General features: G+C 36.8%; 3 protein-coding genes and 2 pseudogenes across 8 annotated transcripts; 4 read left to right on the top strand and 1 right to left on the bottom strand.

The window, feature by feature from the left end:
- The first annotated feature begins 9,895 nt into the window (after positions 1–9,895).
- LOC143612790 (uroporphyrinogen decarboxylase pseudogene) lies at positions 9,896–11,184 on the top strand (annotated as a pseudogene). Its single transcript, XR_013149997.1, has 3 exons — positions 9,896–9,908; positions 10,449–10,549; positions 10,640–11,184. The product of XR_013149997.1 is annotated as a uroporphyrinogen decarboxylase pseudogene (transcript).
- Positions 11,185–24,037: 12,853 nt separating this feature from the next.
- Positions 24,038–30,969, bottom strand: LOC143612798 (protein FAR1-RELATED SEQUENCE 3-like). Of its 3 annotated transcripts, none has more exons than XM_077086694.1 (6): positions 30,699–30,969; positions 26,526–28,777; positions 25,988–26,077; positions 25,457–25,606; positions 24,738–24,854; positions 24,038–24,298 (listed from the first exon to the last, which is right to left on the bottom strand). In XM_077086694.1, exons 2-6 carry the CDS (start codon positions 28,689–28,691, stop codon positions 24,254–24,256), a joined length of 2,568 nt encoding a protein of 855 aa, XP_076942809.1. In that variant the 5' UTR covers positions 28,692–28,777; positions 30,699–30,969; the 3' UTR covers positions 24,038–24,253. The 3 variants fall into 3 exon arrangements, with proteins under 3 accessions (XP_076942809.1, XP_076942810.1, XP_076942811.1); XM_077086695.1 differs by having other exon boundaries at positions 30,740–30,969; XM_077086696.1 differs by lacking the exons at positions 24,038–24,298; positions 24,738–24,854 and adding an exon at positions 25,171–25,281 and having other exon boundaries at positions 25,362–25,606.
- A 3,303-nt stretch (positions 30,970–34,272) lies between these two features.
- Positions 34,273–40,607, top strand: LOC143612789 (uncharacterized; annotated as a pseudogene). Its single transcript, XR_013149996.1, has 6 exons — positions 34,273–34,614; positions 36,113–36,185; positions 36,294–36,387; positions 36,481–36,591; positions 36,681–36,684; positions 40,120–40,607. The product of XR_013149996.1 is annotated as an uncharacterized LOC143612789 (transcript).
- A 2,188-nt stretch (positions 40,608–42,795) lies between these two features.
- On the top strand, positions 42,796–46,023 carry LOC143612777 (uncharacterized). Of its 2 annotated transcripts, none has more exons than XM_077086676.1 (3): positions 42,796–43,736; positions 44,668–44,831; positions 44,920–46,021. In XM_077086676.1, the coding sequence occupies exons 1-3, from the start codon at positions 43,121–43,123 to the stop codon at positions 45,961–45,963; spliced, it is 1,824 nt and encodes a 607-aa protein (XP_076942791.1). In that variant the 5' UTR covers positions 42,796–43,120; the 3' UTR covers positions 45,964–46,021. The 2 variants fall into 2 exon arrangements, with proteins under 2 accessions (XP_076942791.1, XP_076942792.1); XM_077086677.1 differs by having other exon boundaries at positions 43,479–43,736; positions 44,655–44,831; positions 44,920–46,023.
- A 1,680-nt stretch (positions 46,024–47,703) lies between these two features.
- On the top strand, positions 47,704–50,195 carry LOC143612776 (uncharacterized). Its single transcript, XM_077086675.1, has one exon. The coding sequence runs from the start codon at positions 47,704–47,706 to the stop codon at positions 49,528–49,530; it is 1,827 nt and encodes a 608-aa protein (XP_076942790.1). The 3' UTR covers positions 49,531–50,195.
- Positions 50,196–53,930: the final 3,735 nt, after the last annotated feature.

Below are 53,930 nucleotides of genomic sequence, written 5' to 3'. Positions count from 1 at the left end.
CCCCTTTTCTTTTCGTAGGATTTTGCTTACTATACCCCTCTTGGGTGAGGCTCACGTCCGAAAAGAATCTTTTTCACGACTTTATCTCCTATGTTGACCTTTCTCTATATTACCTTATTTTGGAATTCACTTGAAAGCCCCTTTTCTGGTAGACCTGGGCATGTTCCATGGCGCGAAGTCTCTTCTCATCTAATAGCTCTCATTTTAGGGATATATAAAAAATATGCTCTTGTAACATCTCGAAATTTCTAAAGTAATATTTATTATATTATTTTGTCGGGTGAAATAAACGAGTTAGTGGAACGATAATAATAATAGCAAAATATGAAGACTTAGTAGGATAATTAGATGGGATTAGATATGGACCAAAATGAAATATGGGCCTTCGGTCCATGGGCTTAAGGGAGTATAAATACCCCCTTAAACCCCAATCCTTTCCATTCCATCCATTTATCCATCCTAATCTCTACACACTCCAAAACACACACAACCCGAACCAAGATCCAAAGGCGAGGACCCGAGCTCGTTGGTGCTAGATCGTCGTGACGAACCAAAGCAACAAGACCAGCTCGTGTTTGTAGTTCGACTCATTTACGGTACGTTTATATCGAGAACTTGTTCGTTTAGGTTTGGATTAGTATAGAAATGATAGATCTGTGTTTGTATGGTAAAAACGAATCCAACAAAGCTAAACTTACTGAAAATGGATATGATTTGATGGGTTAATCGATTGATAAAAGAACCCGTAACCTATATGCCTAAATCGCACCCTTTAAACATCGATGTTAGGTCGATTTGATGGTTGGGGTTTGTAGGCGCTGGTCAGACGATTCCGTGGATACATAAATCGAGTTATTTGGTTAAGAAACGAAGATGATTAAGGGATTTAAGGACGAACAGTACCTGCAGCTGGACAACTTCGCCTGCAAGCTAAGTTCGCCTGATGAACTTCGCCTGCAAAGCTAAGTTCGCCTGATGACAACTTCGCCTGCAAAGCTAAGTTCGCCTGATGACAACTTCGCCTGCAAAGCTAAGTTCGCCTGATGAACTTCGCCTGCAAAGCTAAGTTCGCCTGCAAAGCTAAGTTCACCTGATGACAACTTCGCCTGCAAAGCTAAGTTCGCCTGATGACAACTTCGCTGCAAAGCTAAGTTCGCCTGATGACAACTTCGCCTGCAAAGCTAAGTTCGCCTGATGAACTTCGCCTGCAAAGCTAAGTTCGCCTGATGACAACTTCGCCTGCAAAGCTAAGTTCGCCTAAGGTTTAACTTCGCCTAAAGCTAAGTTCGCCTAAGGTTTAACTTCGCCTAAAGCTAAGTTCGCCTAAGGTTTAACTTCGCCTAAAGCTAAGTTCGCCTAAGGTTTAACTTCGCCTAAAGTCAAGTTCGATTAGAAAATAAATTAAAAACGATAAGTAAAAGTAAGCTAATACTAGGCCACCAGATTAAATCAGGCGAGTATTGATACGTGTAACTTATACAGTCAGCCGAGCTCAGTTAAAGAAGGGATTTACAACTATCGGAGGAAGAAGCAGAGTTCAGGTGAGTTCTAGCCCCATTTATGTGTTATGTTTTCGGGGCTGTGTGCATACTCGATATGTTTGTTAATACGCTTATCTTAAGAGATAAGTGTATGCCTTATGTGAATGATGTGATATGTATGAATGATTGCTTGATGGTACGTGAACGATCTTCGGATATTGCATGTACTGTCAGGTTGTAACGCTATGTATAAGGTAAGTATGATATGTATGCTTATGTGTATGAACGTGATAAAGTTAATAAAAGAAGGAAATGATGGTTGTATGGTTGTATGGTTACGAAAAGGGTACCGAGCCCTAATAATACTCGAGGTATGATGTATGGTTGTATGGTAACGAAGAGGGAATCGAACCCTACTAATATTCGAGAACTAGGGAACAGAACCCTACTAATATTCGAGGAAACTGTAACACCCCGACCAAAGGCGGATTATACATCGGGGCGCCACATATTGTTTCATTACTCGTGACACTATTGGGTGTCAATATTTAATAAATACATTCATTCGCGCACGCGCAAAGTAGACATAAGATAACATAAATCATCATAAATCAATATATTATAAATCATAATATTCGAACAGCAATAACTTGTCTTGATACATTTTAATCTAGGTCCAAAATAAAGAAAACTTCCTACGTGTCCTCGAGCTCCAAAACAGCTACTGCAAACCTGAACATGTGTTAAAATAAACGTCAAACACTTGCGTGTTTGTGAGAAATCAAGTTTAATACAATACATAGATAACAATAAATCTGCGCGCAACATGTGTATGTCTGGTTTTCAACAAGGGTGTAATCCGATCGGGACCAACTCTAAGATTCATAGACTGCCAGTGCTCACAATTGAGCTCACAAACAAGAAAGACTGTGCAAGTGTAAACAAAAGAGAAAATCATAAACGATAGTTCTCCCGTGTTCATCTAATGGTACCATGAGAACTGCGGAATAGACCGACAAGACGGTTAATGATCCACACATACAAATAAACAGCCAAGTCTACGTCCTCAACACATGGGATACTGCGCGACTAAAGTTCATAAACAGTTTAAGACTCTAAGTTTGTATGAACACATGAACATCCCAAAACATTAAAAGCAAAAAGGGATTAGGTACGAGATTACTCACTTGATAAAGATGCGGTGTAAGATAAAGCAAGAACCAACTTTAAACAAGCACAAGTTAACATATAAGTAAGATTATTGTTTTAATGATTTGTTTTAAGTCTTGATTATAAGTTAGCATAATTAATAAGTAAATTATTATATATAATATATTACCGGAAAAGCAGGACAGAACAGGGAGGAAGACGGAGGCAGAGAGGAAGACGGCAGAGAGAGCAAGGAGGAGGTTAAATTAAGTGTTTGTGTGTGATGTGTTAGGAAAAATAATATTATTATTTATAGGGAAACCCTAGGGAACACAATCCCTAGAAAAGGGGAAAAGATCTCCAAAAAGTAAAAGATTCCAAAAGCAAAAGATATCAAAAGATATGGCAGCTGCAGGGGGCAAAGGAAAAGCTGACAGGGAACAGTAAACAGGCATGGGAGGGTCAGATAAAGGTACTGGTCAAAGCATGGAAAAGCAGATCTCAAAAGATAATGTCAGTCACTTTTTCTGTCAACCAATGGGGTTGGTGCGCATGCTGCGCCAAAAGTGGCTTTTCAGACATAAGATAGGTCAGGTCAACAGCACAGAAGATAAAACATCACAAAAGCAAACGGCTGGACAAAACAGAAGAAAAGACTCAAGACATATCGCGAGAAAGCTTGAGCGCGAAGGCAGACACAGAGGGTCAAGAGTGCGCGAGCTCGAAGGCAGACAGAACCAACCTTAACGCGTCGCGGGAAGAACTACATTTCTAAGCGCGCCGCGGGAAGAACTTCAATTCTAAGCGCGTCGCGAAAAGAACTATATTCCTTAGCGCGCTGCGAGGATAGTTCGTCTCGCGTATCGCAGTAACAGGTGGTCTCCACGCCGGCTTCCTTGTAAGGAGTCTGGCGCGTGGAGCTGCGCAGACAACCTTAGGCGGGAAGAAACAAAGGACAGCAAAGAGTAAGGAGAAAAAGAGGGAAACAAGGCTGAGGGTTAAACAGGAGGGCGGGACGGCGACAAGAGAAAAGGAAGGCGGAAAGAGAGAGGAAGAGGGACGGGACGGCGAAAAGAAAGAGAGAGAAAGAGGCGGGAAGGAAAATATATTATTATTATTAAAAGTAAAATATAAGTATAAATAAATATTAAATCATAAAAGAAAGAGATCGGATCAGAGAAACGGGTACCTGGGTCGGGTCGGATCGGGGCAGATGTCACAGAAAGAGGGTACCGAGCCCTAATAATACTCGAGGAAAAAGGGTACCGAGCCCTAATAATACTCGAGGAAGGAGGGTACCGAGCCCTAATAATACTCGAGGTATGATGTATGGTTGTATGGTAACGAAGAGGGAATCGAACCCTACTAATATTCGAGAACTAGGGAACCGAACCCTACTAATATTCGAGGAAAGAGGGTACCGAGCCCTAATAATACTCGACGAAAGAGGGTACCGAGCCCTAATAATACTCGAGGAAGGAGGGTACCGAGCCTAATAATACTCGAGGTATGATGTATGGTTGTATGGTAACGAAGAGGGAATCGAACCCTACTAATATTCGAGAACTAGGGAACCGAACCCTACTAATACTCGAGGAAAGAGGGTACCGAGCCCTAATAATACTCGAGGAAAGAGGGTACCGAGCCCTAATCATACTCGAGGAAAGAGGGTACCGAGCCCTAATAATACTCGAGGAATGAGGGTACCGAGCCCTAATAATACTCGAGGAAGGAGGGTACCGAGCCCTAATAATACTCGAGGAATGTATGGCGTAATGCTCTTTATAACGTAAGATATGAAAGTAAGTTAATACAAAAGAAAGTATGAATGAAAGAATATAAGTTTATGTGTATTGTATAGTGTATGATTAACTAGAATTCACTCAGCGTAGCTGACTTTTAGTATGCACGCAGGTGAGTAGAATGAGACAGCTAGCTTGAGCGGGCACATGGTGGGCGAATAGGAGACTGGCATCTGAAGACTCAAGATGTTTTAATGTAATTGACGTTTATTTTAAAAGACAAGAATGTTTAATTGAGGCAAGTTTTGGATTGCTGTAACGTTTCATGAAAGTTTTTTATATTCCGCGAAAGTTTTAATGAACTCTGATTTGTACGAACTGTGTTTATGAGTAAATCTGACGCTAAAGTAGGGCTACCGGGTTCGGGGCCTTACAGCTCTCTATCATCCGCATCCAAATCTTTTTCAAGCTGGGCCCTGATGTTTCAGGGAATGGCGGAATCCGTCTCTAGCAAGTACGCAACTGGCCTTAAATTGTATCGAGCTACAGGCCCTTCTCATAAGATGTTGTAAGCAGGTCTTAGTGAAAGCAGACAGACTATCTTGAACAAAACTAGCATGTTGAACACCTTTCAAATAAGACCAAACCTGAGAGGCAGTTTCACCTTGACAAAACAAATGAAGTAAAGAATCCTGTTGACTTCTAATGCAGAAATGAAATTGATAAGGCATTTGAAAGCCCATGTATCTGAGCCTGTCATCCATAGGAAGAGCATTCCTGAGGAATCTCCAGAAGAAGAGAAGCAACCGAGGAAGCCACTGGTTCCATAATATAGACCACCAAGGACTTTTCTGGCCATGAATTCTGGGAAAATGCCAATAGGAAGCAGAGGAGAAAAGACCTGAAGGGGAATGATGCCAAACTAGTCTATCTGGGATGTCAGAATCTAGAGAGATATCTTACAAAATAGATTGAGCCTCTGTGGATAAGCTAGGCAGAACTAAGGTAGAAAAATCAGCAGATTGAATAACTTCTCTAAAAGGAGTATTAAGATCCACATTCTGCACAGAAAAAGCACCAGCACCCCGGTTAGCCATGCTCAAGCTGATGTTACCAGCACCTACCACCCAATGAGAGTTGCCCAGAATGGTACTAACATGAGGGAAAACATTCCTCCAAACATGAGAGCTTAAATCAGAAAGAAATAGGCTTAGACACCACATCTAATGGATGACCCTATTTAGAAGAAGGATAGCTATACTGATTCGGTATACTCTAAAGACGCCCTCGGTACAATATTGACGATCTCACAAAGATTTTTTCAGTGAATTTACATTTACTGATCCAATCTTTTACGGAATCGATCCCCTTTTGACTGTACAAGAATATGTGGAGCTCAGCATGTCTGGAAGCACGGGGAGAACGTTCTTTTGCTGATATTATTACCAGTATTCGCTACTGGGTCATTCATAGCATTACTATACCTTCCCTATTCATTGCGGGTTGGTTATTCGTCAGCACTGGTTTAGCTTACGATGTGTTTGGAATCCCTCGGCCAAACGAGTATTTCACAGAGAACCGATAAGGAATTCCATTAATCACCGGCCGTTTTGATTATTTGGAACAACTCGATGAATTTAGTAGATCTTTTTAGGAGGCCTCAATGACCATAGATCGAACCTATCCCATTTTTACAGTGCGATGGTTGGCTGTTCACGACCTAGCTGTACCTACCGTTTCTTTTTTGGGGTCAATAGGGAAAGATCAAACCAATTTAAATCACAGTAGTAGTAGCGTAAAGGCCGTAAGCCAGGGGGGCGGCCATAACATAAAGCTATTACTTTCACACCTCTCTCTCTTTTTAGATATCTATAGATAAAGAGAGAGATCCGCTGCGTGAGCAACCCGACTGTGCGTTACATGTGCTCTACAGGCTGCACTCCATCTTTCTTCCCCCTTTTTCTTTTTATTTGGAAGACGGGCGTTGCGTTTGGTTCGAAAGGCAAGGTCTTCAGTATGTCTCCAGAAAGGCCCCCACTAGTCCGACTAGCTAGTGAGTGGTTCTTTCGGGCGGGAAGCAGGCTGGGCCCTACGGGCGGGCATCCCCCGCAACGCAAGCAGCATTGTTTCCATTGTGACTTGGTCGTCAAAAGGGGCACTACTAGTGTTGTGTACTTTTCATTGGAGCACACCTTTCGCTAGGAAGGGATCAGTTACGAGTACGAAATGCTTTTCACATACAAGTCGGATAGCGCGATAAGGCAGTTACACTCCTCCGCCTGGCATTCCAGTTCAAATACTAGTGAGGTAGACAACCTCATGTCATGCGTGAAAATAGTAAGGACCTTGCCTACGGGCTCATTGGGACACTCAAGTACGATGGAATTCTCCACTTCATTAAGGAAGGTTTCAGAGATAGAGGATCGCCACCAAAGCGGGTTTAACCAGTTAGAGCTCAGCCGACCCCTTCTTGATTCCGTTTTTTCCCTAATTGAGATAGATGAATCAATGGAACTTTGATCCCCGGTTCCTGCTTGGTTTAATGTCTGGGTGCGTATGGCGGTACACTGAGAGCACCTTTCAAGTCGGCTGAAAAAGAAAGAAAAAATGTTCCTGATGGAAGTGGCCATGGGTAGCTAAAGTGTCTGCACTTTGATTCCCTTCCCTGTAGATATGAGAGATGGACATGGAAGGAAGTAAGAAAGTTTTGAAAGATCTGATCATATAAGGGACTGCACCTCCACAGATGCTATCAAAAATGATTTTTTTCACTCTCCACTGCTACTTTGGAGTAGCCTAATCTGTAACAAAGCATCAGACCAAAAAGGGGAGCTCTGGCTTCTGCAAATGTGTTGGTACCTGGGCCATAAAAGGTAGAAAAAGCAACCAAAGAAATGCAACAGGAAATGAAATGTTACGCTTCAATAGAATGAATTCGGTAGTATTCTACCCTATGGTAGATCGAAGGTCCTGTGCCACTTGAACTCAAAAGGAAGAAATGTAAAAAATGCTGGACTATCCCCTATTTCTAGGTTATCCACTTTTTCAACCAAAAATCCGAGTAGCAACGCTAATCCAACGAACCCATCATTTGAATCAACAGGTAAAAAATCAAACCTAAAACCTATGGGACAAAAATAAATAGAGCTGCTTATCACGATGAATTATATTTGTTCGATACAATATTGTCAATATAAAGGTTAATAAAAGAATACGATGGAAAAAGTACAGGAATTCAAATTGAAAAAAAGGAAAAAAAAAAAAGACTTGTGTTGGATTGGCACTGAATATGCATATATACTAAAATTTTTAGTTTAGGTGGAGAATAAATAAAGATAAAGTAGAAAAAGGATTTATGCAATCAATAGTGTATTGAATCGCCTGCGGCGTTTTCGCTAGACGGTCTTTGCCAGTAGTGCCATCCTCCCCGCTGGCTGTATGGGCGGGTTGTCCCTCGCTGCTACGTTCTGTTAGGCTATGGATTACAGGAACAAATGTAGTTGAATGGAATAGCAGGCGGGTTACACGTTCCACTGTGCCGAGATTTGAGGTGCAGGTGGTGATGATCACCCCCGGGTATGCGCTAGCGCCCTTGACAGGCACTCCAGAACCCGCCAACTCTCGTGAAAACCCGGGTCGGTCGGTCAACATTCATCCGACCGGAGGTGTGGATAACGAGGCCACCTTCACAACCTTCTCCCTTCTGTCCTTATGTTGTAGTAAGGTAGGGCGGTTCGCTTGAGTTGCTCAACCGCCCCTTAGCCCGGTGCTCATGACGCGCTATGGAACCTCCAGCGCACCGGGGGACCAAGCAGGGCATACATAGCTAGCGGCATAGGAGCCGACTCGGCATCAGCGGCTTCGTGCCGCACTGGAGTGATCCAATATGTGGTTCCGCACGTTCCACCACTTCTTCGTTCATTTCCAATACTGATCGTGAAACACCATGAGCAGCAGGATGTTGAGGTCCGAAATTCGAAGTGAAATTTTTGATTTGCCCGTTCCTAGTCGTCATGGGAAAGAAAGGCAGAAAGAAGAAAGAAATTATTCCCTTTTTTCTTCCTCATCACCGGAAAAACGTACCCAGCGTCCCAACCACTTTAGCGTCCACCATCTGCTAACCGGAAAAGCGTACCTCTTGTTCGCCGGAAAAACGAACCTCCTCCTCGCCGGAAAAATGCAACCAACTCTTGCTCGCCGCACCAACACTTACATCCACCATTTTTACCCACCTCCATTATCTCCATCGTCGCTGCACCATACTCGTCATCTCCATCACCGGAAAAGGCGAGTTCCTTTCGCCAGCAGTGAATTAGGGTTTTTTCAAATTTGTTTAATTTTTTCAATTTGAGCTTCGATTGAAATTGGGTTTCGTCTGGGTTTTGGTTTAGGGGTTTGGTTTGGATCCTCTGCGAGCTTCGAATACGCTGCAAAGATGCTTGACTTTGCCTTTGATTGAATCGGAGGGTTTCTTAACGGATTCAGAGCGGTTTAAGGTCAAATTAGGTGAGGGTTTTAGTGGGTAATAGATGGTGGAGGTTGAATTAATGGTGTAAGATCGGTTGTAGATTGAGAGGTGAAAGAATGAAATTAGGGTTTGGATAATATTAAAGGTGGAAGGGAAGGAGATTAAAAGAAAAAAGAAAATAAACAAAATAACTAAAGTTACCATTATACCCTTGACTTAACGGACAAATTAAACGGGGTTACGAAAAAGTACTAAAATGGCCAGTTTTTGAAACATGGAGTAGCCAGTTGCGAAAAAATAAAAAAAAAAGTATTAAAATTGCGTAGTTGATCAAACCACAGGTACTAAAATGACACTTAACTCTTTATTATTATAAAAATTATTACAAGTAAAATGATTTGGTCATGACTCATGGTTACAATCGAGTTCAAATGTGAAAAATTATTCATGGTGTGTCATGATAGGTGTAATTTATTTCACGGCAAACCTTTTTTTACATTACATTTAAATGTTGATAGCGACTCGTATTTTTACATGAAATTTAAATATTGATAGTGGATCATAAGTTAATAGGTCATAAATTTTCAGTTTATGTATTTACGGAGTCAGACGTGAATTTTTTCACCAAGTGGTCAGTGAGCGGGTGTTTGGGATTCCTTATTTTAGTCTTCTTATAACTTATAACTTTTCCAAAATATCATAAGGTGTTTAAATGAGTTCAATGTTGCAAGGGAAACAAGTCATAAGTTACACTTCCGTACTTATGACAATAAGTTACAAGGAGACTAATATAAGGAATCCTAAACACCACCTAAGAAACTCGACAACTTGTTCTTTTATATATGGAATTTAAGGGTGTGCACGATTTGGTTCGGTTAGTTTCGGTTAATAATCAATATCAAATTTTTGCTAAAATTTTGCTTAAAATACATGAAATTAATGCTTAAATATATGAAATGAATGCATAACTACATGAATTGAAGGTATAAATATATGAAATTGAAATATTAATACATGAAATGGAGATTATCTATATTATATATAAAGGAAGAGTGATGGGTATCCATGGTAATTTCACAATTAGAGTTCAAGGACAAAAATGTCATTTCATAATAGGGCAAGAAAAGTAATTTGTCAATGTATTCATCAACTCTTAAGCTCTTAGTACAACATCATGAAGCTTCAATTTTTGAGACATTACTCTTCAATCCTTTAGAAAACAAAAAGTTATGGTTTACATGTGTTATTATCGTAGATTATTATTATCATTAATATGGTGACTATCCACATATTATCATTATTATAGTGACTATTCACATTCTTAACTCCCATATGTCATTATGTTTCTATTAACTTTGTTAGCCTATATATAGTGCATTTTTGTGCTTCTATTACATAAACATACATACATACATACATACCAATGAATAACAACCTCATACCCTCTATACACTATTTCTCAAGGTTAGAAGGATGTAATAAGGAAAAGTTGAGGCGATTTGGGCTAAGGAAAAAGATGATAGTGTAAAGTTCGGACTAAACTAAGCACACTTTTGGTAGTGTTGGAAATTTGTAAAAACACTTTTGGTAGTGTTGGAAAATTTGTAGATTTCGTTGGTGCTCCTTTTACTATAGCATCATATTGCGTCGAAGGCGGATCATCAAAGCACTTTTCCAAAATTAAGAGGCTTGCTTTCTCACAGCCTAAGGTGATTAATTTATTACATTATATTATTATAATTCAAAATTTCATATTTCATAAGTTAAATGTTAGTGACTCAGTCGGTTCACTATTGCAGGTCCTACACGCATTGCTTGAAAAATTCACAACCTCAATGGCTACATACATTCAATACCAAGCCGACAATGGTACACAAGCAGTTCAAATCTTTGACTCATGGGCCACCGAGCTGAGCCCGACTGACTTTGTTACTTGAAACGAATCGTGGACACGGTTAAACAAACTCACCCGGATCTTCCTTTAATTCTTTATGCAAGTGGGTCAGGCGGGTTGTTGGAATGGCTACCTTTGACCGGGGTGGATGTGGTTAGTTTGGACTGGACCGTGGATATGGCTGAAGGCAGGAAACGGTTAGGTTCTGATATAGCGGTTCAAGGGAACATAGACCCGGGTGTGTTTTTCGGGTCAAAAGATTTCATCGGCAATAGGATACATGATACTGTGAAGAAAGCAGGGAAAGGTAAACATATATTGAATCTTGGTCATGGGATTGTTGTAGGCACACCAGAAGAAAATGTTGCTCGTTTTTTTTAGGTTGCTAAAATCTTAGGTACTAAAAAGAGTGCTTTTTGTAGAGACTTTAAATTATTTGTTACATGTTAGTATTGTTGCATTGCACTTTAGTTTAATATGTCACATGTTGTTCATTCTTTCCATCTTACATTAACTATTTATGACTTGGGCCAATATATTTAAGTAACTTTGGGAATTGACTTAATGGTTTTTCATTATAAAGTTGAAAATAAAAGCTAACCATATCCATAACTCAATAATGAGACAACTTTCACCTTGCTCTACAAGTAACTCAACAACTAAAGAAGAGTTGCCTATAATGGTGTTTCTTGATGAAACGAGCTATAGTAGGGCGGGTCGTACACAAGTTGAAAATCTATATCTATATTCTATATCTATATTATATATAAAGGAAGAGTGATTGACAATTGAGTAATTTCATAATTACATGACAAGGACAAAAATTGCAATTCATAATTGGGTAGGAAAAGTAATTTGACAATCACTCGATTCGTATTCAAAGCGTTTGGTACAAGTTGATTAAGCTTCACATTTTGTAAAATTACTCTTGCATCCTTAGAAGATACAAAAGGTTTATGGTCTTTTAACTAATGATAATTATAATTTAATAACTACATTAAGTGCATATAATAATTATTAATTACATTATCACGTTCATATAAGATAAAAATACTCAAATATATCTATATAATCTATATTATCTATATCTATAGTTACTATATCTATACTATATTATAAAACATATAGCATGGGCATGTTAAGAATTTTTTTAAGATCTTTTACATGTCTTCATTTCTATAGTACAACAAATACACGGGGCGTGAATCAAATAGATGGATATTATATAATTGTCTTGTGAGTTAAATTAACAACTTTAAAAAGGTGGTATTAGCTAGAATAGAAGTTAGTGTTTAGGGTAATATAATTATCTTCATTATTAGAAAATATAATTTGATAGGTTTATTTGATAATTACACATATACACAGCGTATATTGTAATAGACTGAATGGACAATTATATTCATGATCTATAATATACCATGTGCATTGAATTCGATGCATTCCTTGTGAATCATATAATAATAATAATAATAATAATAATAATAATAATAATAATAATAATAATAATAATAATAATAATAATAAATGGAAGTCGATTTTTTGGTGCGACTGTCGGGGAATTGAGACAGATTCATTAGCTCCTTAGGTATTATAAGATGAGACCATGAATCGAACCAGATCGAAACATTCAGATGTCGACGGACATACTTTGCCGGAACGTCGACTGAAAACGAAGGATAGCCTACACAAAACAATTAGTATCCCTGCCACGTAACACGACCAGTTTAAGAAAGTCATTTTAAAAGTGTGTTAATTCGAATACCATAAAACGGGTCATTTTATAAGGGTGTCAATTTAAATTTCGTTTGAAAGGTGTCATTTTAAAAGCATGTCGATTTGGTTGGCTTAAAACAAATCAATATAAAAACGTATCGATTTGGTTCGGGTCCTTACGGGTCTTTTTGAAATCGTAACGATTTGGTTTGGCTCAAAATTGGTTATTTTAAAAAGGTATCGATTTGGTTCAAGTCAAAGCGGGCCATTTTAAAAAGTTGTCAACCTGGTTCGGGTCAAAACGAGTTATTTTATAAGTGTGTTAATTTGTTTCGTTGATTTGAATTTTCCTTAATTTTGCACACATTAATCTTTTAATAGATAATAGTAAAATAACATATAAAAATGAATACAAGTCGACAAATAGATTGAAGTTTAGGGTGTTGATATTTGAAACATAATTGGCGGACCCAATGTGACTTGTATTAGCATAAACCCATTAGGTGTACGACGCCTTTCACACGCCGGTTGAAAATAATATCTACAACAATATGTCACATAAGGCAGGTTGGATTACGTAAAGAATTGTTTTTGAGTTTGTTACAATTGTCACTTTGTTGCTCAATTATTTTTAAGGTTTTGTTAAATTTTATATTTATATGAGTTGAGATAATTTAATAGGTAATATTGGACAATAATGAAAATAGTATAGGGTCTTTCGTTGTTGCGTTTAACTCCTTAAATAGCTTCTCAAACTCTAAGGGCGCGTCCATTTCATGGAATGAAATTGGAATTTGCATAGGATTTGGAATTTAAAGGAATTGGATTTGGAATATGAACATTCCAATAGGAATTGGAATTGGGGGGAATTGAAATCCAAATACATTATAGTGTGTTCGTTTGACAAATGAATAGAAATCAAGAAGGTTTTTTTTAACAATGACAACAACGAAAATATTTTTGTTTTTTATTTATATTTTGCGTTATGATTTTTTTTTAATTTTATTTGAATTTTTTATGGGTTTTATATTAAGATAAAAAACCCCTTAAAAATATTCGAAAATAATAATAAAAAATTCATAACTCAAAATATAAATTAAAAACAAAAAAAGTAAAAGACTAAAATGTTTTATTCGTTGTCCTCGTTAAAAAAAACTCGAGATAAGATTCCAATGAATTTCCTTTAATTCCTCCACATATTTGAAGGATTTGAAATCCATGTATTTAAAGGAATTTGAAGGAATTAAATTCCAATTCCAATTCTTTGAACCGGACACACCAAAATGAAATTAAGATTCCAATTCCAATGAAAGAAACACGGCATGTCATGAGATTTTAATTCCAATTCTCACGAAATCTGTGAAACGACCACACGCTAAGTGGCATTTTAAACTAAAATGTGTAATGTTAATATACATTTTAACCGTGCAAAGTAATTAATATAATTTGACTATACATTAGACTTAATATATAATTTACGGGTATGGATAGGAAAATAGTTGTTATCAAACCAAGTAACATTGAAATTCATAACGGAAATAAACCGTTTTATGTCACGCTTGTTCAAAATAAAGAAGAGGGAATGACAAAAGTCCATGTATATGTTGGTTTTTAAGTGTATGAAAACCATTTTCTTGGGTTTATCATTTGGTTGAAAATATTGAACCAAAATATTAAATGTAACTCAATCATTCTGTTAAGGTATATTTAATTGATTATTGATTCATGTAACTAAAAATATTTGGGTATGTCGTTCATGCGTCCAACAATGGTAGATAATGTTATCAAGTTAGTTCATGATCAAGGAAGTCAAGGATAATACTTCAATTAGTTTTACTCTAAACAAAGTTTATGGTATTATTCAATTTAACGGTTCATCAATATTAATTTATATACTAAATTATATAAAAAATATATATACTTATCTGGTTCTTGTCTCTGGTTCGACTGATCCAACTGGTCCTACAGATATACCAACAAACACGTCATCGACAACACCTTAATATGATCTCGCCGTAACGCGCGGGCATTTATGCTAGTAAATAAATGAAGATGATAGTATTGAAGTATTAATACATATAATAAATGAAATAGAGGAAACAATGCTTGAAAATATGAAAAACAAAATGATGAGTTTGGTGCGGTACGGTTCGGTTAATTCGGTTTTGGTTATATCGGTTCGGTTTCATCAGTTTTCGGTTTGGCTTTGGTTAACGATTCGGTTATTACTCACCTCTAATTAAATTGCGTTTTTGTTGGCTCTATTTAGAAAAAAACAATAAAAATAACTTAAAGGCTTATATTTATAATATGAAAAAATGTTCGAGGAGATATTTGAAAAACCTAACTTTTATTTATCACTAATTGTTTGTTTGGAGTCGACTCAGATTTTGATAGTAAATATATATATTTATACTCTCTAATAAAAGACTATAAGGTTTGTCACTTAACACTTACATTCAACCTCACCTTTTTTAACAAATTTATAATAGTAAAATAATAGTTACCATTGTTATAATTTGTTAATTTAATATTTACTTTCCATATTTTTCCAAATATTTGATATTTATAATTATCTTTTACCTTAAAATTGTTTTAATGACTATTGTACAACGACTGTATTAATAGTGTTTAACGGGTTTATTGTTTTCTTGTATACTGATTATTTATTAAATATTGTATTTTCAAGAACTACTCATATAATACACGGGTCTCAACCTAGTAACATATAAATTTCGAAAAGGCATGAGTCATTTGAACCGACCTCTTTTTTACCCGTCTATATTTGTTGAAGTTTTTTTTTTCTTTGTTACACGTTATTAAATTTGTCAACGTAAAATAAAAATAAAAATAATCTCTAATAGTGGTTCAAAAACAATACAAATAATGGTTCAAAAGCAATCTAATATGTATGCATTATATTATTTTTTAAGTCATTCAACTACAAATATGACCATGTTATTTTTAAACGAGTAAAGTGTCATTTTAGTTCTTGTGGTTTGACAAATAATGCGAATTTAGTTTAAAAATTTTGTTTTTTGCATATGAACCCTCCACGTTTCTCAATTCTTGCCAGTTACATCCAAATTACTAAACCCGTTAAATTTTATCGTTAAGTCAGGGGTAGACATGTCTTTTCACTCTTTCTTTATTATAATACTTATTTAAGTAAACTGCGGTTTTCGTCCATCTGGTTTGTCAAAATCTGCAGTTTTAGTCCAGTAGTTTCAAATTTGCAATTTTATTCCTTATAGTTCATTTCACTTGGAATTAAACCCGAATTTATTAACCTTGTTAAGTCTTGTCGTTAACCCATTTGTGTGCCCCTCACGTGACGATCAATTTTGTCTTTTTTCTCTCCAATAAACCTCAGCCCTAATTCGCAACCCCTCACGTGAGGGGCTGGGGTGTATTTGGGGAAAAAGGGAAAAAAGAAGGAACAAAATTGCCCCTCGCGTGAATGGCACACTGATAGGTTTAACAACCAAACTTAGCGAGATTAGGGAATTCGAGTTTAATTGCAAGTGAAATGAAACCATATGGAAGAAAATTGCAAACTTAAAACTATTGGATTGAAACCGCAAATTTGGACAAACAACAAGGACGAAAACCGCAGTACATTGAAATAGGTATTATAGTAAAGAAATAGTGAAAAGACATGTCTACCCCTGACTTAACGATAAAATTTAACGGGGTTAGTGATTTGGATGTAATTGGCAAGAACTAGAAAACGTGGAGGGTCTATATGCAAAAAATAAACTTTTTGAACTAAATTCGCATTATTTCTCAAACCACAAGGTTTACTCTTTTTAAATAATTAAGGTGAAACGTGTAACAAACTTGCAATATTACAAAGACAACAACTTTTTGTTTTTAGAATTTCCACTAATTTCAATCCAATGCATGATAATGATTTGTCACATTTCTAAAATAACAAGTTGTAACATAATATGTATCAATTTTAAAATAAATTATTTTTGGTATCGTCTTTCACCATACATGTTCTCACCATGGCCAGTCCGCCTCAAGAAATATAAGCCATCGTATTGACTCCCAACACATGAGTTATTATGTATTCGAGCCATACAATCCACAAACAACATGACAACAATTGACAAGATGTTGTAACAAATAACTATTCTTTTACAATAGTTTTCCTAAATCAGTATGTGAAATAGCGAAGCATTTTATATTAGTGTAATAATTATCATCAAATGTAATGATTTGACGTTATTAGTTAATCATACATGGTTAGTAGATACTTCACTAAGACCAAATCCAATGCAGCTTGTGAAGGGCAATGTTTTCATAACTGGATCGGATAAAAAACCGGTCGGGCAACCGGCCGAACGAATTCTGCTTAAGAAATGTTAGAAAAACAAATTTTTCAAAAAAAAAATTAATAGGAAAACCAGTTTAACCGGTCCTGTTTTCCGGTCAGACCGATGAACCGGTTCGGTCCGGTCGGTTTTCTGGATACCAGTGAGTAGCATAGAACCAGACCGATCGGAGGACCGATTTTCGGCCGGTCCGGTCAGGGTTTAACAACATTGGTGAAGGGTGAATTTAGGTGACCTAGAATTGCATTTCCCAAATGATGCAATGGTGGAGAAATGTACTTAGAGAAACACTCTTGGAGATGTGCGATTCTTTTGGCTAAGTGGTGGGTGTCGTTGATGTGCATAAAAATATACATCTTTTCGGCATCAAATAATCTCTAAAAACTGCAATTTCTATCTAATAACATATCATAAAAGGCTACTTATCATAATAAAACGTAATTTCAGGTGAAACCAAGCCTCAAACGAAGAAATAAGCAAAAAGACGAAGAAAAACAGAATAAAACACAAGAAAACAAAGAAACACGCCCCCATGCTTCTGACACAAGAAAATACAAAATCTGGAAGCAAAAGCACGGGGGCCGTGCTCATCATGCACGGGGCCGTGGACGAGAGTACAGAAAAGACAAAAAAGAATTGAGCACATGTCACTAAAAACCACGGGGTCGTGTCTACCAACCACAGGGCCGTTGCCACCTCACGCAAAAGACAAAACAAATCTGGCACATGTCATAAAAATGCACGGGGGCGTGCTCATCAAGCACGGGGCCGTGCCTCACCATCCAGATTGCCTATAAATAGTGGCTCATGTTGCACTCATTTGGTGTGCATTGAAAAGAATTATCTCCGGTTTTCACTTATAAAAACACACACTGACACTCACTTTGAAGATCCAGTGAAGAGTTTGAAGGTTTGGAGGTCATCACCACTAATCATCATCATCAACCATCATTACCATCATTAAGAAGAAAGATTCATCTACATTTGGTTAGATTGTTCCAAGTTTAATCATGTATTTGTTATTATCAATCATCTTAATGTTTATCACTATGCTCATTACGAGCTAAACTCCTTTTACCATCTAAAATCTATGAAGAAGCTTTGTTTTACTTGATAATTAATCAAGACATGTGATGTAGTCTAGTAAAGTACATGGTTATATTACAGCTATCTTTTGATGAGAAATGTTTCACCATCTTAAATTGTTAATTCAAAGTTGGTGGTTGTCAATTTTATTGGCAATCGTTCATGATCGATTCATGTTCTTGAAAGATAGAAATACTTTGATACATTATCGAAACATGGATCCTTATATTGTATTTATAAATTATGAGATATAAGTTATGGTGTATTTTCTAAACCTTGGTAATCCGAAAATGACTTTGCTTAGGATATCAAATTAGTTAAAGAAACCATATGTTAACGGAATGTGTAATTATAACCTACATAAATCAACCAAGGGGAGGTTGTGTGATGAACTACAACCACCCGAAGTTGTTAGAATTGGTATTTGAGAAATCGAAGTCAATCTTAATCTTTCTACTTTAAGAAACTATTTGCCAACTTAAATTGACATCATTGAGATGGTATGACATTAGGAAAGGGTAGACTTTAAAATGCGTATACTATCTCCTTAGTGCCAAAGATGCTCACTTAAGGTTTAAGGAGCTATCTATCATATATTGCTACGGCAAGTTTATCACATGTCTACATATTAATTATTAATGCTAAAATGGAGTGGATTATTGATCTTAGATGGTAACCTTCGTATAATTGAACAACTCGTTTAGAATTTCTTGTCTTGGTCACCTATATATTATATTTATAAGTATTTATATTTTAATTAAAGTTAAAAATTAACCCCAAAAATGATTAAAACCTCCGATTGAAGTAAAACAACGATTTATTATTAGAAACATTTGTGTCCACGGATCGATACTTGGTTCTTACCAATACTATTCTACATATACGATAGACACACTTGCCTATTTTGTGTGTGTTTAATCTTTGTAGAAATCACTTTTATAAATTTAAAATACGATTTTGTGCAAAAGCAAATCATTCCAACCTCTTATATTTTATAAGACACGCACGCAGCACACCCATCAGTAGTGTTGTTAAAAAGTAGTTGGTTATACAAAAATGATAAAAGTGGTGATGATAAAGTATGTATTTTGGTCCACTTTGCACCGGTAATGGTCAAATGAAATAGTACGTGTGGTCCCCTTTGTACTGGTAAAAGCTTATTATGTTTGGTATATATTAAGTATTAACTCACAAAAGGTATAATGATTAATTTTTTTTGGTTAGACCCAACACATTATTACTTTAAAAAAATGCATTTGAGGGTAAAACTGCATTATACTTAGTAAGGTCTAAAAAATGACTTAGTTGAAATCTACACCGAAAAAATACAATATGAGAGGAAATGGACTATTAAAACAAATAACTTTCCATGGGTGCACGTCAACCTTTGTTGACATGACACGATACATATTCTTAAATAGAGTGATTATCTTGTGCTTTCGTCTCAAATTCATTTGTTTTAAAGAAAACTGACTACAACCAACTTTTTTTTTCATCAAACGAATACAAACATGTTAATGTTCATGTTAATCCCGAAGAGAAATACACCTACCTATAGAGACATGTATATGTGTTTATTGAAAGCATATAAGTGTAACATTTTACTAAATTGATAGCGTGTATACAATGAAGTTTGAGCTAAAATATATATCGTTACGAACATCATACAATTTATGCACACATATTGTTGCTGCAACTAGTAACGACAAGTCAATAGCGAGGTGAGACATAAGCCTCATAATAAGGCTCCAAACCAAAACTCTGAAAACTAATTATCATCCTCACAAAATGTAACTTGCGCTTCTAATTTACTCGGTATCAACTTCAACATGTATATTATAGTCCCAGTGAAGCCACGATATGAACGTCATCTCTTAAAACTACAATGTGACATGTAAAACAATAAAATTGTAACTTGCACACATATGAATCTACAATCTTTATCTTTATCTTTACTATATATAAAACATGAGTTAATGACCTCTTAAATTTTAAAAGATACCTTACTTGTTGCTTATTGTACAACATATTATGCATAAATTTAAATTTAAGAAATTTTAAGGGTAATGTTTATCTTTATAGCACAACATCTATGGTTACTTTAATTTCTTACATAATAGTTTCAATTTTAGTACTCTAACTTCAATCAAATTTTGTTAATTTATAGAATAGTTATAAATTTACCCCCTATTTAAAACAAACTACCCCCAACGACTTTTAAACGACCATAACTTTTTCACACGTTGATTTAAGAAAATTATTCCATAAACAACGAGCATTTTATTCTTTTTAATTTAAGTATGGTATTTCAACAGTTTGTTAATTTTTAAAAATTAACATTTTACGTGATTACCTGTTAGTACAGACCATGGGTCAGGTCGGGTGGTTCGTCTCATGGGCCAGAACGTATTAGAGTCAGAACATGTCAATACAAAAGCTGGTTAATTTGGGTCGGGTCAGGATGGGTTCGGGTCAACAGAGGTCAGCTCAAAATGGTATTGGGTTTGAACAAGTTTCGGGTTTAAACAGTGTCTGGTTTAGATGGGTTTCGGGTCAAAACGGGTTGGTTTGAAAATCGGTTTATTTGAAATTGCTGTACATTTTAGGCATTTACGTGGATGACATTGTTTACACGTAGCAGGCCCGATAAGCGCGTGTCTGGCACCACGTAATGCGCGGTACCCAACCTTGGTAGCGCCCAACACCACATAACGCACAAGTAATCAACGTGAATTACACGTGCGATATTGGTTAAGCATGTTTAATGCATGTAACATGCATTCAGGTGTCGGTTATGTGTGTTCAATTGGCAGTTACACACGTAGTGGCTTTGCATGTGTTACACGTTCAATTTCAGGTTACGAACGTACTGTCATCGGGTTTGCCCACGGTCATGCGTTGCATTGTGCGGGCACTTGACTAGTAATTACTAATTTACCAGTGTAGCACGCTTACCGTGACCGTCGAGGCGGACACTCTCCGCCTCCGTTTAAGCGGTATCGAAAGGACGACAGGCGCCGTGGTAGTCCTCGTGATAGAAGGTTTGTAAATAGCTTTTATTATTTTCATATTATTGTTTTGACATGATACATGAAGCTGATTTCGTAATAATTGATTGTATTTGTGACAGTTAGGAGTGTGCATTGTTAGGATCGGTTATTAGCCTAAACCGAAATCGAAAGTCATCTGTTAGTCTATTTTATTAACCAATCGGTTTTCAGTTAAAATGTTCGGTTTAGTCGGTTAGTTTCTCGGTTCGGTTAATTTCGGTTGATAACTAAAATTAAACTTGGCTTAAAGTGTTTGTTTAGAAATACATGAAATGAAGGTATGGATAGATATAGATACCTATCTATACTGAAATAATTGATTGTATTTGTGAAGCTGATTTCCAATACCGAAGTCATCGATTAGTCTATTTTATCAACCAATCGGTTTCGGTTAACTGGTTCGGTTTAGTCGGTTAGTTCGTCGGTTTTCGTTTCGCTTTATAACCAAAACCCAAGCGTTGTCGGTCGCAAGTGTTGAGGTGGTAAGTCGACGCGAATTCAGTCGGTTTCGTTTACGTGTGTTATAGTATCAGAACTAAAACCAAAATAAAAACAAAAAATAATAAAATTTGAGGTGGACTAATGGGGTGGCGTCGGCTGGTAAACTCGGGTGGTAAAACCTGACCGTTGTCGATACGGACGTTGAGGCGGTGAGTCTACGCAAATTGGATTGGTTTTTGTCAAGTTCGTTGCAGTACCGGAACTAAAATAAAAAATACAAAACAAAACCGACATTCGGTCGGTTTTCGTCATGTTTGTTATGGTACTGAAATTAAAACAAAAAACTTTGAGTCTACTCGAATTCGATCGGTTCTTATCACTTTCGTTATGGTACCAGAACTAAAACAAAACAAAACAAAATACTAAATTGACATTCGGTCAGACCGCAACTAAAACAGACCAAATAAGGTGCCGCAAAATGGCCAAATCGGGACTTTGCTGAAACAAAATCGAAAAAAAATCAAAATTGAAGTGGCTACACGGGATTGGTGCCACGTGGACCAATCAAGATCCAGCGGCACCAAACCCCTTAATTGCTATATATAATAATATGAATGGTTTGGTTTGGTTAACCGATGCTACACAAATGCCTAAAAAAATCGATAACAGATTTTTGGTAAATATGGTTTTTGGTTAATTTTGGGTTGGTTTCGTCGTTTTTGTCGGTTGGATTTAACATTTTGGTTATTGCTCACGTATAGTTTGTGTTAGTAGTGATTTTTCCAGTTTGAGCTTACATTGGGAGTATAATGGCATTGTTTGATTAATCAGCTACTATTTCTGAAGAGATGCAGAAATATTGTGAATTAGTAGACAATGGTTTTAATCTCGGTTCGTTTGAATCATATAATTCAAAATAATGATAAATGATATTTTTAAATTTAATTTCATAACTGTTTGATGCTACAACACAAATGGTAAAATGCTTTACAGTGTAGGTACTTAGTGTTTTGGGAACAAGTTAGTAACTATAGGTACAAGTGAAAGGTGTAAATTAGCAAGTGATAATAAAATGTCAAATTCGGATTTTGAACCTTGTAACTTAAGCATTCTTATTGTGTAGGTGCTTAGTTTTGAGATGACATGACAACCAACAGTCCACGGTTTTCAGTACATCGTGTGAAAACAGTATAATTTTTTTGCAGTCATGATCGAAGAGATGATGAGCTCCTTTTTGTTGGAAGAATACGCAACATTTTAATTTTTTTTTAAATCAAGCTGGTTATGCTAATGTTAAATGCATACACATACTTGTTGAAGGTAGTTCAAATTAGCCTATTACATGTGTGGCTTCTCCGAGACCCTTCATGTCAAAATTATTCGAGAATAATCACTTTGGCTCATGCAATATATCTAAGCTATTACTTGTTAAAGGGTTGTCATCCACATAAAGGACAAGTATTTGAAGGTTAGTTGCATTGATCCACTTGGTATATAAAGCCTTGTTTCTTGATGTTTCATCGAACCTTAGTTACCACTAATGTGATGCGTGTTTTAACCCATAATTGATCCACTTAGTAATAAAGCCTTGTTTCTTGATGTTTCATCGAACCTTAGTTACCACTAATGTGATGCGTGTTTTAACCCATAATTGATCCACTTAGTAATAAAGCCTTGTTTCTTGATGTTTCATCGAACCTTAGTTACCACTAATGTGATGCGTGTTTTAACCCATAATTGATCCACTTTGTATATAAAGCCTTGTTTCTTGATGTTTCATCGAACCTTAGTTACCACTAATGTGATGCGTGTTTTAACCCATAATTGATCCACTTAGTAATAAAGCCTTGTTTCTTGATGTTTCATCGAACCTTAGTTACCACTAATGTGATGCGTGTTTTAACCCATAATTGATCCACTTTGTATATAAAGCCTTGTTTCTTGATGTTTTATCGAACCTTAAGTACCACTAATGTGATGCGTGTTTTAACCCATATGTGGATTTCTTTAACTTACAAACCGAGTGTTCCTAACCTTCAAGATTTTAGCATTCAAACTAAGTCATGAACAAATCCCATACACACACAAAGTTTACCTTTACAAGGACTATGCTTTGAACTAAAGGTGCACAAAAAAACCGCTTCCGGACCCGACCCGGCGGTTCCTACCCGGAACCGAACCCGACCCTGCTCTACCCGCGAATATGGACCGGGCTTTGGGTTTCCCCACGGAACTATACCCAGAACCGGAACCAGAACTGACCCGGACCCGATGGAACCAGTTCCGCCAAAACCCGACCCTACCCTACCCAAAACCCGAAGGAACCAATGGAACCGGTCAAATAACCGACTGTACCCGGAATTGGTTTTGACTTTTGTTGACCATAAACGAAACCAGTTTCTGCCCGGTTCCGTTTCCTGAGAATACCCGGTTTGTGCACCTCTACTTTGAACATATTCCCTTAACCAGATGAATTAGTAATTTCATTTTCAGCCCGCCCTCTGAAGATGTCAATAAATAAACAATGCGCATACACACCGCCATCCGATCAAGCAATTTCCCCGAATGCAGGAGAAACGATAAAGCGATACACAATAAAGCATTGACAAAATAAACACGAAACAATTTGGTTTAAAATCCAACAAAAGGCCAATAAGTATGAAGTAACTATTATCAACAATGATTCTAAAGCTCGATACTGTCAAAACGTATATACATCAGCAACGATGATAAAACACGAAAACAAAAGTTTCATTCAGGGCGATAACCTACAACACCTTTTTTTCTATCTTAATTAAGATAACAAACAATATGTAATCAACAACTAACATATCTGTAAAACAAAACCTTCTAATGTCTTGTTGACATTACGGGTGAGCGGTTCCTCTATTTTCTTGGTCTTTTTGATAGAATCTCTGATCCGGGTTCAGCCTGCAAAATAGATCATCTTTCTTATAATCCGCAATTTATCATTGAAACATTAAGAGAAATTTTGGTATTAAAAAGTTCATTTTCATGATATATTTTACGTAATAGTGAGAAAGCTAGATTAATTATTTTAAAACACATATGATGTAATATGTATGAGCTTTTATTAATGTTTTTTATTTAAATCAATATAACTGTCACATGATCAGTGTTTATTATAAACTTGTTTAACTTTCCATAACTTCTGTAGTTGTGTGAGAAACTGAGAATTCTTGGTTCTCTACATAAACTCTGACCTAAATAGTAATTTAATAGATTTAATAAGGAGTCCAAATTTAGCATTGTGTAAGATTTAAGAAAAACAAATGCGAGAATTCGGACTGTATATAGAAATAAGTGCTGATAACAATATTAATAATCGAATGGATAATATGAAACTTACTGAATTTGAGAGCTGTTCCCGAATGTAAGCCATTGATCTCAACATGGCCCCTAAAGTGTCCCGAGAAACCTGAAATTTCACCTCAGATTCTCCTGTGCTAGTCTCTGTATCTTGAAGCTGGAAACACATCAATATATTAGTTTAAAGGTGAGTGTATAAAAATATACAATTTGAGCTTATGTATGTGAGCTGATATTTAACTTAAAAGGTGGCAATTTAAGCGCATTTTGTATGAATTTTTTGGTTATGCTTTATTGCTAACGAATCAAACAAGGAAAAATATTAGCTTAAAAAAATACGAGCCAATAGAGTCAAATGGGCCCGAAGTCAAAAGGTATAGTTTTAATGCCTGAAACATCCTTAATCATATTACTCAGATAATTAAGTTAATAATCTAAAAAGAATGTAATTCTGTATTCATATTTGACACTATGTTATGTACAAAAGTGTTGTCAACCCTACCGACCTGTCTTGTATAGTTGTATGAAAATTTTACCCGTTTTGACCCCGTTACACAACATGCCTTATCCACCCATTTTGCCACCTCTAATATTTATAAAAGTCTATTTCACCCATTTTGCCACCTCTAATATTTATAAAAGTCTATTTCACCCATTTTGCCACCTCTAATATTTATAAAAATATATTTCATGCTAAAATCTCAACTATAATAACTGGTCACACATAATCATATTTTGATGGAAGCAAATATTTAATACCTTCAAATTAATGACAGCAACCTTATTAGCAGTAGCAGAAAGCTGTTCATTAATGTAAGCCATTGACCTCAACATGGGCTCTAATGTGACTGTTGAAAGCTGAAACTTAACCTCTGATTCACTTGCCGGCGTCCTTTTATGATCTTGTAACTAGAAATATCAATAGTGAAATATCAGAGATAACCGAATAAGATAATAAACTTGATGAAATAGCATCAAAGATGATATTCATCTTTTTAATAGCCTTAAAGAGTTTGGTATATTGTTTAGGTGGAAATAAGATGATGTTAATTTAATCATCAAGCACGCATCGACACAGGAAGTTATAAAAAGTCATTTGCCCCCTTAGAATAAAGTTTAATTAAAACTGCAAAACTTTTTTTTACTGCAGATATTTAAACTTCTCCCTTGTCTAGTAATTTATGTCCAAAAGAATATCATTGGTAAGATATTTAATATCATTAAAAACATTTAGAAAATAAACAACTAAGAGAAAATTAGCATATAAAAAAGATAGCATTAAATGCATACCTTTAGGTTTATGACAGCTACTCTGTTTGCTGGAGGCAAATTTTTATTTTCCATCGCCCATGTCATTGATTTTAGACAAGGAAGAATCACCTGCGTGGCAAATATAAAGAATACAATCATACATAACAAGAAAAAGAATATGCAACAGAAGTAAAGATGCCAAATGGGCTGGTTGGGTAACGGGTCAAAAACAAGGATTTTAAGTAGTGGTCAAGATGGGTTGACCTGATCCACTTTCTGTACTAAAGGTTTAGGCGGTTAGAAACAGTTAGCGTGCAAGATATGACTACAAATATTATATTATAACAATCTCTAACATTTAATTTAAAATGATTTAACAGATATTATATAAACTATATTGTTAAAATGATAATCTGAATATTTTTAATAAAGCGATTTACAAGGCTTTAACTACCAAGAATTTCAAAACATTCAGTTTTAAAGTTTGAGTCATACGCGGTGCAAAGAATAAAAACAAAACATAACAATAAAAAGAGGAAAACATCATGAAAAAAAAAAACAAGTCATGGTATCATACCATGTTATCAGGATGTCCATCATCACGGCGCAAAGAAACCGGGGCCATACGTGGGAGATTCAAGTCAGTAGCAGGTGGAGCTAGAAGCCCACCATCATTAAGATTAAACCGTCTCGTTACTTCATCTTGGCGGGGCCACAATAAAGGTGTCATATCAGGTGCAGATGAACTGAGCTTACGGTTATCATACCCGGTGACATTGGCCCGTGAACTAGGCGGCGGTGCAAAACTTGCCACATTCGTCTTTGCAGCCGACACATTCTTCACACCTTCTCTAAGTGCCGTCATTGCAACATTAAAGGTATCGGGAGCAACCGCCCCTTCTTCAGCAAATTTAATCGCTTCCCGGATTAACTGGTTGTAACGAGTACTTACTGACTCGGGCCCGTTTACATATAAATCTAATGAATTATTGCTTTTTGCATTCTTTGTCCATCTTTTTAGAATGTAATGAGATGGCAATGTGAGTATGTTTGTGACCGTGAAAACTGTCAAAATATGTCTACAAAGGATTCCCGAATACTCAAACATTTGACAACTGCAATTTGCCCTTAGTTCTCCAACATTTAAGGTAACAATATATAACTTTTGATCATCTTCAAACTTTGCAACCCTAAATGTGCTTACAGTACCATCACCGCCAATCCTATTTGCAGTATACACAAACGTTTCAACTAATTCTTCTTGAAACTTTGAAAATATTGTTTTTGTGTATAAATTTGCTGCTTGTTTCTCCATTGGTGATGGTGTTCTTAATAATGGTGTAGTGGACAATGAATCAAAATCTGCTTCTATTTCCTTCTCGAATGAGTTTTCTAAGGCCCTTTCGTACTGTCTAAAAAATAAAGGTACAGTAGTGTGTTTGTTCAAATAACCGTCAAAAAACGAGCTCTCATAACCATGACTTAATGCAATTCCAGCAAAGAATGTATCACGAAAATAAGCCGGGACCCACTGTTGTCGCGTGGTGTATAATAACTGCATCCAATCATTCCTTTTAAGATCATATCTATTAAGAATAATATCCCATCTTGCTTCAAACTCATCATACGTATCTGTCGAGTTAATACAATTATACAACTCAACCTGAAATTCAGGATGCATGTGACAAACATATCCCAACCTTTTGTGACCCTCTCTTAATACATCCCACTTGTTGAAGCAATGACGAGTTCCTGGGAAAACATGTGAAACAGCAGCTTGTATTGATTTCTCAGGATCAGTGATTATAGAAATGGGTGCACGATCATTCATGGCAGCAAGAAATGTTTTAAAAAGCCATGTAAATGTACACTCAGATTCATCTAGAAGCAATGCACAACCGAATAAAATTATTTGACCATGATGGTTGACCCCAGTAAAAGGAGCAACCGGGATCTTATACCGCTTCACTCGGTACATCGTATCGAATGTAACCGTATCACCAAAATGACTATAAGCGGTTCTTGATCTAGCATCAGCCCAAAACACATTAGCCATACGGTTATCATCGTCCAGTTGTATTGTGTAGTAGAAACCAGGGTTTTCAGCTTGCATTTTCCTGAAATAATCTAGAAGATACTGAGCGTCTCTCCCTAACGACCTTTTATTAGTTGCATGCCTAACAGAATTAATTACTGAATCTGGAATCTGGGCCCCATGGTTTGATTCCATAGACGTACTCCTAGAGAGATACGTAACTCCATTTGGAGCAGAACCTGCAAGTGGGTAACTTTCAGATGTATTATTCTTTGTAGCACCCGATAAATGTCGTTTTTGTCTATTGTGATTTATCATTTTACGGGAATTTGCGCCTGGGTGGTTGTGTTCCTTGATGAACTTTGTAACCACCCAGCTATTTTGACTTTTTGACTCGATTCTAAGCATTGCATTACAGTTGCAAATCGATGCTGCACACAAAAAGTCAAACTTTGAAGTGGTTGCATCAGTGTTTTGATTGACTAGTGTGCTGAACCCGGACCTTTTAGCATACTCGTTGTAGAACGATTTGGCAGCGTCCACATAAGCAAATTCCAAACCCACGTGTGGGTCAGTTAAGCTGATTTTGTTTTGCAACGGGGAAATTCCAGCTGAGTCTGTACCATTACTAAACCCATCAAATCGGTCAAAGCCAACACCATGTTGTCCCATGCTATCCTGTTCTACACTCATGAGTCCAACATACATGTCAAAGGGCACTTGTACGAATGCTTTATCAATAGTCGTTTCTCCATCTTTTGTTAGCTGAAAATTTCATAGACGGCTTTTTTTTTCTGAAATAGAAGAGAAAATCATACTGGTGAAATACACACTCAATATCATAATAAAATGATTACCAAAAGAAAAAGTCTGCTCATTTGGAAGTTTCAATGAGTATAATGGATCAAAAACAGACAACGGATTTTGTCCACCGTCATAATGCTGTTGCACAGTGCAATCGGCTCGAATACCAGAAACATAACAAATGTAGTTTTTAATTTACTTTCTAAGATAAGAAATTGCAGTCAGAGATAGTGACACTATACGTCAGAGTAATAAGTCATAACATGAATTTATTGAACATTTAAGGAAATTTAATATTACATTGAACGATAAAATATAGGGTTACTACATAAAGAAGTTTCCGTGTTTGATAACACTAAAAGAACCATATCCGTAAAGAGCGGTCTCTTGTTTAAGCAACTAATCAATCATTAAAACGCTGTGCAAGTACGAGTATGCACATAATTTATATCTGTTAGTTAATACAGTTCATGCTCTGTTAATAACCAAAATTCGTTTCCTAAAAGAGAACCAACGCCTACACTAGAATATAAAAAATCCCATCATGTTTCTTGGTAGTTACCGAACAATGTGACATAACACCAACTTATTCAACCGGATTAAAATATATGGATCTGCGGCATTAGTCTTCATACTCTAACCTCACATACTCAAAAATGTTTAAGAAATCCCTATAAGAGCCGGTGTCTCCGAGCAACATATATAATTTACCATGTTATCTTTAGTATCTTTGCAAGTCTAAATATATCATGCATGGATGTCAAATTTGAAAACTTTAAAAGTTGTTAATACGTGTGTATACAAGTCTAAGAGACAAGTGAACCAAAAAAAAACAAGATATCTAATAACTCTTAGGTCAAATGTATAAAACAAAAAACAATCCTAAGCTCTAATTTCATCCTTCTTAACCTAATTACATCCCGCGTTCAATTTCTTATTTCCCGTGTTCAATTTCAGTATTTCACAATCTCCAACGTGACTCTGTGTGATATATGAGTCACCAATTACCCTATAAAATCAAAGTTGACAATAACAGGTTGCTTTGAGCATGAAATTTTGATTTCCACATTAAACTGCATAAACAAAATGCAAGGGTAAAATAAACTAAGTAGGCTTAAAAACAAACCGAACTGAACCGAACAAGGTCCTGTTCATGTCCGTTTGATACGCATGTATCGGACAATCGAACAATTCACGAACACCTAACCGAACAAAACTTCTTGCTCGTGGTCGTTCATAAAGAAAATGAACTTATACGTGAACAGCTCACTAACACAAACGAACAAACACAAATTAACACCAACAATGTTTATATGATTTGGCTACCAAACTATAGCAGGTGTTTATTCTAGCGTTTATATTCATATATTAATTTTACACATATATTAATCACATATTACTCATATATATATATTCTCTTTTGTTTTATAGCTAAAGCTTATAGTTTTATTTAAATCCATATGATAAGATCAGAAAAGTCATTGAAAAAATATTAAAATATTAAAAACCTTTAATGAACAAACACGAACAAATAAACATTAACGAACACCGATGAATGTAAACAAACACATTATCAAACGTTCACGTATACAATTGAACGCGATAACAAAATTCCTTGTTCACGTCCGTTCACTTATTAAACTAACGAACTTCCTACCGAACAGTTCACCTAAACGGAAGTCTAAAAAACTACAATCCGTACCCTAATTAAACATAAAAAGTACACACAGTCAACAAGTACAGCTTCCGTTCACCAATTTCACCGTCAAATCAAATCGATCGTTAATTCATGCATAATTAGCTTCACACATATCATCGATACACAATTACATAAAATAAAAAAAAATAATAATAATAATAAACGTATATACGTACACGCATGTATTTATGTATGTATATATATATATATACCTATTCACGTCTGATCGTACGGAAGCTAAAACCTAATCAACGATCGCCGCCTTTGTCGCCGTCGTTATCGCTGTCGTTAGGGTTTCACCGGCGAGAGGAGAGAGTGAATTAGGTGTCGCATAGGTTTGGATTGAAATATGTAGACGCGCGATGGTGACCGTTGGATTAAGATCTAACTGTTGTTAGGGTTTAAAAAAGATTGGCCTTGGGGCAGAAGTATGGTTCGGACCCAAGCCCGCGAAGCACTCAAGTGTAGAGTGGGAATCCATGTGGGACCAATTTGTATTTCTTTCATTTTTGGTTAATTATCCAAACTGAGGGTGAAAAGTACTGTTTTGCCTTTGTAAGATATTATTATTATTATTATATGACGTGGCAAAAAGGAAAGGCCCAAGAAACCGTGTCGGATAGAGGTGTACGAACCGGTTTAAAACTTAAAAGCGGTTCGGGTTGAAACCAGTTTGGATTGGTTAATAAAATTCAAAACCGGTTTATAATCGGTTTCGGTTCTGGTTGAAACCAGTTTCATGAACAGTGACGATCGGTTTCGGATCGGTTTTGGTTTGGTTTTTGGTTGGTTTCGGTTTGGTTAACCGGTTTGGTGGAGAAAATTACAAACCTACGGTTTCAATCGGTTCCAAACCGGTTTCTACATAATCGATTTCAAACCGGTTCGGTTTTCGGGTCGGTTCGTTAACCGGTTTATTTGCCCACCTCTAGTGTTGGAGGTGTTAACAGTGCGGTATAGGGCGGTAATGGGTTAACGCTTGAGGGCAAGGCCGGCTTAATATTTCCGGAGGCCTAAAGCGAGATTTAAAATCGAGGCCTTCTATTTAAGGTGTAAGCAATTAAGCAAATGCAAATTGTTCTAACTTATAATTTACATATAAGAATTCATATGTCATCTCTCAAACTCTCTAATGTAATTAATAGGGTTGTATTTTAGAGCATGACTAAAATTATAATAAACCTTAGCGATTAGCATCAGTAGACAGTAGTCAAGATCCCATCGAAAATTAGTCATTGGAGTAATTAATGGTCCTTTGAGACATTTGTCGTATGGTTCCTTTAAATATTATGATATTTGTGAAGAAAATTCCAAAATCTATTAAAAATTCAACGACAAAATCATTAAGCTTTTGAAATAAAAAAAATAACACACAAAAACCATCAAAAACCATATAAAAACCTATAACACCTTTTCAAATTAACCATACTTTAATCGACAAACAAAAACCTTAATCTAAACAAATATTACACACACACAAAAAAATAATAAAAAAACCCAAGCATCCAACTGTGAGCACTTCATGTTCATGAAAAAGCCATAAATTTGAGGTAATCTAAATTGAATTATATAAAAAAAATGTGGCTCTAAAAACCTGGAGGCCCAAAACGAATGCCTTATTTGACTTGGACTAGAGCCGCGCCTATTTGATAGGGGCGGAGGAGGGATCGGCGTTAGGGGTGGTGATGCCCGGGGCGTTTCTCCATAATAAATAGTCTAAGATACCACATGATTTAAAGTCATGCATGATAGTCACCCCCGACATTTCCAATTGATGATTTGAAACTTCCAAAGATAATATATATTAGTTTCTTAACAATGCTAACAACCTTGAATATTTGCATTTCGCCGACAAAGTTGAGGGGTAGCCCGAGGTACCCCAAACTATATAATATATCTGCCCCTGGGGTGGGTGTTGTGATGGTGGCCGACGGCCCGACGTGGATGGTGGTGGAGCCCAGGGCGTTTCTCCACAACACACGATATTTGAAATTTTGTTTCAAGCTAAAAGATATGGTTAAAAACAAAAATTATAATTAACAGAAAGTATTTATTTATTAAAAATTTAACATAAGTTGTAAGCATTTAAAAAACTAATTTATAAGGTGAACCCACACCATAAATTAGACGTTGAATACATGTTAGACTCATTTCATGTTAAGAGGTATTTTAGTGCTATATTTCTAGTACTTATGTATAGTCTGTAGCTATGTTTTGATTCTTCCAGCCACATTTTATGTTATCTGATTTTTCGATTATATAATTGAAAAAAAAATTGTTTTTAAAGCTGGGGTCTTATGCAGCGGCCTCTTTATTCTCTAGGATAGAGGAAAGGCTTGCCCTCGTCACACACTCCTCAGATCCTACAAGTAGCTTGCTATAAGTCGGATTTTACCGGGTAAGTTTGTTTGTTTCTTACTATAGTGACATTCATACGAATACGCGATTACGTGTCATTTTGTATAACATCATCATTCAACACTTTTGTAACAAAGTGTTTTATATCAGATGTTATTTTATATAACTAGAATCACTTGCTGAACAGCTTGTGGCTATGGGTTTTGCTCTAGAGCGTGCAACAATGGCTCTTATATTGAACGAAAGTAGAGTTGAAAAGTCGGTTGTGTGGCTGTTCGAAGGCAGTGGAGATTCAAACAACGACCAAGAGCATAGTAACAATAGCTGTCTATTCCATATTCCAGTTCGTATATTTAACGAACTCGGTTACAATGATTATGTTTGTGTAACTGGTCGCAGTTGATTACACAAACATAGACTTGTTTCATCTCCTTCTCTTTAATAAAGGAGGAAAATATGATTAACAAATAACTCAGATTATAGGGATGAAAAAATAATACGAAAACAGAACTTGAAAACATGTGTTGTTGGGATTTTAATGTTTTTCTTGGTTTTTCCAGTCATGCATGTTGCCTTGTTTCTTGGTTGTGTTTTAAGAGTTTGATGTTGGTAACAAAAAATATTATTCTGTTGAGAGCCGAAAATATTGAGAGCAAATATTGGCCATATGTTTTTTAGAGGCGCGCATGAGTCGGTTTTACATTTAAACTATATCGAAACCAAAATTTTAGTCTGTTGAATTCTATTGTTTTTGGTCGATTTGGGGTTGGAAAATCATAGTTTAAAAAGACGTAATTATTGTTGTTGAGTATATCCCTAGCCGAGGTTAAGTACTCCAGATTCGAGCCCACTACTCAAAAAAGAGCATCCTCGGTGCTTAACCCTATACTTTGTATAGGAGGCTATTTCCTACTGTCTGAACTTATATCCTCAAGGAGTTAATTTCCCAAAGAAACAAACTTACCAGTTGTGTTCGATACATAGTGGCTCTAAATAAACATTTTAGCCCGTATTTTCATTTATATAAAGGTATTTCATATATGTGATGAGAGATTTTCTTATCGGGTTACTTATTACTAGCATATTGATTCTTGCGTGCTTCTCGATTCCTCGTAGTCTCACATTCATATACATATATCAATTACGATAAATTCTAAACTTATTTGATCATCAAAGGGTGGTTCACTGGGTACCGAGACTTCAACATTGAAAACCTTCTAAAGTTTTTCTTCATAAAGAAGAAGACGAAGTGTGACTGATTCATCTTCTAACGCTGCAATAACACAATTACAAGTTTATTATAAGAGTAAGTTAGTTGAGTAAAAGATACTAAAAAGTAATAACTTACAATGTTTTTTACATTTATTTAGTAAAAGATAATAATACTAATAATATTATCACCCAAATAAACTTTTGAGGGGCAAAAGTGTACAACAACCTCAAAGTAACAAACATACTATGTACACAACAACAACACACGTGTACAATGATATGGATGGATTCCTAAGACTTGCATGTCATCTGAGGCTCACGATCACTAAATTCTCGATAAATTCGGAATATTTATTACTATTATTTATATCCTTTTCTTTTTATTTTATTTTCTGTTTTTTCGCATCTTCAGTTTCTCTTTTACAAATTCTAGGGTTTTCTTTTTCTTAAGGTTAGGAAATCTTAGTTAGGCTTTTTATTTATTTGTTTGTTTTTTATTAATTAATTTTAGAACCTTTAAACGATATGAGGAAGAAGCTGGATACACGTTTCCCTGCGGTAAGTACTTTTTTTATTATTATTATTATTATTATTATTGGGTTTTGAGAATCATTGTTGTTAGAATATGCACAAATTTGGACATGATGGTTTTTTTTTTGTGATGAATATTATTATTGCTAAAACTTAAAAAAGTAATGTGTTTATGCTGTTGTTTTTGGTTATGGGGTGTGCATGGTTCCGTTTGGGTCGGTTTTGGGCTAAAACTGAACCAAAAAACGAAACTTTTGGTTTTTGAATTTTTGAAAACTGTCAGGTTTCTGTTTTTGGGTTTGGGTTCGGTTTCGTTTTGTCATTTGAACTTGAAAATTTTGCGCCGAGAACCAATTTGGATAGAAAAAAACGAATTTGGGGCAAAATCATTTTGTTAACCAATAAGTTAATGGATTATTATACATTTGGGCTATAATATATTTGAGTTACAAATTAATTAAATTTTTATAAATTACTTAAATAAAAATTGAAAATCTATAAATTTGGTTTATTTTTTATCGCACGCAAAACCAAAACCGAACGATAAGTTTGGTTTTTTGGGTGAGAATCATTGTTGTTGGAAACTTGGAATATGCACAGATTAGAGACATGTTTTTATATATTTGATGAATGATATTATTGATAGAAATGATGTAATAACTTGTTATTTGACTTTACTTTTATCTGGAGATTAATGTGTTTATGTTGTTTTTGGTCCATGAATCCATATGATGATTGAAAAATCTTTAATATACCTTATATGTCATATTCATATAATTAAAACAATGTATTATGTATATCGCGAAAGATTGATTTGTGGGCCCGAAAAGATAAAATGTATAAATTAATGTTGTGGGAGTACAATTAGGGATTAAACGGATTAGAATTTTTATATGTAGTTTTCATTTATGTATGTATGCACACACACATTTTTATATGTAATTTTATGAAGTAGACATGTTTTAATCCCTCGACCCATTCAAGATCCGAATCGGCAGAATTAAGGCGATTAGAGGCGATTTTTAATGATCAGGACCGATTAGCGACTTGTCCCCGACTAGTCGTCGATATTTACAACCATGGATAAGTATTTCTCAAATTGTAGAGAAGTCGGTCTTGAATCCTTCATGGTTTTAGATACAAGAAACAGGACCAGATGCATTTTATTCTTAACATGAAAACAGTGAGAACCAATTTGATGTTATTATTAGGTTTATTTTTATAGGTGTTTGCTGTTATTTTTTGTTCGTATTTGCTAATTTTCTATTACGAGACGTTAAAAGTATTTGCTGATTTATATTTTGCTGTTATTATTAGATTTTTTCTTTTGCTGTTATAAGTATTTGCTGTTATTATTTTGTTTTTGATTTTGATTATTTTTAGTCAAATGTATAAATCTTTAATATAGCATACTGTTTCCATTATGTTATATTAAATCTTTAAGTGCATATTCATTTCTCATTACTGGTTAGAACGTTCGATGCTACAAACACATTATGTGATTGTTATTTCCTTTCTTAAACAGGCTCGAATTAAAAAGATAATGCAAGCTGATGAGGATGTAGGGAAGATTGCCTTGGCTGTCCCTCTTCTAGTATGTAAGTAACGGTCCGTTAACTAGTAACTACAGTTTAGATTATTAAACATCAAAATATGGTCGATTTGATAAACGAAGTATGCGTTTTTTTTTTGTTTTTTTTTTGCAGCAAAAGCTCTGGAACTATTTCTACAAGATCTCTGTGACCGAACGTATGAAGTCACTCTTCAACGGGGAGCAAAAACTTTGAACTCTATGCACTTGTAAGTAAACTGTACATAAGTACCCGACCCTGCATTAAGTGGTCATAACATAATTTTTACGGTTGTTTAATATACATAATTTTTTTTTATCAGAAAGCAATGTGTTCAGAACTTTAACTAGTTCGACTTCCTAAGAGACACTGTCGGTAAGATTCCTGATTTAGGCGGTTCTGATGCTGTAGCAGAATCTGCACCTAAACGAAGGTTTGATTAATCTTTATTTAACAAATTCATAGCTTTAAACATTTTTTTTTACATATGATGAGCTGATGATATTGCTTTGATATTGTCAGGAAAGTTGTTGACGGTGATAGAGGAAACTGAACATTAACCTATTGACAACCACGCGTCGAAAGGTTAACTTATTCAAAACACTTAGAAAATTTCTAAAAAGAAGAGGAAAACCTTCACGCATGTCAGTTATAGGTGAAGTTTGGCCATCACACTAAATGAAAGTGACGGTCCTACCCGCACAATCATGATAAAGGAAACTGAATATTAACCTATTGACAACCAAGCGTCGAAAGGTTAACTTATTCAAAACACTTAGAAAATTTCTAAAAATATGAGGAAAACCTTCACGCAGGTCAGTTATAGGTGAAGTTTGGCCATCCCACTAAATGAAAGTGACGGTCCTACCCGCACAATCATGATAGAGAAAACTGAACACTAACCTATTGACAGCCACGCATCGAAAGGTTAACTTATTCAAAACACTTAGAAAATTTCTAAAAAGATGAGGAAAACCTTCACTCAGGTCAGTTATAGGTGAAGTTTGGTCATCCTAAGTGAAAGTGACGGTCCTACCCGCACAATCATGATAGAGGAAACTGAACATTAACCTATTGACAACCACGCGTCGAAAGGTTAACTTATTCAAAACACTTAGAAAATTTCTAAAAAGATGAGGAAAACCTTCACGCAGGTCAGTTATAGGTGAAGTTTGGCCATCCCACTAAATGAAAGTGACGGTCCTACCCGCACAATCATGATAGAGGAAACTGAACATTAACCTATTGACAACCACGCGTCGAAAGGTTAACTTATTCAAAACACTTAGAAAATTTCTAAAAAGATGAGGAAAACCTTCACGCAGGTCAGTTATAGGTGAAGTTTGGCCATCCCACTAAATGAAAGTGACGGTCCTACCCGCACAATCATGATAGAGGAAACTGAACACTAACCTATTGACAGCCACGAATCGAAAGGTTAACTTATTCAAAACACTTAGAAAATTTCTAAAAAGATGAGGAAAACCTTCACGCAGGTCAGTTATAGGTGAAGTTTGGTCATCCTAAGTGAAAGTGACGGTCCTACCCGCACAATCATGATAGAGGAAACTAAACACTAACCTATTGACAACCACACGTCGAAAGGTTAACTTATTCAAAACACTTGGAAAATTGCTAAGTTAAACTAAAGTATGCATGAGCAAGTCATATAACGTTTATAAAGCAAGTCAAAAAGATTCAAAGATTCAAAAATAAGAGGGAATATACCCCCTTACCTTGGTAACCAAGAAACCGTAAGACAAGTGCGGGTACAGTGTCAAGGCGAAACCCTTCACATACTTAGCACCTGCAGGGAATTGAAGCCAAGGATACCTTGGAAATCAAGAAACTATAAGACGAGTGCGGGTACAGTGTCAAGGCGAAACCCTTCACATACTTAGCACTTGCAGGGAATTGAAACCAAGAAGGATCTTCTGGGCCATGCTTGTGGAAAGGGAAATAACACCCCCGCATAGCGGGAACGTTGAGAACTAGATTGTTTGAAGCTCCAAGATGGAATTGGTTGTTTAACATAATTGATCACTATGTCTAAAACTACCAAAACCTCGTGGAGAATCTACACAAGTGAAACTCAACGCTCCTGACTTGCGAGGAGGTTACACACCTACCCGCATCATACCCAAAGATCAAGCAGAAAAGTCGGGAATTTCTGCACGTGACATTAGGAAAACCGCGGGAAGAATCCCCACGGAAAACCTTAAAACTAAAAACCCTTTTCAAAACCCCTTGCTTAAGTCCAAAAGTTCACCTCACTTATTAACAATTCATAAGAAGAACAATGGACTGGGGGGACTTGAAGAGGTAGGTCCCAGCAGAGCCCAGTTGGACCCGCAAGACTCACCTTGAAGAGGGACGTCTGCGCAAAGACCAACTGGATCCGCAGGACCCACCATGCTCAGAGAGATGAAGACCTTACGCGCAGCACGCCAGCTGTTCCCGCAGGAAAAGCCTCCCAGTGGTAAAGTACCCCGCCTGTTCCCGCAGCTGCGGATACAAGCCATGAGGGAAGGCTACCCGCACTAATAGTAAGGCTACACGCACAAGGCACTAACTCTTAATAATTCAGTAATGTCACCTGAAGGAATGAGCAAGGCGGGAATACTCCCGCCCAAATGAGCCAGTCCGTACGCTTCTGGAAGATCTTTTGTACTATACCTGCCAAGGTATGAACAAAATAGACAAGATCTGACCAAAGCAGCCCATGAACCAATCACAGGGTGACAGCTCACCGACAACAGTACGAGGAGGAGCACGCTCTAGTACAAAATGTCACTATCAGCCGCTGCCTACCCACCAACCCTCATCATGGCACGTACATAGCCTGTAGTTGGTGGAAAAGGAATAGTACACAGCCGGCCATGTCACTATCAGCCGCTGCCTACCCACCAACCACCAGCATGGCACGTACGTAGCCCACAGTTGGTGGAAAAGGAATATTATACAGCTGGCTGTACCTGCTTGGAAACCTACCTTCGGCTATAAATACTCCAACACCTTGGAACGGTATTATCATCTTATATGATCTCAGATTATCTTATACTATCACATATCATCTGATATTATCTTATCTACTCTAGCTATTTCTCTTAATATACACTTATATTCAGAGCAATCTAGTCTGATTCTCACGCCGGAGGGTGGTCACAAGGAGGTACCCCCCCCTTCTCAGTGATGAGCTCACGGTGTCTGTTTTGCAGGTCATCAGAAGAATAACCATCTTTGCCGGACCTAACCCTCGTGGGAAACATCTACTTGACCCTAAGATTATCCTTAATCTGCCGGGGTCACTTAGTGTTTCTTCAGTGACCATAACGACGGTGATGAAATTGAAGACTCGAAAAAGGATAAACAGGTAATATGTTTTAGCCATTTTTCGTTGGCTGGTAAATAACTAAATACCTTATTATACATAAGATTAGGAATATTTTATCAGTTTTTTTTTTCATAAATATGATTTTCTTTTTTAATTTAAATAGTTAGTAGTTAATAGTTAATTTGAGGAAAATTTTTTTTGGTTTAGTTCTGGAACCGCAACGAACCTAACTGATACCGACTAAATTTTCATCGATCGTAGAATAAACGTGTTTTGAATATGTTATTTTTGTATCATAAGCTATGCTAGTGCCATTACTATTCTGGGCGTTCACTAGGTTATTTTTCGGTTTAGCGGTGGCACCATAACGGATCAATATGCTATACGTGTGTCGATAGTCGATACTGTTCTCAGCGTTTGCTAATTTAAGTTTTTGGGTTTAGTGTCGTTACCGTAACAAACCTAGCATTGGTTTAGCGTCGGTGTCATAACAAACCTAACCGATATCGACCAAGTTCGCGTCATGGTGTTTTTTTTTCCTGGCATGCAACGGGTATTGTTACCACGTTTGAATGAAAAACAAACTTCGCAGTTTGATCTAATTATAATTTTTTTTTGGTTTTTCAGCCAGAGATTCATCATGCAAACGGGAGTGGTAGAGGAAGGGGTCGGGGCAGACCTAGTTGGGCAGAAAAGGAAGCAAACGCAGCAGCAGCGTTTAATCACGATAAACACGAAATATATCAAGTTATCTTCGATGAACCAAAGCCAAAATCCGCTCCTATTTCAATACAAGACGCTGGTTCAAAAGAAAATATTATTAAGCTAGCAGATGAAAAGACCGAAAACATGGTCAAAGTCAAAGTCAGAAACTTTGACCTCAACGTTGACTTGGACGAAAATGGAAACACGCCTGTTGTGCCAACCGTTGAGATAAAGCCCGATGAGTATCCTGGTTGGTCGTTAGCGGAAGTGGAGAACATGGTGATTGACCCGGTCAAACTTGCGAGTTTAAACAGCAGCAGGGTGGATGAAGATGAGGAAGACTATGATGAAGAAGTATGAATGTGTGTTTGTATCCTAGTAATGATATTATTGTAGATGCTGACTTAGGTAGACATGTAGGTGTTAATCTTGTGGGGCCCATTTACCTTGTTGGATTCTGTTACAAATGTAAATATTTACTCAGTGAACAATTTCTTAGTTTTTTTTTTATTTTGTGTGCGCGCGTGCGAGCTGACGTGGTAGCTAGAACTTTTCGGTTGATTCTATGGTATAAATTGGGGTGTAAACAAGGTGAGTTGTTTGTGAGTTATTTTGAGAAAGGCTTGTTAAAAACTTAAAACCGAGCTAAGTTTACATGAGTTCTGGTCTATATGAGGCTCGTTTAATAAAGAGCGTGAGCCTATGTCTTACTTATCAACTCGACTAGGCTTGCTACTCTAAATGAGTTTGTTATTTTGATAAATTTAGTTTAATATACCAAATACATATTTTATGTAACTTATTGTGATATATAACAATATAACAGAAATAACTGAATAACATATAGTATGTTATTAAATAATAAAAAAGATATAACTATAAGTATTTATAAAATACATAAATGAAAAAAATAATTACCTTTGGCTCGGTTAAGGCACATCACACAAGCTCAACCCAAGCTTAGGCTTGTTGCGTTTTTTCTCAAAATATTATAATTAAAAGATATATAAATTAATGAACAAATAGTAAACGAGTCGATCCCGAGCCAAGCTCGAGCTCCAGCTCCAATAATTCAAAACGAGCCGAGTTCAGGCTTGACTCAGCTCGTTTACACACCTATTATATTCTATCATCAAAATTAAATGATCTAAGTGATGTGTATGTAATGGCTGACATACATATATATAGAAAATGCTCGTTCGGTTAAGCTTGATTCGTAAACATCCTTACATTTAAGTATACAAATTGGGTACAAAAAGATATGATCCTTTGGAGTTTGGTTAAATACTAAAAGGGTTAAAAAAAGAGCCTATTTGATAGTATTTATCTGGGACATTCGAAATCTCGGAGATGACTCTATTTTCTTTTTAAATTAAACAAATAACACCTAAGCTTGTAGAGCTACTAGTTCGAGTCCGTTTGGTAAGGCATAATATTGTTATATGTTATGACCCCTGATACAACATAAATGCAATCTTGAATTTCAAAATTTCTATATTAGTTTTTATTAATTCCAACTATCGCCTTTTGGTCGCTGCCGGTCTCAACTAATGAATTGTTTGTTGACGGTCCCAACTTTTAACATATTTGTTCCCAACGGTCCGCGACTAACAGAATGCCAACGCCATTAGTTGTAGGTCGTCGGTAAACGTTTTTCCCGGAAAAGTCACATTTTTTTCCAGAAAACTCAACATTTTCGTCCCAAACATCTTTGTAACTTTGTATCAGACCATTAGGAACATCTTTCTAATAAAAATCTTAGTTATTGAGGTCGTCGGAACCCCTGAACCATTGTCGGAATCGGTTGGTGGTGCTCAAGTCAGTGGCGTAGCTTAGTTGGGGCTAGGGGTGGGCCCGCCCCCTCCGTTTTTTTTCGCATGGTGGTGTAAAGTTATTCTTTTTCGGCCAAAATTTTTTATACATAGTGTAAATTTACTCGTTTCTGACTGAAATTTGATCCCGAACCCCTCTGTTTTTCGCTCGGTAGGGTAAATTTATCCTTTTCGGTCAAAAAATTTTATACATAGTGTAAATTTACCCGATTGAAATTTTGAGCTAGAGCCGTCCATTTTTATGCTCGATAGTGCAAATTTACCCGTTTCGGATCGAAATTTTGAGCCCGCCCCCCTCTAGTTTATGAATTTTATATATATATATATTGAGTCCTTGACGTGCATGTTCAAGCTTCGCCACTGGCTCAAGTGGTGGTGAGTCAATTGGTGGTGGTGACGGTGTTCAGGTGGTGTTCCGACCAAAAACATTTTTCCGGTAACCTGCAACTAACGGCGTTATGATTCTGTTAGTCCCGAACCATTGGGAACAAATATGTTAAAAGTTGAGACAATCAGTAGCTAATTCGTTACTTGGGACCGCAACGACCAAAATACGACAATTGAGATTAATAAAAACCTATATACCAAAATAAAATAATAATAATAATAATATGACCAGGATTTAATTAAAGAATTTTCTATACATTTTTCCTCTTATTTATTTTATTTTCGTTTATAACAAAAACACTCATCATCAAGTTACTGTAAACCCTGAAAACATATACCACAAGAAATCAAGATTCAAGATTTTACCACAATCCATTACATTACTACTTGAACAACACAGTCAGTAGATCCAAGATTCAACATCAATCAAGGTTATATTATTATTATTATATTATTATTACCCAATTACAAAATTAGGGTTCATACTTCATATTACTCTGCTTTCTTCTTGACCCTTCAAATCTGATACTAATACTAATTTCTTGAAACCCTTAATTCAATTTTTCATCTGGGTATTGATTAAATCATCTTAATTTCACTTTCCCACCATTTTTCAATCTTGTTTTGATGAAAGATTCTGTCTTTCAGCAAAACCTCTGTTTCTTGATGAACCTGCAAATCTGATCATAATAATAATAATATCAATGTCACAAAAAAGACGATTTTACCCTTTATTCATCATCCTCCTCCTATCTCTCTCAGCTCTCTTCATTCTCTCTCTCTACCACTCTCCCTCACTCTCTCTCTCATCATCTCTTCCAATTACTCATTTTCAAAACCCTAACCCTAATCCCAAATTCTCACTCACAATCAAACTCCTAACTTTCGACCGCCTCCCGTCGCTCTCCCGCTGCCTCCGATCGCTTTCCGCAGCTCATTACGATACCGACAAGGTCAAAATTCACATATACATTGATCACTTCAAGGCTTTGGACCAAAAGGAGCAAGATAATGAGTATTTGGATAGGAAACTGAATGAGACGCGTAAAATACTCGATTTTGTTGATGGGTTTGAGTGGAGGTTTGGGGAGAAGGTCATGCATTACCGGACCGGGAATGTGGGACTGCAGGCGCAGTGGTTGGAAGCGTGGTGGCCCGCGTCGGATCATGAGTTTGTGTTTGTGGTGGAAGATGATATTGAAGTGTCGCCGTTGTTTTATAGGTATATTAAGGGGTTGATTGGGTATTATTATTATAATGCGTCGAATTATAGTCCGTCGGTGTATGGTGCGTCGTTGCAGCGGCCGAGGTTTGTACCAGGTATAATCTTTTTTCCATGTTATGTATTTGACTGAGTTTAGGGCGAGCCCGGGCTCGGATTTGAAACCGGGCTGAAAATTTGATCTTGAGCTCAACTCGGATTTAAAAAGAAGTTTAATAAACACCTTTCGAGTTCAGTAGTTTAAGTTATCGTTCAGTAGTTCAAAAAACATATGCAAAATAAGTTCAACTGAGCCAGTTAATGAGCGAGCCAAACCGAGCTGAGTTTAGGGCAAGGTTGGGCTTGGATTTGAGTCATTTGACACCAGGCTGAAAGTTTGATCGTGAGCTCAGCTCGGTTTTAAAAAAGAAAAATAATAAACACCATTTTCAATAGTTTAAGTTATGGTTCGATAGTTTTAAAAAAATATGCAAAATAAGTTCAACGGGTACAAGCAGCCTAACGAGCATGCCACCCTTGGCTCAGGCTCGGCTCGGTTTCAAACTGATCCAATTCGAGTGATCTTTTTTTGGGCCTGAAAAATTGTTTAGACTAATAAACTTAATGTATGCATTTGATTTAGAACTTGAAGAAACATATGAACTAATACAGCAATTTTGCTAAAAAATTTGATATTGAGCTCAGCTCGGTTTTAAAAAGGATATTTAATAAACATTTTTGAAGTTTAATAATTTAAGTTACCGTTTAATAGTTCAAAGAACATATGCAAAATAAGTTCAATGTAATGCATAAACAAGTCCAAAGTAAGTTTAACCGAGCCAGCTAACGAGCAAGCCGAGCTAACGAGTGAGCCACCCTTGGCTGAGGCTCGGCTTGGTTTCAAACCGAGCCAATTCATGTGACCTTTTTCTGAGCCCGATAAAGTTTGTTCTAATAAACTTAAATGTATACACGTGATTTAGAACTTGAAGAAAACGTATGAACTCTTTATTGTTGTAGCTTATCAGTTTAATCAGCTTATGATGTCAGGTAAACATGGGAACAAAATAAACGTAAACAAAGAGACAAAGGTTTTCTTGTATCAGCTGGTTGGCACCTGGGGTCAGCTTCTGTTCCCAAAACCGTGGAAGGAGTTTCGTTTATGGTACGACACGCGTAAAACAAAGGGCATGAAACCGATTCTTGATGGCATGGTAAGTTGTAGCCTAGTTTGCTTAAACACTCGTTTATTTATAAAGTTTGTCACTTTTTTAATATTTGTTTTAATAAATCGATGCATAGGTGACAACGGGTTGGTATAAAAAGATGGGAGATAGGATATGGACGCCTTGGTTTATTAAGTTTATTCACGAGCGTGGATATTTTAACATTTACACGAATTTCTTAAACGAGTCAGCACTCAGTGTGTCTCATAGAGACACGGGGGTTAACTACGGGAAACCCGCGGGGCCCGATTCAAATCTGATTCAGGAGAGTTCTCGTGAGAACGACCTTTTTAAATTGGAGCCGTTGAGGAATCTTAAATGGTATGATTTCTGTTTTAGAGAACTTGTTCCTGATAGGATTGTGACCAATTTTAATGAACTCGGGCCCGTTTTGAGATCGGTCCAGAAAAGGAACGGGTTAGTGGTTGTGAGTGTAGATCAAAAGTCAAAGGCGTTGACCCGAAACTTGTTGTGTCATTTTGAGAGGCTTGTTGTTCGGAACTATGTTTTTGTGGGTCCGGGTTTTGATTTCTTGCTTGATCTCGCAAGACGTGGGCATGCGGTGGTTAATGTGGATGCGTTTTTTGACACGTTGAAGGAATACAAATCGAGTAAGTTAAGGAAGGAGAATATTGTTAAGGCGTTGGTGGTTAAAACAGCGTTGGAAATGAAGTATGATACATGGGTGTTGGATCACAACATGGTTCCGGTCAAAGCTGACTTTTTTGTTGACTCGGTCAAATTTGATTCCACCGTTGACTTTTACGTCGGGAAGAGACTTGGACTCTTGTTTGCCAGGAGTTTGGGCTCCGGGATTTGGAATGATCGTTTCGTAAACGAGATTGCACAGAGTGCAGATGGGGGTGGTTTCGGGTTTATGGCGGGAAAGTTGTTGGAAAGGAAAGGTGTTAAGTTACAAAGATTTGACGAGGGTTTAGAATTTAGTGTTAAAATTGATGCGGGTAATGATAACGGGGTCTTGTTAAAGAATGACACAAAGGTCGTGTTTTGGTCTTCTGATACGGATTCGGGTCTGATACAAAATAAGCTTGAAAGTTTAGGTTTGTGGATTATGGATGGTGAATCCAACTGTAAGGCTGTTATATGTCATCTATCATAGTGTTTGGTCTCCAAGCATGTTCTTTTTTGAGTTGTCATTTGTAAAATGTGAAATGGATACTAGTTTAAGCAGTTTTGTTGGGATTTATTATAGTGTCGTTTAATACGTAACCAACTTTTAAGTAGGAACTGTTAGAACTGTATCAACACTTGTAACTATTAGTTTAAGTGTAATACATAAGACGGCCATGTCACCACTAACCCCCTTTATCTCTCATATTTTATTTGAACAACGCTATATACAAGTGTATTGTACGGTTTCTGCTACTGTTATCAAAATCAATATATATGTTTATCAGCTTGCTGAACACAACTAAAACTAGGATTCTTTTGAACTCCCTTCAACTTCATTAACTCTCTAATTTTATTAGCTTCATACCACTTTCCGGCTTCTGCATACATATTCGAAAGCAACATGTAGTAACCCGAATAGCCTCGTTTTACTTTTAACGGTAAATTGTTTATGTAAAATTAAAATAATTTAATAAACTTCTTGTTTTGGTGTTTTTGTGTGGTTATTTTATTAATTGTTTATGTAATTTTAAACTTTTATTTTAAATGTATCTACTAGAACTTATTTTATTTTTAAATAATATGAAATTAAAAATAAGATACCTATAAAAGTATTTTAGTTTATAGAAAGAAAATATAGAAATATGTGATTATGTGAAATATAGAGATGTTTAAAAGTGGATGTAGTGAAAATCTGATATGGCAGCTGATGTGGCTTGTTTTGTTTCTTTTCAGTGGATGCTCTTAAAATAGGTGTGCCAATAAATTTACTAAGGAAAATTGTTCAAAAGAATGGCGTGTGCAACAAAACTAGACTTCAAGTTATTCATTTGGGTAGGCGTGCTATCTATGTCAAAGTAATTTCATGTACTATTATTTGTTATTGTACTTATATCAGTCGTAGTGGTCTAACGTCTTTAGTTAAGAAACTTCCATTTAAGTTGAAGAGAAGAGAGTTTTAAGTCGAAGAGAATGCAGTTTCTAGTTTCAATTTGTTTTTCAATGACCAATAACAAAAGTTAAGGTCTAGCAATAGGTAGAATATATTTGAGACAAAAGCATGGTTTATAAGAAAATATTTAGTAATTTATTAATTTTAAAGTTTTAAATTATATTTCTAAACAATGTATACTACCTCTCACCTTTTTTTTTTGTAACTTTATGTGTTTAAAGTACCTTGTTTACATACTACTCTGAATTGCAATTATATCCAACAATCCTCCCAATAAACATATAACGAAAACATTTGTCATCTTAAATCATATATATTTAGATGTCGGTTTATGTATTTTCACTGTGTCATACACGGGTTAATAACCTAGTAAATAAATATAATAATTGAACAAAACTTACGACTAACCTGTTTCTTTTCACTCGGGAATGGTAAGCCAATGTTATTTTTTGTTTTTTAACGACCAATCGAACCAAAATCCATAAAAAAAACAACCAACACTAGCAAGAAAATAAATAAACTCTTTAGGTACGTACTTTTTAAAATGGAGAAGAAAATAAATTTAAAAGAAAATGAAGTAATTTTGTATTACTTAAAATGCAACACACTGATCCCACTTTGATTCTTCTTCAGAAACAATACAAATAATAATAATGATGATGAAATAAGAGCATTCATTCATTCATTCATCGTTTCATAGTTAGTTGAAGCATTCATTAATTAACACAGCATCAGCTCCCTTTGTTTTGTCTGCTGGATTGGATGATGATGATGATGATGATGATGATGATGATGAATCGTTCTATTAATGCTTTCATCAAATCCAGAGGTACCCATTTCTCATCTTACAAGTTATTAGGTTTACAATTATCTCATTATTATCACATTATTAAAGCACCTTCCGTTCACCCCAATGCGATTAATAAAGTTAGGAACTTGAATGATGCCCTGAACCTGTTCGATGAAATGTCTCAAAGACACCCGCTGCCCTCGGTTGTTAACTTCACTCAGCTGTTGAATCTTGTTACCAAAATGAAACATTTTTCATGTTCCCTTGATCTTTTCAACCAAATGTGTGCAATTGGTGTCCCGGTTAATCAATTCACCATCAGCATTGCAATTAAGTGTTGTTGTCAGTTGCATCGCACCAAAGACGGTTTTGCACTCCTTGGATCTTGCTTCAGGCGGGCTATCGCACCCAATGTGTACATATTCAGTGCACTCTTAGACGGACTCGTCGTGGAAGATAATATTCTTCAAGCAGAAATGTTTTTCAAGAAGCTCATTAAACAAAAGCTTTGTGAACCTAATGTAGTCATGTACAACACAATGATTAAAGGGCTTTGCAAGTTCAGTAATAACGTTACCGCAATTGCTCTGCTCAGGCTAATGGAACAGGAAAGCTGCAAGCCTGATATTTTTACATATAACACCATCATTGATAGTCTTTTGAAAGATAAAATGATTGATGATGCTTTCAACCTCTTTAAAGAAATGGTGTTTAAAAAAAGAATTATGCCAGATGTCATCACCTACACCTCTCTAATATGTGGTCTTTCTAAGTTAGGTCGTTGGGATGAGGTCTTAAAGTTGCTAAAAGAAATGGAGGATGAAAAGATTTCTCCAAATGTGCAAACCTTTAATGCATTAGTTGATGCATTTTGCAAGGAAGGTAAAGTAGATGAAGCCGAGGCTGTTATAAACATCATGGTCGAGAGGGGTACAATTCCAAACATTGTGACATACAGTTCACTTATAGATGGTTACTGTCTGCGAGGTGAAATGATCAAAGCAAGGGAAATGTTTGATTCAATGACGCTTAGAGGTCTCGTTCCTAATGTTGTCACTTACAGTAGCTTATTAAACGGGTATTGCAAGAATCGGAATATAGAAAAAGCCATGCAAATGTTTCAAGAGATGGCCGGAATAGGTTTAAAACCCAATTTGGTCACTTACAACACCATGTTACATGGATTGTTTCTGGTTGGGTGTTGTGTAGAGGCACGCAAACTCTTTGATGAGATGCATGCGCAACGCCAAATTCCAAATGAGTGCACTTTTGGAATAATTTTAGAGGGTCTTTTCAACAACAATAAATTAGAAGATGCGCTCTCTTTGTTTCATTTGGTGGGAGATGGCAGGCTAAATAAAGATATTGTTGTTTACACTATCCTCATTGATGGGGCGGGAAAAGGTGGGAAATTTCACATTGCAAGGAATCTTTTCCATGACATAATTGATAAAGGTTTGCAACTTGATGTTAGGGCATATAATGTGATGATTAGTGGTTTTTGTCGGGAAGGTCTTTTGCACGATGCAAAAGACTTGTTTCTTAAAATGGAAGAGAGTGGGTGCCCACCAGATAATGTTACTTATTGTGTTCTTCTCCAAGGATATATGAAGAACAAGCATTATGATGACGTGGATATGCTTTTACAGGAAATGGATGCTAAAGGTTACTCACTTGATGCCACGAGTGTATCGTTGTTTATAGATGGAATAGCAACTGGTTCATTAAGCAGAAGCATGCTTAAGTTGATAGGTAAGCTTGTACCAAAAGAATTATTGGACGATCCTAGCTTATGCACCTGGGAAAGAAACTGAAATAGTAATTGTAGGATGTGAAATGAAGATTTTAAGTTACATATTGTAGTGTTTGGTTACATTAGACATTTTCCATAATAGTAATTGTAGTTCAATGATGTTTGCTAGTCTCATGAATCTTAGTTGTAACATCTTCTATGATGTTTCACATTTTATTGGCTTCATATGGTAGTTCCATTTTAATATTAACAATATGTATATCATGGCTTGAGCATATATAGTAGCCTGCAAATACTAAGTTATCAGGTTAGGTTGACTGTAAGTTATCTGGTAAGGTTGGCTATAATATATCATACCAGATTTCTGCATTGTGAATTTTATGAGCAATCTGGTTCTGTATGTATCCTGCAAATATCAAGTTATCAGGTAAGTTTGACTTTTGACTTGTTTTTGGGTTATTAAATGATCCATGACTGATATTATATATTTTAATCTTAAACAGTTAAACTAACTTGTTGATTTTCAAGATCATTGGATTTAGTTGGTACAATAGCTTAAACAGGAATCTGTTATGGTATGCGGAGCAGTTGATTACCGGGTGGATAGAGAGCGTCGAATCAGTAGAATTTATAAAAGGATATGATATTTGGAATAGAAAATCTATTACTTTCTGCATTAACTTGAATAAACTGCCTTAGCATATCATGCTGATATAACATAGAGACGACTGAATTATAAGTTTATAACATCTTTTCAGTTATTAATTTATTTAAGAAATAAATTACACAGATGGTCCTTGTGGTATGTCCGTTTTATGGATTTGGTGTAACTGGCTGCTCGCATGTAACACATTTGGTTGTTGACACGACCGGTGTTGTTTTTTCCCTTAATATTGTTTTAAAATTACTATTATACCCTTTTCTTCTTCATGCCCCATGAAAGTTTTCTGTCTTCAACGAACAACTTTCTGAGATGTCCGATGTACACCTGAGGAAACTGCCTGCGATTGCTTTCCACAGCTCTTCGAATTATAGTCCGTCGGTGTATGGTGCGTCGTTGCAGCGGCCGAGGTTTGTACCAGGTACAATGTTATTTGGCTGAGTTTAGGGCGAGCTCGGGCTCAGATTTGACACCAGGCTGAAATTTTGATATTGATCTTGAGCTCAGCCTGATTTTTAAAAATAAATTTAGTAAACCAGGGGTGTGCATGGGTCGGTTTTGGCTAAAATCGAAACAAAAATGGGAATGTGGATTTTTTTTATAGTTTTTGACAACCGTTCGGTTTCATATTTGGTAAGAGTTCGGTTTCGGTTTTTGTTATTTGAGCTTGAAAATTATTGGCCGAAAAACAAAAGTCGGTCAAAAGTAATGAATTTTGGCTTAAAAGTTTTTTGTTTAGTTACAACATATTCGAAAGCAACATGTAGTAACCCGAATGGCCCGTAGGAAAGGTGAGTTGGTGGAAGAGAGTGTGTGAGGCTTGAAGAGGTATGTACCCGCCTTAACATCGAGCGGGGCGGGTCAACCCACAAGATATGGACAAGAGGCTTGAAATCAAGATATCATGAAGGCACAAAGCCAAAACCTATGCGCATGGCGCATATCACATATGCTCACGCACATCACATATGCTCACGCATCACATATGCTCACGCATATCACATATGCTCACGCATCACATATGCCCACGCGTATCACATGCTCACGCACCATATATGCTCACGCATATCACATCTGCGCGTGGCGCATATCACATGCTCACGCATTATATATGCTCACGCATATCACATCTGCGCGTGGCGCATCTGCGCGTGGCACATATTACATATGCTTGCGCATATCACATCTGCGCATGAAACATCTGCGCGTGAGAATAAAGAGAAGACCTCGCGCATCCTCAGGATAGGCGCATATCACACATGCACATAATCAACCTCGTCCTTATCCAAATCAGGATAAGGACAACCTTGATTGTGCTCGTCAGACAACCTTCCAGAAGGTATCCTTTTAGGAATAAGAATATGCTGATGTTGACAGCTGCCAATGAAAGGTGGACAACTCAGCAAAACTCATGTGCTACCACGTGATTGCACATGGGTCAGGTGAAATACCTGGGTCAGAGAATAATCAATGAAAAAACACCAGGTGTCCTAAGGACACGTGGCGCAAAGCAATAGGAGGAGGCCAAAAAGGCCCTAATGGGATCTGAGCCCAATCATTGGAAACCCTAGCACTATAAATACCACACCACCTCCACAAGGGGAGGTAAGCAAGAAAATACATTCCAATTCCTTACTCACTCTCAGATTATTATTATCTTCTCCTACAATCTCTTATTCTCACACCGGAGGGTTACCCCAAAGAGGACCCCTCTGTCCCTTTCTGAGGGGTAAGTTCACGGTGCTGCTCGTTTTGTAGGTGGAAGAATTCATACTCTGGAGAACCATCGGTGAAATAGCATATTCATACCCGAGGAAAGTTGATCGTCTACCAGTGAGTCGATCCACGTTTCTTCATTTGGCGCCATCACCTGTTACAACGGCAACAAAATCACCATCTCATCAGTTCTCTCTGAAAAACTTCACCATGGTTTCTGGTGTTCGAAACAGCGATCAAGTTCTGGAGGATATTGAGCTTGAGGATGTTAATGAGGGACAGCAGTTTCTAAGGGTGCCGCGTGATTCTGCGCGCACCACCAGTAACCATCCCTTCATCACAACTCCTCATAGCCAGACTGAAACTCCTCCAGACGATCTCACGTTCCAAAATCTGACTGGCGCGAAACAAAAAGGACCAATGGGTCCAGAAGTTGAAACCAATGACCCTAAAGAATGGCTCATAAACGAACAACGACGTTTAATGGACAAATACAATGAGCTGGTCAAACACAAAAAGTTAGCCGACTTAACACAAAGGCTCGCGTTTGATAAGCAAACCATTCAAGGAACAACAAAAGGACGCGCGCGCCGGAAGATGGTCATTCTGTTCACACTGAATACGCTGATTTTAGTGATGAAGAAGTGCACAGCATGAGGAAGACGCGAGATACTCATGCAGGAGGCTCACAGCTCCGCGCGCACATGAACATAGCGCCTGGAGCCAAAGCCGATATGGATCTGTACACACCGTACAACCCACCAGCGAGAGGGCAAGTGGACGTAACCACACCATACAGGCCAGCCATCTTGGTGAAGCATTCAAAATTCACTGAGCGCATCGCGAAGGCTCCCATTCAGCACAAAACCAAGATGCCAAGTGGTTTGGGCAAGTACGACGGCACAACAGATCCAGACGATTTCTTACAAGGTTTTTACAACACTGGAAACCTAGAAAGCTGGACGATGCCAACATGGTGTCACATGTTTGCTCGCTGCCTCACGGGCGCAGCGCGTGTCTGGTTCGAAAGCTTGCCGATTGGACAAATCGATGGGTTCGAAGAGCTATTGGAGAAGTTCCAGGCTCACTTCGTACAGCAGCGCAGACACACGCGCGACCCCGATGACATCATGCACTGCGTGCGCAGGAATGATGAAACCATTGAAGACTACATAACCCGTTTCAATCAGGAATCTCTTGCAATTGGAGGTATCACCGAGCAACTCTTGCGCGTGGCCTTTATACAAGGTGCGCGCAGTGATCAACTCCGCAGAGCTCTCGTGAGCAGAGATGGCATGCCAACCACTTGGGCCAAGCTAATGGAAGCATCGCGAGTCTTCGCGCGAAATGAAAAACAAATTGCCCAAGATAGAGCAAGAGACAGAGGGCATCAAGCAGAAGCACCGCGCAACAACGAAAGGAGGGGCAAACAAAACTCTGTATGGTCCAGGTTGCAACAAACCAGTTTTTCTCCCGCAGAAAAGCAGGCGCAACCAAGTTCACCCCAGCCCCAAAAAGACATTCGTAATCGCGGAGAGGGTGACAAGAGGGAAGGCGGCAGAGAGCCTAACAGACCTCTACCAAGAATATGGACTCCCCTCACTAAAACGCCTTCACAAGTGTTAAGCACAGAGAATGTCCAGTTTAAAAGCCCCAAGCCACTACACTATAAGGGACCACCAAACAGTGGCAAGTATTGTGAGTTTCACAAGTCCACAGGGCACAACACCGATGCATGCCACCATTTGAAGGATGCGATTGAAAGAGATGTGAAATCAGGCAAGTTGGCTCACCTGGTGAAAAACCCAAGACCAGAGAATGAACAACCAGATGGAGCCTCAGCCAGCAAAAAGTTCAAAAGAATCTGTGTAGCCGAGGGAGGAAGGCAAGGGCAAAGATCGAGAAAGAGAAGCGCGCAAGTCTAAGGAGATTGGCGCGAGCAACAAGTAATCTTCCCAAGAATCAGGGGAGGCCCGTCTATCAGCAGTCCTCTAGTCATCACTACACACATTGCTCATTATGAAGTGTCAAAAGTCCTGGTGGAAACTGGCAGTGAATCAGACATCATGTATGAGCAATGTTTC

Source organism: Bidens hawaiensis, unplaced genomic scaffold, assembly GCF_021521415.1.
Source record: "Bidens hawaiensis isolate Kalapana, Puna unplaced genomic scaffold, B.hawaiensis_p1.1 tig00035550_1, whole genome shotgun sequence".
Classification (NCBI taxonomy): Eukaryota; Viridiplantae; Streptophyta; class Magnoliopsida; order Asterales; family Asteraceae; genus Bidens; species Bidens hawaiensis.
The sequence above is the reverse complement of the archived record's forward strand: the minus strand, read 5'-3'. Positions and strand labels throughout refer to the sequence as shown.

Bases quoted from the DNA above. Each gene is read 5' to 3' on its own strand.
- LOC143612798 (XM_077086694.1), bottom strand. From the start codon at position 28,691: ATGTATGTTGGACTCATGAGTGTAGAACAGGATAGCATGGGACAACAT. The intron at 26,078-26,525 runs GTATGATACCAT...TTTGCCACGCAG, and splicing joins ATGGACATCCTGATAACATG to GTGATTCTTCCTTGTCTAAA. The intron at 24,299-24,737 runs GTAAGTTTCATA...TCTATTTTGCAG, and splicing joins GGGAACAGCTCTCAAATTCA to GCTGAACCCGGATCAGAGAT.
- LOC143612777 (XM_077086676.1), top strand. From the start codon at position 43,121: ATGTCACAAAAAAGACGATTTTACCCTTTATTCATCATCCTCCTCCTA. The intron at 43,737-44,667 runs GTATAATCTTTT...TTATGATGTCAG, and splicing joins GCGGCCGAGGTTTGTACCAG to GTAAACATGGGAACAAAATA. The intron at 44,832-44,919 runs GTAAGTTGTAGC...ATCGATGCATAG, and splicing joins AACCGATTCTTGATGGCATG to GTGACAACGGGTTGGTATAA.
- LOC143612776 (XM_077086675.1), top strand. From the start codon at position 47,704: ATGATGATGATGATGATGAATCGTTCTATTAATGCTTTCATCAAATCC.